The following is a 71204-nucleotide window of genomic DNA, read 5'->3' on the forward strand; positions in this document are numbered from 1 at the left end:
AGGTCTGTGGTTATCCACCTTAATTGTACCCAGTGAAAATGGTGGCTGCTCAGACCCCTCCCAGGCCCAGCGAATCAGTCTCTGGGGGTGGGGCCAGGACTAAGATTTTTAAATATTTCCCTTTGAGAGGGGCTTCCATTGTAGCCTGACTTGAGAAATCAGCATCTGGTAGGTTCTTTGCCCACTAAGGCGGATGCGTTGGTTCTAATGTAGAATGACCCTCATGACACATGCATAACTGTGTGATCTGTTCCCATTGAGCATAAAAAGCTGTACACATGCCTATACTGCATGTGCACAGTGTATCTAGAAGACAGAAGACATTGGTGCAAGCAGTGATTATCTCAAGGGAAGGTCTGGGCTGCAGTGGGAGGGTTACTTTTTATTCGCTTATCTACCCAGACTTTCAGCAGTGTCCTTGACCTCTCCCCACTAGAGGCCAGGAGTACCCCTTCAGTTGTGACAATCAAAAATGTTTCCAGACATTGTCAGATGTCCCCTGGGGGCCAAAAGCATGTGGTTGAGAAAATACCCTTCTACAGCCACAACAGCAGAATTACTGACAGTACCATGTGATTCCTGGAACATTCTCAGTACTCAATAAATGTTTCCTTATTTTCCACAGTGTGCCTGTCCTTTCCTTGTCCTAATCATCCTTGATTAAAGTCTAATAATAGCTCTTATTGGTCTGGGGGGGTATACACTGAAGTCTCAGTGGCTTAAGACAACGAAGGTGTATTTTTTATGATGTTTGATATAAGCTGAGTGACCAGGGTAGCTGTTCCCCCTGTGGTGATTCGGTAATTCAGATTACTTCCACTTTGTGGTGCTACATTTTTAGCACGTGGTTTCCATGATTTCAGAGGCAGAGGAAGAAAAAGGTGGTAAATGTGCACCGGCTCTTCCATGCTTCAGTCCTGAAATAATACGACACTTGTTCTTAGCTCATTGACCCACGTGGATTACATAAGCCAACCTGACTCGACAAGGGAGACTAAGAAATGAGGCAGTGCCTATGGTTGTCTGGTGAGTAAAAAATGTCTCTGCTACATTGCTAACAGTAGCTGTCTCCATGCCAGCTTGTGATTGTCACGTGCATTGTCAGTAAACAGTAGTACTTTGAAAGTCATTTTTTTTTTTTCTGAGTAGTAGGTCTCAACAGTGGGTTTAAATATTCAGTAAACCATGTTTTAAACAAGTGTGTTGTCATCCAGGCTTTGTTGATCCTTTTATATTTTAGAGCGCAGGCAGAGTAGATGTAACACAATTCTTAAGGGCCCTAGGATTTTCGGAATGACCATTGAGCACTGGCATCAACTTCGAGTCACCAGCTGCATTAGCCCCTGATAAGAGAGAACCTATCCTTTGAAGTTCGAAGCCAGGCACTGACTTCTCTCTAGTAATGAAAGTCCCAGACAGCATCTTCTTCCAAAATGAGATTTTTGTCTACATTGAAAATATGTTTAATGTAGCCACTTTCATGAATTATCTTAGCCTGATCTGAATAACTTGCTGCAGCTTTTATGTCAGCAATTACTGCTTCACCTGGTACTTTTATCTAATGGAGATGGCTTCCTTCCTTCAATTACATGAACCAACCCCTGCTAGCTTTGAACTTCTGCAACTTCTTCCTCTCTCTCAGCCTTTGTAGATCTGTGAGTTAGGATCTTGCTCTGGATCAGGCTTTGGTTTAAGGGAAGGTTGTGGCGGATTTGATCTTCTCTCGAGACCGCTAAAATTTTCTCCAGTCATCGATGAGGCTGCTTTGCTTTCTTATCATGCATGTGTCCACTGGAGCAGCGCTCTTCATTTCCTTTAAGACCTTTTCCTTTGCATTCGCAACTTGGCGAATTAGCACAAGAAGCCTAGTGTTCAACCTTGGCTTGGCTTTCGACTTGCCTTCCTCACTAAGCTTAAGCATTTCTGTGTTTTGATTTAAAATGAGGAGTTCCCGTGGTGGCTCAGTGGTTAACGAATCCGACTAGGAACCATGAGGTTGCGTGTTCGATCCCTGGCCTTGCTCAGTGGGTTAAGGGTCTGGCGTTGCCATGAGCTGTGGTGTAGGTTGCAGACGTGGCTTGGATCCTGCATTGCTGTGGCTCTGGTGTAGGCCGGTGCCTACAGCTCTGATTTGACCCCTAGCCTGGGAACCTCCATATGCCGTGGGAGCGGCCCTAGATAAAGCAAAAAGGCAAAAAGGCAAAAAAATAATAATAATAATAATGAGAGATGTGCACCTCTTCCTTTCCCGTGAATACTTAGAGGTCACTCTAGGGTTATTTACTGGCCTAGGTTCAATACCGTGTCTCAGGGAATAGGGAGGGCCAGGGAGAGGGACAGATAGAGGAAAATAACCGGTCAGTGGAATCATCAGAAAAACACGCAACATTTATCGAGGCCACCATCTTATTTGGGCATGGTTTCTGGCACCCCAAAACAATAGTAACATCATACATCACTGATCATACATCATCAGAACAAATATAATAATGAAAAAGTTGGAAATTCTACGAGAACTATCAAAATGTGCAGAGACATGAAGTGAGCACATGCTGTTGGAAAAATGATGCCCATAGACTTGCTTGACGTAGGGTTGCCACAAACTTTTGATTTGTTTTAAAAAAAAAACCAAAAAAACAAAAACGCAGTTATCTCTGAAGCGCAAAAAGCAATAAAACGAAGTATCCTGTGGGCAGGTCTTAAGAGACAGGAGAGGCACATTATTGTTAGCTTGCTGTTTTTTATTTTTAGGGCCGCACGGGCGGCATGTGGAAGTCCCCAGGCTGGGTGTCGAATTGGAGCTGCAGCTTCCAGTGTACGCCACAGCCACAGCAACGCAGGATCTGGATCTGCGCCACGTCTGTGACCTACACCACAGCTCATGACAACGCCGGATTCTTAACCCACGGAGCAAGGCCAGGGATCAAACCTGCATCCTCATGGATGGATACCAGTCAGGTTTGTAACCCACTGAGCCACAAAGGGAACTCCCGAGGCACATCTTTTATTGAAAGATTTGGCAAGTAGTTTAGGGAGAAGAAGCTGCCAGATCATGTCAACATCTACCTTCTTTGGCTTTTAAAAAATTTCAAATGACACTGGCTGACTGACTCCTGGGTCAAGTGTGAATTCAAAGCTCCCTGTGTTTGGTGGAATGATTGATGGGGATGGGTGGGCTTGGAGAATCTGGGGGCAGGCAGGCAACTCTTTCTTATTTTTCTACTTATAACTTACAAAGAGTAGAGCAGCAGCATTTGCAGATGAGGAGAGAAGTGAGGCTGGTTGTTCTGAGAGCACGATGGTCTACTCTTGTTTTACGGGGTTTTTTTAAATTAAGAAGATGGGACAGTGGAGCTTTCTAGTTAAAAGCCTGGTAACCTTCAATTGCCTCTGCCTCCCTACCCCAGCCAGATGCCAGTTCTTTCCCCTCAGGCCCTGCCTCATCTAATTCCCTTTGTATCATGGCACCTGTCACAGTGTAGAAATTGATACCTGTACCCTAGGGATTGGTGGCCTTCCTGACAGAAATTCAGAGTAACTCTTTTGGTTTTGACCCCCTTTCTTTCTTTTTCTCTCTGTGTGTGTGTGTGTGTGTGTGTGTGTGTGTGTGTGTGTGTGTGTGTGTGTGTGTGTGTGTGTGTGTGTGTGTCTGCCTGTCTGTCTGTCTTTTTTGCCTTTTCTAGGGCCGCTCCTGCAGCATATGGAGGTTCCCAGGCTAGGGGTCGAATTGGAGCTGTAGCCGCTGGCCTATGGACCCCATTTCCTGACAGCATGTGATGTGTCTAACCCCCTGCACACTGCTGACAAGGACACTTGCGTGTTTAGACCCAAGTTCCCACCTGTATACCTTAGAACGGAGAAGCCACCATGTGATGTGACTTCCAGGATTCGGAGCAATGGAACATTCTGTGGGACACGCTTTTGGAAATACTCTCTAGGATCGCTCTAATTCGTGGCAAAGCCTAGATCTGGACCCAGGTCTGTCTGACTTCCCAGCCTTAGCGGCTGTATGATTTGGTTCACTTTGTTCAGGCCATGGCAATGTTGCAAGCAGTATGCTACTCAAAGAGTGAGAAAGTCCACAGCTGGCCGACCAGTTCCCAAAAGCAGATCTAATTTTTGATCTTTGCCTTTTCACTTACCCAGTGGTTCTGAAGCTTCCCCCCCCCATCCCATCTGCTGCCACGCTCGAAGAGTCTGCCAGGTTAGGAAGAAGTTCTTTCCCCTCTTGCTTCACCAAGGTTGCCAGATGTTTGGCAGCTAGCCCTCAGACACGGGTTTATAACCCTGGCAAGCAGGACGAGACAGATGGTACAGATGTTGAGTAAGGGTGGCTTTGACTGGGGTTTGCGGTTATTTGAATTTGTCTGTAGCTGAGGTCCTGGTCATTTCATTCATAGCTGTTCATTCACCAATTCAGATGCATGTAACAAATACCAAGGGTGTTGGGGGATAGCCATGAGGATGAACAGAAACAGAACTGTGCCCCAAAGGTTTATTCTCTTTTGGGGAAAGGGGACATTGAACAATGACCATACCGTGTGCCAGGTGTGGCCAAAGGGTCAGCAAGGGTATCTATGAGAACAGGGGCGTGGCCTGGGCCCAGGACAGGAAAGGGCTCCCAGGAGAAGGGCCCTTTCAGCTGAGACGTGACAGTGTGTCAGTTAACCAGACAGTGAGGTGGGGATGAAGACTGAAGGTTACCTTCCAGATGCAGAAGGATGGCAACCATTGAGAACTGGAAGTGAGAGCACGGCTGTAGGAGGAACTGAGAGATGGTCTGTGTTCTTGGAGCTGAGGGTTTTCAAAAGTTGGGGCATGATGGGTAAAGATGAGCACAGGGTAGGCTGGGGGTGGGGAGGGGCTTGGGCCTATCACACAGAGCCCTGTGAATAAAGATAACGCTACTGAAGTCTGCTTTCCAGCGGACTTCACTACATATTCCTTACCTTTTATTGGGTTTCATTCATCTATCTCCATTCTCCACAGAGCCCCCACTTCCTCATGCCATAGTACCAGGCCTTGCCATGTGCCGTGGTTTTGGAGATGCCGAAGAATTGCCCAGAAATACAGTTCACTTTTACTGAGGACTTTCTGCTAAGCACTTCATCATATAATTCTTAAAATCTCTGTTTAGCAGATATCATTATTCTTCTTTTATAAATGAGGGAATTGAAGCTTAGAGAGAGGACCCGACCTGTGCAAGTTCAGATGCGAGGGAGTGCTGGAATCTGCACAGCCAGTTCCAAAGGCCCATGACTCCTGTGCCTCCCTAGCAAAGGAGACTGATGTGTCAACATATAAGTTCATGCTGGAGCAACAAGCAGTGAGAAATGCAGAGTGAAGGAAGCCCAATAGGGCAGGGGTACGATATCCAGCTTCATGAAGGAAATAGGCCTTGCTGGATAGAGGGGCAAGATTTAGCTAGACGGCGAGCAGGCCACACACCTGTCCAAGGATCTCTTTCAACATCCTATCAGCAGGAAAACTGCAACGGCCCACAAGTCTTGCTCCCAGGCCTCCAAATTTTGCTTGAGGAAATTAGGCATACTAAATAGGAATCTTGCATGTCTTGCTCAGTGGTGATCAGAACAACACCTCGCACTGAGCAGGCACCCGATGTCCATCTGTTGATGAATAAATGAATGAACCTCATTTCTAGTAGCCTACTTCCTGGATCCTCACCTGCCTGGTGAATGAGGACGCCTGGGAAGCATCTGCTGTTTCCTCCTCAATCACTGCTGGCTGTCCCCAAGCATTCCACTTCTGCCTCTGGCAGAACACCAAGCCAACTAAGTCCTGTGATCAGAGAGGCCCCCAGCAACTTGGCAATATCTCTTGAGATAAAAAAAAAAAAAAAATGCATCCATATTCTGACTCAGCAAGTCCACTTGTAGATAAGCTTGGCATGGTGGCTATGGCCATCCCAACAAGGTCTGTGAGCAAAAGTGGGAACCCCCCACATGTCCAGCAGTGGGGAGGAGCAAGGGAGAAAAAGAGCCTTCCTATAGTATATGGACATTCATGCAGCCCTTAAAAAGAATTGAGGCAGAGCAGAGCACACTGTCAGGAGGTGAATGCTAAGGGACTTTGTTGAATGAAAAAGCCGGGTGCACAACAGAACAGGTGGTCCCTTTTGTATAAACACAGTGGAAGCATCTGTCCATACGTGCCCTAAGGGAACCTGCACAAGGTTAGTGCCCTAAGGGAACCTGCACAAGGTTAGTGTTTCCTCACGGGAGGAGGCGCTATTCGCTGCAGATCCCCCTGAAACGCCCAGTGATGGTGATGGGAGGCGGGGGTGGGGGTATGGCCAATGCCCAGTGAGCCGCTATCATGCCTCTGGCAGTTGCATACACTCCACACAGATTATCTCATTAAAACTCTACTACACAGTCCCGTGATATAATCTGTTTGTTGTTGTTGTTGTTTTGTTTTGTTTTGTTTTACAGAAAACGAAGCCGCAGAGAGGTTAAACACTATAAAGATGATCTAAAATCTGGAGACCCCAGGCTTAGAGCTCAGGTAGCCAGATGGCGACGCTGATGCTCTCAACACAGGGCACAGAGAATTTTTCGTTAAAAACAAGTCCCTGAGAAGTTTCTGGTCCCAAATATTGCCTCATCCACGATCCCGTGACTGTCAGACGTGGCCTGGGCTCTCACGATAGGGAGACGGAGGCTCGGAGAGGGGCCCTGGCCTTGAGCAGCCGATTCTCGCCCAACTTGTTCCCGCAGGCCGGGGCGCGGCGCACGTGCTCGGCGAGCGCGGAGGCGCCTCCCGGCATCCCGGGAGGAAGCCTGGCTGATGAAAGGCAGCTCCCAGCTCGGCTCCGACGCGGCCCCGGGAGCCGGCTTCCCTCTTGGCCCCGAGGCGAGCCCGGCGGGCGGCTCCTCCCGGTGGGGTGACCGCGCGGGGCCGGCCCGGCCCGGGGGCGGGACCGGGGAGGGCGGCGCGCGCCGCGGGCGGCGGGCGGGGCGCGAGCGGCGGTGCCGGGAGACTGAGGCGCGGAGGGGCAGCGTTGCCCCCAACCTTCCGCGTTCCCGGGCGGCGGTGAGGGCGACGGCGGCGGCGGCGCGGACGGGTGAGTGTGCGCGGACCCGGGGCGCGCGCCCCGTGTCTGGTCGCGAGCGCGGGCGGCCGCGAGCCCAGATTTGAGCTGCGCGGGTCCGGCTCTGCGCTGCAGCCTGGGCGCCTCCTTCCCGGCCTGGGTGGGCGCTGCGGGCCGCGTCCGCCTTCTTCCGGCGCCTTTGGGCCCGTTTCCCCGTGCGTTGCGTGGTGCTGCTCGCCGGCGACCCCTGCGAGCCGGTGGCGGGGGCACCGTGGGGCTGGTTTCGGGGGTGAGGGAGACCCAGAAGCAGCAGACCAGCCTTGAGGGCAGAACCTGGGGTAAGATTCAGCTGCTTAAGGCCAAGGCCAAATGTGGAGGAACATCCCAGGCTGGATCAAGCTCCGTTGCATTCTGGCTGTATCCCCCAACTGGCTCCTTGACCTTGGATAGTTCACTTTCGTTTCTAGGTCTTAGTTTCCTCCTGCGTAGAGTGGAGAGCTTGGAACCCTTGTCTCACAAGGCTTTTCCACCCCCCAAACTTCTGTGACAGACCCCCTATGGCCCCTTGCTGGGACTTTCCAGTTTAAGAAAAACAGAACCTGACGTGAAAACTGTAGAATTCCTCCCCTCCCCCAACACACACACGCACACACACACCCCTCAGAGAGGCACATGGTCTTTTGGGGGAGCTGGGCACGCAGTGTCTGCAGAAATGGAGACCTTTGCTCAGGGGAACTTTTAAGATACCTTCGTTTGCAGGGGCTTCCCACCCAGCTACGGTTAAATGGAAAGGCCAGTTAAATGCACAGTCAGCAAAGGGAGCTAAGGAAACTGGGGAGTGGATGACCAGTTGGTTGCAGGAACCTCAGGCTGTGCTCGATCCCTGGTTCTGTGCCTCCCTCTCATGTCCCCCAGGGCTGGTGTGGGGCGGAGCAGGATGGCAGCTAGCGGGTCAGCACCTGCCCTTGGGCAGTCTTGCCAACACCCCTCCTGCCCTCTGCAGCTTCCAGGGCCATAGGGTGAGAGCAGAGCCCGAGCTGCCCTCTGGTTTGTACCTCTCCCCACTTGGCAGTCTCTTCTCTCACTCCACCTGTGCCAAGCCTGGAGCCTCCTTCTCTGCGCCAGGAAGCATCCTGAAGAACTCTTCCCTCATTCCAAAGTGCTGCTGGCTCCTGCCAGATGGTGGTAGCCAGGAGGGAGAGCTGAACAGGGACTTAAGGTTTTACTTCTGGTTTTATAGAAGGCATAGGGCCTGGCACTAGAAGGTTCTTAGGGGATGACTGTGGAGTAGAAATAATGATAGCTATATTCCTTTTTGCTCTGTGCTGTTCTTGAGTGATTTAAGTATGAGCTCTTTAAGCCTCACAACAACCTAGTTACATTATTCCCATTTACATGTGGCAAAACTGAGGCCGATGTAAGTCACTTGTTCTGGATCATACACGTGGGAAGTGGCAGGATCCTGCAGGTTACTTTTATCCATGACACTAAAATCCTTCAGGTGAATGAATTCTTCTGATTGAGACTTTGTGGGAGGCTGATTAGGCCAACTGGGGTGCTGGGATTTCTTCCCAAAGACAATGCCTAGTTGTGGGATTTTGCAACTAGTGAACCTTCCATGCAATCTGGAAAGAAGTCTTTGCAGCTCCAGCTTGTGGGTGGTCCCTGCTGCCTGGAGGACAGAAGGTGGGCTCTTGGGGCCCACAGGCCTGTCTGAGACCAGTACGGCCTCTCTGGGCTACAGCCTCCTAGCTATGATGTGCCTGGGTCCCTTGTCTGGAAAATGGATCTAAGGATTCTATTTGTCTTGTGTGTCTGGGCCTTCGTTTTCTCTCCTGTGACGTGGGAGGAAGAAAAAAAAAAAAAAAACCTGCGAGGAAACGGGTCTATGGTGAGCAAGGTACTAGATGCCACACTTGTAGTTCCTTCTGTTATCCTCACAGCAGCTCTGTCAGGTAGGCCTCCCTGAACCCATTTTACAGATAAGGACAGCAAGGCTCAGGGAGTTAAATGCCTTGACACCGAATGTCCCAGAGCATGCGAGAGGTAAGTGAGGGTTCAAGTCTTGGTCCTTTGGTGCTAGAGGCCTTGCTCTTTTCATCACATTTTGCTGCGGGTATAAACAAGGCTCCCATGATGACTATACCTGTCCCGTACTCGGTCAGGAAGGGAAATCTCAGAAGCCTGGGAGTGGAGCCTGGTCAGCTCATGAGTTTCCTGTGGGTCCTTGGATGTGTCTGAGCTGGAGAAGATCCAAGACCAGGGGAAGTTCTCAGCTGAGGCCTCAGAGGCTCTTAGTTCCTTCTCCTCATTCCCTCTGAAAACATTTTTTTAGCATGATCAGCAAGACTGCAGTCAGAAGAAAGACCCAGGGTGGCTTTCCCTGGCCTGGAGGTGGCTTTGGCCTTGGAGAGCTGGAGAGCCCAGCCAGCCCAGGAACAGGCCTGAAGTGCTTTCCTGTGATGTTGTTTTCCAAAGGCAAGTGCAGCTGAGCTGGCTACTCCAGGATGAACCGCAGCCCTGAGAAGGGGAAGAAGTCCCGCTGGCTCTGCTATGGCCTGTGAACCACAGATGGACCCCGGTGGGGCAGCTGGCCCCTTGCCCACCACCTCTCCTGGCTGGAGCGCCCTCCCTAGTGGGAGCCCTCCTGGCTGGGGGCAAGGTAGGGTCATGACCCTTGATTCCTTCTCCTCTGCCCTCCCCTCCCCCTCAAGTTGCTGAGCTAGACTCACATAGTATGAGTGAGTGGAGGGGAGGGGAAGGGCACAGAAGTGGCTTTAGATAGGGGTGCACATTTGGGGATGTTTCCAGGCCAGTCTCTGTCATTTCTACCTGTACTCTGTCACCAACTCCTTAGATCGCCCTCTGCTTGGATCTCTGCAGTAGCTTCTTAGTGCCTCTCCTCCTTGCCTCCTCTATTCTCTGCGTGGCATCAGAGAAAGATCTTTTTTAAATGCACAACCAACCATGTCACTTTCTGTTTCATTGTTTCCCGCTGGGCTTAGCATGAAGATCTATCATTCACCAGCTCGCAAGGCCTGTTCTCTTAATGGCTCTTGCTGCTCCTGTTCTCTGTTGCTGCCATGCTGCCCTGTCCCAGGATCTTTGCACCTGCTGTCCCTTCTGCATGTTATGCCCTTTTCCTGCCTATTTTCCCTTGCTTAATTTCTGTTCACCCCTCACAGCTCAGTTCAGGTATCCATTCCGTGGAGAATCCTCTTCTGATGCCCCCCCAAGTTAGAACCCTCTGATATAGTCATTGACTGTAATTAAGTAATAACCTGTGTAATAAAGTATTCAATGTCCAGCTTCCCCACTAGAATGTAAGCCCCACGAGGACAGGGGCTCAGTGTTGCTTTGTTCACCCCTATGTCTATAGTACTTAGCGCATGGCTTGGCCCGTAGTAGATGCTCAATCAGTATTTTGTTGAATGAATGAATGGGCATAGCATTTTGCATTGTGGCTGGTTACTTAGGTGATAGGAAACTTAAAAACAAGGGTTCCTTTTATGGCTACTATTATTAGGAAAGCAGTTCACAAATACACATACACATACACCAGTAGAATGAAATGCAATGGAATAATTTGCCTTCAGCTCTTTGAAGACATTGCTCTACTGGTTTTTGGCAAGCCAGTTCTTGCTTCGTTATAGGAAATAGTTCCCCCTACCAGCTACCCCTCCCTCCCCTGCCACACTCCTTTGGTAGCTTTTCAGATCCTTTTTCTTCGATTAGGTGTAAAAACAAGTATTTCTAAGTGGAGGACTTGCAGTTCTTACTTTAAGGAACAGATGAGAGAGGTTATTGCCAAGAATCCAGGAACTCATGGTTTGAAAGGCAGAGACGCCGCGAAAGGTCTTTGCATTGCTCAGGCAAACACTTCCTCAAAATGCCAAAGAGAACCAGACTAGGGGACCAGTTCTCAAACTGCGTGCCTGGGCTCCAGATCAGCATGGGTTTCCCGCTCTGTGCTGTGCCATGGAGGGCTAGTCTGAGGCCCCCTGCAGCATGACTGCCTGCATTTTCTGTGCTACCCTTTTCCTCACTTCTTCTCTTTCTTACTTTCATTTCCCCTGGTAACACAGGGCAAGCTGGTCTCCTTTCAGAGGCTCTATTTTCTTTTCCATCTTATTGGTTTTCCACCTTCTAGGGCTCTCAGAGGGCTAAACAGAATCACTTTGTGAAGCCGAAAACCTGTGCCTGGTGCACTGTAAGGGCTTGATCCTTGGAAGCTATTATTTTTTTTTCCCATTTTTTAAATTAAAGTATAGTTGATTTACAATGTTGTGCCAATTTCTGCTGTTCAGCAGTGACCCAGTCATACATATATACACATTCCCTTTCTTTTGTTATCTTCCATCATGGTCTATCCCAAAGACCGGATATAGTTCCCTCTGCTATATAGCAGGACCTCATTGCTTATCCATCCTAAAAGTAATAGTTTGCATCTACTAGCCCCAAACTCCCAGGGCTTTCCACTACCTCCCCTCTCTCCCTTGGCAACCATAAATCTGTTCTCTCTGTGAGTCTGTTTCTGTTTTGTAGATAGGTTCTTTTGTGCCACATTTCAGATTCCACATATGATTGATATCATATAGTATTTCTCTTTCTCTTTCTGACTTACTTCACTTAGTATGAGAATCTCTAGTTGCATCCATGTTGCTGCAAATGGCATTATTTCATTCTTTTTATGGCTGAGTCATAGTCCATTGTATGTAGGTACCACCTTTGGAAGCTATTCTTATTTTATTGTTCTGTTTTATTTCTGCCTTCATCTTTTTGTTTATTTTCCTCGTTTGCTTATGTTTAAAGCAATTTTATCATTTTATCTTTCTGTAGTTTATTTGTATGAAGCCACCTTAAATCCTTTCTGGAACAAGGTGTGGGACGATAAAAACCAATACAACTAAATCAGTGTGGCTCTCTTGTAACTTACGAGCTCTGACAAGATGGCTTTTAGGTTATGACAACAATAGCAGCTAGTTCTTCAGCACCCATTTTGCACCAAGTGCTTTATTTTCATCATCTTAATCATTTGGAGACTCCCTGTGGTGGATATGATCATCCTCTAAGGGGATGGCCCGGGATTATATTGCTTCTTCAAGGGTTCTCTGTTAGTGAGAGACTGAGTTACAATTTGACTCCCAAACTATCTAGCTTGTGATTTCCCCATGTCATTTATACATGAAACATTTATGTAGTGCCTGCTGTATACCAGGCACTGACCCCAGCTCAAGGGATTCAATGATGCGCAAAACCAATGTGGGTGTAGATAGTCTGATGGAGATAATGGACTTTAATCAAGTAACTGCGTCCATGTGTGCTCCTCTTTGATGAGCATAAAGGAGACGAGCAAGTGGTGATGGGCAGATTTATCAGACAGATTTGACCTGTTAAGAGTATAGAGTGTCACGGAAGACTCCCTGGGAAAGGGGTTAATGAGCTGGAACACAAATGATGACTAGGCTCTAATGGCATGACACTAGGTGGATGTGTTCTAGGGAGAGAGGGGGAAGAGCATATGCAAAGGTCCTGGGGTGGGAGAGAAAACATGGCATGTTCAAGGAACCAAAGAGGCTGGGGTGGCAAGACACAGAATGAGACTGAGCCCTCAAGGGGAGTTTGGCAGGAGGCTAAAGAGTTTGGTTTTCACCAGGGCACTGGGAAGTTATTGAAAGTTTTACTCAGAGGGTTGGTATCATGTGATTTATGCTCTGGCCACATCGTAGGAGGAAGAGCGAGTTGAAGAAGCCAGGCAGGGTATAGGGAGAGGCGAAGGTAGCCTAGTCTGGTGTTGCAGTGAAGATGCCGAGGGGTACCTGGAGCTAGGAGGGATTTTGTCGGTCCTGTTGGCAGGGTCCAGGGATGGCCTGGGTCAGGGGGTGGAGAAGCGTTTGGGTGGGCCAGGATTGCCTGGAAGCAGGTCGTTTTGCTTTAAGTATTGCCTAGAGCTGGGCTCTGAGCCAGCAGATGGGATGTTTATTGTTCAGTCCCTTCAGTCCTGCCTCATTTTCTGAGCAACGGCTATGGAAAATGTGCTGAGATATCCAGCCTCCAGCCTTGCACAGCTGAATGCTGAGCTTTAGAATCTCAGGGCTGGGATTCCCCCCAGCACTGCCCTGGCTGCTGACTGGTGGCTCCTGGGGCCTTCAACGTGATGGAAGGATATCTCTCCTTTTTTCCAGAGTGACTCTTCTCAGATCAGAAGGTTAGGTGTCTTTCTGCTGCTTTTCCTCGCCGGGTGGGAGAGGCTGTCACTGTAGCTGGCCAGGCTCCAGCTCCTGGTCTGGCTTTATTGCAGCCCCCCCAGGGCAAAAGTTTTGATTGCTGCTATAATGAGCCTGAGTTGAAGTATGATTTCACTCAAATTCTGCTGTTAAGATGTCGAGCAAGTGCAGATATCCTGGGGAGGGCTCACCAATAAGTTAGCAGATTAGTTTTCTGTGGCTGCTGTAACAAATTCCACTAACATAGTGGCTTAGAAAACCCACAGTTATTCTCTTAGAGTTGTGTCGGTTAGAAGTCTGATACTGGCCTCCCTGAGCTGAAATCACGAGGTCAGTAGGGCTGCATTCCTTCAGGAAGCTCCAGGGCAGAATGCGTTTCCTTTCCTTTTCCAGCTTCTCAAGGCTGCCCACATTCCTTGGTTCCTGAAGCCTTCCTCCATTTTCAAAGCCAGCAACGTTCTCTCTATATATACCTTTTTCCCACAGTCACATCCCTCTGGCTCTTTTGCTGCTTCCTTCTTCCACTTTTTTTTTTTTTTTTTTTCCTTTTTAGGGCTGCACCTGTGGCATATGGAAGTTCCCAGGCTAAGGGTCAAATGGGAGCTGCAGCTGCCAACCTACACCACAGCCACAGCCACAGCCACAGCAGCTCTGGATCTGTGCCACATCTGTGACCTATACCACAGCTTGCAGCAACACTGCATCCTTAACCCACTGAGCAAGGCCAGGGATGGAACCCGAATCCTCATGGATACTAGTCAGGTTCTTAACCTGCTGAGCCACAATAGGCACTCCCTCCCACTTCCACTTTTAAGGATCCTTGTGATTATAATGGGCCCACCCAGATAATCTAGGATACTCACCCTATTTCAAGCTAGCTGATTAGCACCCTAAGTCAGCTGCAACCTTCATTTCCTTTGCCACCTAAAGTGACATGTTAGAAGGTTCAGAGGATTGGGGCTGGGACATCCTTGGGGGTGCACTGTTCTGCCTACCACATTGTTCTCTCTTACTTAAACTCTGAGCCCACTAGGGATGTAAATTGCTTGGTTGAGCTTCCTTCGAAGTGCTCAAGTGCTCAAATTAACATCTGCTAGATCGTGTCCTCAATGTAGTCAGTGGTTCAGTCTCTATTTAAATATCCTTTGTGAGGGGGAGCTCGCTCCCTCCCAGTCTGTGTGTGGCCAGCTCACATTCTTGGGCAATTCTTCCCTTTATGATCTTGAATAGTGTCCTAATAGCCTCTGGCCTCAGGTCTGCCTCCTGGGGGCTTTCTGGTCAAGGGAAGTCCTTCTTCAGTAGGTTTGAGGATGGCAAGTCCCCCCTTACCATGAGAATGTTCTTAAGGCAAAGCAAGTGATGCCATCCAGGTTGAGGCTCACTCAGTGTACTTAAGCTCAGCCAGATGAAGCTTCTGGTCTGCTTTCAGAGCTCCACAATGGCCAGGTCCTCACAGTTCTCCGGATTGACAATACCTGTGCACCTATCTCCTTCGATCTGGGAGCCGCAGAAGAGCAGCTGCAGACCTGGGGCATTCAGGTGAGAGCTGATTTACTACTTTTTTCTTCTATCCATCCATCCATCAATCCATCCATCCATCTATCCATCCATCCATCCATCCACCTGTCTATTCTGTCATCCGGTTATTCACAAAACTTACCTGTACTCAACATGGTAGAGGATATAAGGAAGATGTCTCTCCTTTCAATTAATTCACTCAACAGATGTGTGCTTTGAGGCGTTCACTCTGTGCTGGGTGCATAGCTGGGCACTGAGTACTGCAGAGCTGACTAGGTCCCAGTGCCTGGGCTCACCCTACTCACAGAGCCCAAGTGGGCGAGGTGGACATGCATCAGGTAAATCAGGGTTGCATCAGAGTGGGATGCACAAGGAATTGAAGATGTTCACAGGAAGAAAATGATAAACTCACTTGTGGGTACAGTGGTTATGGAAGTGTCCACCTTAAAACTAAAACGACCATTTATTTTGCCAGCAAAATGAGTTATTTTGGGAATAGCAGAAAATTGCAATTCAGGACAAGCATGCTGTAGCAAAAACTGGGAAAGTCTAGAGAAACAATGGAGAGGACCGTTCTTTTTTAAAGGTGAGAGGGAAGTTGTCAGGGGCTCTTAAACAGAGTCCACTGCAGGAAACTGGGGGTTTGAAGTGTAGTGGCTTGTCATTGGCTGAGTTATGACTGTCTGTCATTGGCTGAGCTGTTGCCAGGCAAGGAGAAAAATCTTCCTTCTTCCTGCTGAAATGGTAAGGTTGTAACTCCTGTTGGAAATGCAAGGTGATTCTCTTCCTGTTTGGAGTTGGCAGATGGCAATGAGTGGTAGGGCGTAAGAACACCTCCTTTTAGCCTTTCCAACTCCAATTTAAATGAAGGTTCCTTTACTCAATTTTCATAAAAGCTTTGTCGAGGAGCGGATAACTTCATCTGGGCTCTTGAAGGGAAAATAGGAGTTTTCTGGGTGGACAGGAGGAAGGGCATTTTAGGAGAAGGAACTGCTTCTGCAAAGGGAAGATCTGTGAGGAGTTCCCGTCATGGCTCAGTGGTTAACAAATCTGACTAGGAACCATGAGGTTGTGGGTTTGATTCCTGGCCTTGCTCAGTGGGTTAAGGATCCAGCGTTGCCATGAGCTGTGGTGTAGGTTGCAGTCGTGGCTCGGATCCCATGTTGCTGTGGCTCTGGTATAGGCCAGTGGCTACAGCTCCGATTCAACCCCTAGCCTGGGAACCTCCATACGCCGTGGGAGTGGCCCTAGAAAAGAGCAAAAAAAAAAAAAGAGATCTGTGAATTCATTAGATAATGCACTACCTTCAAGCATATAGTGATTTGAGGCATAGGCTTCCCAGATTCATAGATCTGGGTTCCGATCCAGTTGTGCTGCTCACTGCCTGGGTGACATTAGGCAGGTGACTTAACCTCTCTGAGCCAGTCTCATCATCCATAAAATGAGGACAATATTAATACCTATTATGTAGGGGGTTTTGTGCAGAGTAGAAATAGTGCTTGAGGAACACTTGCACTGGCTTTGGCACATAGTAAATATTCAATAAATTGTAGCTGTTGCTATTGAGTTCCCACAAGTGTGGTTCTGTCTCTTCCCAGAGCCCCCAGCATGATTTTAGGCCTTCATCTTCACTGCCCAGCGAAGATTAATTACAGAGGAGGAGGGGCACTGCTAATTGTACCCTGAAGATTAGAGCGTTTGCTTCTTTAAAACTGAATGGCATGGCGTTCCCATCGTGGCGCAGTGGAAACGAATCCGACAGGAACCATGAGGTTTTGGGTTTGATCCCTGACCTTACTCAGTGGGTTAAGGATCCAGCATTGCCATGAACTGTGGTGTAGACCGCAGACACAGTTCGGATCTGGCATTGCTGTGGCTGTGGTGTAGGCCGGTGGCTACAGCTCTGATTCGACCCCTAGCCTGGGCACCTCCATATGCCACAGGTGCAGCCCTGAAAAGCAAAAAAAAAAAAAAAAAAAAAAAAACAGCAAAACAACAAAAAAAAACCCCACAACTGAATGGCATTATGGTTTAAAACAACATTTTATCACTATTAAAAGAGCCCTTCTCAAGTTGACAGCACTAACCCCACATGAGCACAACAGCTGGTTTTTCTTCCCACGCCTGTGGACAAAAGAACATTTTTCTTGAACAGTTGTCTTCAGATGGGGGTTTTCTTAACTGATGAACAGTTTACATACTGTTCTGCTATGTTCCTAAATATCATCTTTAATGATTAAATTTGAGTTTCTTAAGCAATCCATTCTTGTAGGACCTTTATGACATTTTGTTTGGGCAGAAGATGGGAGTTTTTAGTACTTTGGACTGTCTTACTAGTTATTAATGCTGCAGTTTTGGCACCAGCACTGGGTTTGCCTACACTTAGATCCATATATCTATATAAGAAAGAGAGCAGAAGCCCCCAAAGATGTCCAGATAACATGTGCCTACATATTGTACATATCTTTATGTAAAGTACATATATAAATAATTGTCTCTGTTTTATTATCTTGTCTAATGTGCATACCACCTGTACATGGTGGTATGTACATGGTATCCTTATTTTACAGAGAAGGAAAGTGAGGCTCAAAGAAGTGGGGTTACTTGCTCCAGGTCACACAGCACACGAGGGACAGGGCCAAGGTTTGGATGCAGGCCTGGCTGACTCCAGGGCCTGCACCTTAACCCTTAGGATACCCTGGGTCAGCTGTGAGGTGCCGAGCCTTGGGCTCTAGGCTCCCTCTCCCAGATGTCCTCCTGGATCTCGAGCTGTCCAGCTTCCCAGGGATGCCCGTCCTTCTCTGAGCCAGGAGCTGTGCCACGTGATTGCCATTCAGCGCTCCGAGCTCCTCGTTCTGCCTTCTGGGGGAGCCTGGAATGCACCTCATCCTCCTTCCACGTGATAGCCACATGAACTGGAAACCACATGCCTGCTGGTGGGAAGGAAGCGGGGAGTGGTTCTCCGTCACTGACAGGTCTCTTTCCCTTGGGCGGCCAAGCAGGTCCCGGCTGACCAGTACAGGAGCTTGGCTGAGAGCGCCCTCCTGGAGCCCCAAGTGAGAAGATACATCATCTACAACTCGAGGCCTATGCGGCTGGCCTTTGCCGTGGTAAGAGGGAGCAGAGCCCTAAAGCACCGTTGAGTTCAGCATCGTGTCCTGGAGTCCGTTGGTGCGGGGAACGGGTTTGGGGACTGGAGGCCTGGCTGCCCAGGAGAAAGCAGAACACATGGGCCTGGGTTTGGTATGAGAGGAGATTCATGAGGGAGAGTTGTAACCAGGTCCACCTGTCGAGGAGGGGAGGTAGGGTTTACTGAGGACAGAGCTGGGGCCTGGGAATCTGCAGACCTGGACTCGATGAGGCTCTGGACTCGATGTCTGGCTTTGCCAGACTTTTCTCCTTTCTGGGACTGGTTTCCCCATCTGTTCAACAGACTGGTCCATTTCAGCTCAGTCATATATATATGTATATATGTATATATGTGTCTGTGTGTGTACATATAAACATATCTGGATACCTGCATGTGTACACACATACATATGCAGATACATACATGTGTACATACATACATATTTATGGCACAGCCAGTATTTGAACCCAGGCAGTCTGGTTTCAGCATCTGTGCTCTTAACTACTCTGATCTGCTGCTTTTCCATGTGTGTAAATGATCAAGGAGCACTCCTGACTCCCACGTCCTGCTTCTAGGGAGGGGAAGGGATCGCAACTAGCATTTATGAATTTCCTAAGAGGTGCTAGGTGGTTACATATGTTATCTTATTAACCTTTATAACAACCTTGTGAAGAGGGTGTTATTATCCCCATTTTGCAGAGGAGGAAATCGAGGCTCAGAGAAGTGTTATAACTTGTCCAAGGCTCCCAATTGTTGAAGGATCAGGCTTCTGACTCAAACGGCTATCACTTCCAAGCCTCCTGCCCTCTTCTGTTTTATTTGAAATCAGAGCATAAGCAGGGATTCGGAGTAGCTATTCTAATGCCTTGCCTCCACTTTGCTTTTGAACAAGGAGCAAAGGCTCTCACAACACCCCCCCCACCTCCCTCCCTGGCCCCAGTCGGTCTCCGACTGGCCCTGTGAGCTCTCTGAATCCAGGGAGGGTGTCAGAAGTGTCTAGTGGGTCCCTTGGGATGGAGCTGCTCCATTCGAGGACTGGAGGTCCCCACCGTGCCCTTTCTCTGGCTTCTTGCAGGTGTTCTACGTGGTGGTGTGGGCCAACATCTACTCCACCAGCCAGATGTTTGCCCTGGGGAAGCACTGGGTGGGTGTGCTGCTCGTGACCCTGGCTGCTGTGAGCCTGACCCTGACTCTTGTGCTCATCTTCGAGAGACACCAGAGAAAGGTGAGACCAGCCCCTACCTCGGGGACCCCAGCCAAGCTCCCTCCAGAAAGACTGGGTGGGCAGGAGAATCTCATGTCAGATTTTTCTTTTACCTGCTTCAAAGAGTTTCCCCAACCATGAAAATTCACCCTGGCCCACGGGCCCAGTGACTAAAAGAAATGAAATCACATGCACAATTAAATCCTCTTTTTTTTTTTTTTTTTTTTTTTTTTTTTGTCTTTTTGCTATTTCTTGGGCCGCCCCTGCGGCATATGGAGGTTCCCAGGCTAGGGGTCGAATCGGAGCTGTAGCCACTGGCCTACGCCAGAGCCACAACAACACGGGATCCGAGCCGCATCTGCAACCTACACCACAGCTCACGGCAACGCCGGATCATTAACCCACTGAGCAAGGGCAGGGACCGAACCCGCAACCTCATGGTTCCTAGTCAGATTCATTAACCATTGCGCCACGACGGGAACTCCTAAATCCTCTGTTTTCCTATCAAATCCCTGTGGGTTGTTTTTTTCTGGGAGCAAGGTGTGTTTTGAAGAGTCTGGGAGCAGAGATGGAGGCAGTTTGAGGCAATGGAGCCCTTTCATGAACCTTCTGCTGGGTGCTTCTGACGCCCTGTGAGCCTGGAGGGGGTTCCTGGGCCCACCTTGCAGCACAAGTACCTGGGGAGAGGTGGATGGACTCTGATCTGCTGTTCTGTTGACAGTTGTGTCTCATTTTATCCCATGATGATCCTTGAGGCAGAGAGCCGGTGATCGGGGTGTTTAGCTAAGTTGTCCCAATCCCACTGTGAGTGACAGGGTGGGGGTTCAAAGCCTGCACCCTCTGATTCCCCTTCTCATTCACAAAGGAGATCCATACCTCCCAGCTTAATGTATGGTTTACTCATTGTCTTCTGCTTCTTTAGTGTCTGTCTTTTGTCACTATTGAGCACATCATGTGTGGTAGGTTGTCTGTTAAACACTTTGCATATGTTAACTTATTAAACCCCCCAGTAAGTCTCTGGGTAGAGTCTTTCACATTCATTTTACAGATGAGAAACCCGAGCCCAAGGAGTAGTCCAAGCTCAGGCTGCTGCTAAGTGGCAGAGCTGGAATTCAAGGCCAGGATGCTCAGGTTCCAAGCCGTGTTCTAGGTCAATACCCAACAGTGTTGGCATTCTGTGGCTGTAACAGGTAACCACAAATGTCGTAAATGGCTTAAAGCAACAGAAATGTGTGATCTTACAGTCCGATCATTTAAAAGTTTGGCTGGGCAGGGCTGCCCCCTTTCTGGAGCCTCCAGGGGGAGAATCCGTGTCCTTGTCTTTTCTAGCTCCTGGAAGCCACCTGCATCTGTCAGCTTGTGGCCTCTTTCTCCGTCTTCAGAGTCAGCAGTGGTGGGTTGAGTCCTTCTCACTTCCTTGCCTCTGAGTCTTCTGCCTCCTTTTCCCACATTTAAGGGCCCTTGTGATTACATTGGGCTGTCTGGATAATCCGGGACAATCTTTTTATTCTAAGGCTACCTAATTAACAGTCAGTTCCATCTACAACCTTAATCCCTCTGTGCCACGTAACATAAATTCACAGGTTCTGAGCAGTAGGATTTAAACATCCTTGGGGGGGCTGTTATTCTGCCTACCACACTTCCACTGTCTCTCTAGCTGCTTAGGAAGCTTCCCCAGCACCTGGCTCAGGGCTGGACTTTGAGATCTTTAGCAAACACACCATCCTTGCCCATCTCAGGAGGAGAGGGTGGGATGTTGGGAAATGTGGTCAGGGTTTGGGGTCTCATCTAGTGCCTCTGCTCTCTGGGACAAATAGGAACTTTCTGGCTTAATCATTCTGAAATGCTCTTTGTTGGGCACTGCGAAGAGGCTGACAAAATAATGCTGCTCCTGGGCTTGGTTGATGCTTTCATGGCCCATGTGTTTGGCCTATAAAAAAGAAATTGAGCTGCCTGCCTCTACAGCAAAAAACTTCTCTTGGGGAGGGGGAGAAAGCCAAGCGTTCTGCTTTACTAGGAGCAAGCAAAATATCTGCCACCTGGCAGGTGCTTCGTGGATGCAGTTCAGGGAGTGCCTGCTGTGGCTCTCTGACTCTTTCTTCCTTTTCTTCCTTAGTCAGCTGGAGCCCCAGCAAGTACCAGGTAATGTGCTAGGCACAGGGCGTGGAGATGAACAGCAGCCTGTGTCTTTACTCAGGTGCAGCATGGAGATCCCAGGTGCCTAGTGACCCATCTGTCATCACTGCTGTTTCAGAGGAACCCCTCCAGGGTCCTTTCCTTTCTAATAATGCCCATCATTTAATGAGCACTTATTATGTGCTCTGTGTTTGGTGCCTGATATCTCTGCCTGACAACAACCTGATAAGGAGGCAAGATACCTCTGCCATTTACTAGCCCTGCAACCTGGGGTAATTTATGACTTAACTTCTCAGGGCCTTAGTTTTCTCATCTGTAAAACAGGATATTAAATGTAGCTCCCTCATAGGGTTGTTGGGAGAACTGGATGACTTAGTACATGTGACGGGCTTCTGACCCTACCAGGTATTACCTTAATGCTCACCAAGTATTAAGCTGCTGTGATTATTTACTTTTCACCAGTGGGGAAACCAAAGCTCAGAGAGGTTAAGTAGCACGTCTGTGGTCACACAGCATTCCTGAGGTCTTCCTCTGAGCCTCAGCTGAAGGACTTCTTTCTCCCCAGATCCCTCGTCACTTAAGACAATGCAGATCTCCCTTCTTGACCATTTTCACTCTTACTGTTTGTGTCCTGCCTGCATCACATAGCATCCTTGAGAGCCTCCACATTTGGTACACAGGGCCTTGTTTTCCCCTTGCGTGGGGCATTATTAGCCTTTCTCAAGATCAGAAAGCTTTATGAAGGCACGTAAGACCCTGCCATATATCCCCTACAGAGTAAAACACACCACTAGAGTATATGAGAAATTCCTAAAAGTGTTTATTTGTAGCCAACTTTGTACAGTGGGAAACATGATGTCCTCAGTTTAGTGTCATCATCATAATTGTATAACTAGGTGACATATATTGAGTGTTCATTCTTCCAAGTGTCCTACATGGATTAACTCATTTCATCCTGATTATAACCCTTATTATTAGGGGGTGGTGTCTCCAATTTAGAATGATGATATGCCGGCAGAGAGATGGTGAGCAATTTGCCCAAGGTTGTACAGGTAGTTAGAGATGGAGTCAGGATTTGAACTCTTGGTGGTGACAGGGCTAATAATAGGCAGACCTTGGAGATACTGTGGGTTTGGATCCAGACCACTACCATAAAGTGAATACTGCAATAAAGCAAGTCACACGGATGTCTTTTTGCCATTTCTTGGGCCGCTCCCTCGGCATATGGAGGTTCCCAGGCTAGGGGTCGAATCGGAGCTGTAGCCGCCGGCCTACACCAGAGCCACAGCAATGCAGGATCGAGCCGCGTCTGCACCTACACCACAGCTCAGGGCAACGCCGGATCCTCAACCCACTGAGCAAGGCTGGGAATCGAACCCGCAAACTCATGGTTCCTAGTCAGATTCGTTAACCACTGCGCCACGACAGGAACGCCACACATGGATTTTTTTTTTTTTTTTTTTTGGTTTGCTACTGCATATACAAGTTGTGTTTGCACTATACTGTAGTCTATTAAGTGTGTGAAAGTATTATTTCTAAACAAGCGATATAATGCTGTTGGTGTTCCCGCTATGATGCAGTGGGTTAAGGAACCGGCATTGCTGCAGCTGGGCTGTAGGTCATGGCTGGCACTCAGATTTGATCCCCGGCCCAGGAACTTCCATATGCTGTGAGTGCAGCCAAAAAAAAAAGAAAAAAAAATGCTGTTGGAAAATGGTGCCATTAGACTTGCTCAACTCAGAACTGCCACAGACCTTCAATTTGTGAAAAATGCAATATCTGTAAAGTACAATCAAGTGAAGCCCAATAAATGAGGTATGCCTTTAGTGGCATTCCTGGAAAAATACGATGTATTTTAAAACCCATTCAGGAAACACTTTAGCTTTATATAAAATGGAGCCAGGTTGGCCAGTCAGAGAACTATAAATAGATTTTCTATGTGTGTCCACATCCTGTGAGGCATTTGGGGTTCAGGGAGCCTGGGGGACAGTTCTTTCATGTGTGGGATTGTCTCTCAAGGGGGGTGGCCCACAGTGGAAGGCATGTGTTTAGCATCCTTTGTCCTCATCCCTAACTGCCAGCATGGCCTGTCCCATACCTTTGACAATCATAAGGGCCTTTTCACACTTCCAAAAGCCCCCTAAAGGGATCCTGCCTCTTTTGGGGACCATGGTCCTAGACTGGACTGCCTTCTAGTTTTTGTGGGATTCTTCAGAGTTTTGGGTCCTGTCACCCTTCCTTTCTTCCCCTCCCCCACCTGCTTAGCACTGACTTGGTCAACCGAATCCATGGCATCGATCGGTTCTGGTGGGAAAAGAAGGAGACAGATTCCCGGAACCCCCTTCAGAGGGCCAGGCACTAGGCTAGGTACTTCGGAAAGTAGGTGCTTTATTTCCACAAGAGATGCTCAAATCCCTCCAACCCCCTCTCTTCCCGCAGGTATGTGTTGCACCCGACTGTGTCCTGGGCAGTGGGTGAAATGCTTCACACGTAGTCTCAGTTAAATCTAAGGACCACGGGCACTCTTCATCCTTAGTCTACGACTGAAGATAGCAAGACTCAGAGAAGGGACCCACTTCCCTGCCACTCTGCCGGGAAGTAGCAGAGCTGGGCTTTATCCCAGGGCTTTCTGACCCTGCTGAATTCATTGTCCCAGCAACCCCGCAGTCCCTTTAATAGGGGAGACAATGAATGTGTCTCGCAGACAAGGATTGACCAGTGGTGTCAGGTGGGTCAGTGCTGACATTTGTCTTTTGTGGGGGACAGGGGTTGCACCCATGGCATATGGAGGTTCCCAGACTAGGGGTCGAATCGGAGCCACAGCTGCTGGCCTACACCACAGCCACAGCAACATGGGATTTGAGCCATGTCTGTGACCTACACCACACCTCATGGCAACACTGGATCCTTAACCTACTGAGTGAGGCCAGGGATCGAACCTGCGTCTTCATGGATACTAGTCAGATTTGTTACCACTGAGCCACAGTGGGAACTCCTGGCATTTGTCTTACAGGCCAACACCAACACGGACCTAAGGCTGGCGGCTGCCAACGGAGCCCTTCTGAGGCACCGGGTGCTGTTGGGGGTGACGGACACGGTGGAAGGCTGCCAGAGCGTGATTCAGGTACTGTGTCTTGGAGTGACCTCTCCTGTGGGTGTGCTTGGGCCTGGCCTCCCAGTCTGCCCACTGTGTCCTGGAGTCTGCTAATGGAGACAGTGTCAGCAGCCCTTCCCTCTTCCCTGCTCCCTTGTTTCTTTCTGGAGACTCCTCTCTGGGTGTGACCAGCAGCCTAGAACCAGATATGAAGATACCTTCGCCACTGCAGATAGAGGAGGGGGAGCCCCATGCAGATACACAATGCCCAGGACGGTCTGGAATCTATCTGAGATGCTCAGTGACTTAGGAGCAGTGGGGCTCCAGTCATTTCGAACAGGGCTTGACAGTTCCCAATTTGCACACAAAGCTACTTGTCTATCAGCCATCCAAAGGAGGCCTCGCCATGCGAGGGAGCCCTGGGAAAGAGCAAAATGGTGTGCTCCTGCCAGACACCAGGATGAAGCTAGTGATTCTCAGAAGGGCAGGCCTCGGGCAAGAAGGCAGGAGGTAGCGCTGGCCCCAGGGATGAAGAGTTAGTTCCAGGTCTGGCGGGCTTTGGCCTCAGCAGTCACGGCTGCCTCTCTCCCCAGCTCTGGTTTGTCTACTTCGACCTGGACACCTGTGTGCAGTTTTTGTCTGACCACGTCCGAGAAATGAAGATGAGCCACGAGGTAAGATACCTTAACTGAAAAACAAACCAAAGCATAAACCCGGAGGCTAAATTGTATAGATTGTATTACTTCAATGTGGGGAAAATGTCTAAGGAAAAGTTACTTGAAAGGAAGAATACCTCTGTGGGAGTCACAGTTGGTTTTGCCTAGGGAGTTACAGCTGTTTTTCTCTTCCTTTTTAACTAATCCCTTGTCGTTCCACATTTTCTACAGTGAGCATATATTTTCTTTATAATTATAATAATAAATGAGATTGTAATTATCAATAATAATAAAAAATATCCCAGCAGAAGAAAGACCATATATTTACTTATTTATTTTTAAATTACTCAATGAATTTAGTACATTTATAGCTGTACAATGATCATCACAATCCACTTTTATAGGATTTCCATCCCACAACCCCAGCGCATCCCCCTTCCCCCCCAAACTGTCTCCTTTGGAGACCATAAGTTCTTCAAAGTCTGTGAGTCAGTATCTGTTCTCCAAAGAAGTTCATTGTGTCCTTTTTTCAGATTCCACATGTCAGTGAAAGCATTTGATGTTGGTGTCTCATTGTCTGACTGACTTCACTTAGCATGACAATTTCTAGATCCATCCATGTTGCAAAAAAAGCCGAAATACCATATATTTAGATGACTTTCACTTGTTCAAAATCTCAAACATTTCGAAGAAGAACAGGGAGATTTTGCTCCAGTTCCACCGAGGGGGGAACTGAGGCTCAGAGAAGCCACGGAGTGGCTGGTGATGAGGGGTTTGGAGCCCAGCCCTCTTGTCCTGAGCCCTCTGCTTCTTCCCTGGAAAGCTGTAGTTGGACTTGAAGTCACTGAGCCAGCCCGTTTGTTCCTGTGTGGCTTTGGGCAGACCTTGGAGCTCCAGTTTGCTCATCCGCAACATATGGATAAAGATTCGCACATCCCAGGCTCCTTTAAGGAGCAGATGAGAGCAGGGATGGGAAAGTGCTTCTGATCATACTTTTTGCAGGGAATTATCTGCTCTCAGCAGTGTGGCTCTGCTGCCAATTCTGAGGTCAGCATCTGAGTCTGTAAATTGTCCAGCTGTCCTCTGTGGGTCTGCAGCTCAGGAAGCCACCTGGCCTCCTATGTCCACCCAACTTAGGACACCACCAAGCCCCTCTCTGTTTCCTTTGCAGTCCTTGCTGAGAAGCAGATTGAGCCAGCTGTGCGTTGTCATGGAGACTGGGGTGAGCCCGGAGGCTGAGGGGCCAGAGAACCTGCTGGAGGAAGCTCCTCTCCTGCCCAGCAGTCCTGGTCCCACGGAGAGGCCACTCATGCAGACCGAGCTTCGCCAGCTTGTTCCTGAGGCTGAGCCGGAGGTAACAGGCACTCGGGTCAATCAGGGCCTCCCTCCCTCACCCGGTGTCTACATGGAGTCCGTGTGGGGCTCTCCAGTTCTAGAGTCCTGGGGACGTTGGTTTACCAAGTTGGTAGGGACCATACACATTTTCTAGCCTACTAGTTTCCATAGTTTTTTCCTCACCCCAGCACTTTAAAAGATAACTTAGGAGTTCCCATCGTGGCTCAGTGGTTAACGAATCTGACTAGGAACCATGAGGTTGTGAGTTCGATCCCTGGCCTTGCTCAGTGGGCTAAGGATCCGGTGTTGCTGTGGCTGTGGCGTGGGCCAGTGGCTACAGCTCCAATTAGACCCCTAGCTTGGCAACCTCCATATGCCGTGGGTGTGGCCCTAAAAATACAAGAGAAAAAAAACTTAAGGTGTTCTCCTGTGGTGTAGCAGGTTAAGGACCTGGCATTGTCACTGTAGTGGCTTGGGTTGCTACTGTGGTGTAAGTTCCATCCCTGGTCCAGAAACTTCCATATACTGTGGGTGTGGCCAAAATTATCTATTTTCCTATTATATATATAAAGGTATAGGTATGATATTAGATATATATTATATATATAATATAATATCTACATTATAACATTAGATATGTAATATATCTAATACAATATCTATATTATAATATTAGATGTATATATTTTAGATATATAATTAGATTTTATATATTTTATATATATATAGATGTATATGTATAGATGTATCTCTATCGATCTATCTGTATCTTGGTATTCTTTTTGGTGGTTGCATTGGATGTGTAGCTGCATGTTGATGGATCATGGCCTACCTCACCGTGAACATGTTGATGAATCTCTGGGTCATTTTAAAATCTATTTATCAATCTATTTATCAACCGCTATTATCTATCTATCCATCTACTGAAATTGTGGTTGGATATTTAAATCTTATGCATCTCTGTTGAATCCCATTTCCTCCTGCGCCATCATTCTTTTAGGGCCTGCCACCCAAGCTGTCTGTTGGGTATGGCCAAGAGCTGGTAGACCAGAAGTCTGGTAATGTGGTTTGCAGTTTGTGCTACCCCCTTCTCACTGTGAAGACAGACCCACTGTATGGGAGGCATGCAGTACAGGGTGACTTCAGGCAGGGTGTGATGCGGGAAAGCCCTTGCATTTTCATTTTAGCCGACAGATTTGAGGATTAAAGATCTGAACCAGCCCCAGCTTTCCCTTTTGCATGAATGGGCAGTGGGGTCCTTGCAAGTAGGACTGTTACAAGAGAATGATAAATATATTAATCTCATCAAAGAGCTGAAAAGATTGATAAGGTCACATTCTTTCTTGTGCATGCATGTCTGGGTTTATGTGAAATAGCCTATTAACTATGATGGGTCTTTTAAATTATTTTCCCAAATCCATTCAAACCAATAGTAATACAATTTCCTGTCATGAATATCAAGTCTCAGTGTGTGTGCACATGTTTCTAAAGTAGCTGCCCTTATAATGTAGCTAAAGAAAACACAATAGATATCCAAGACTCAGCCTGGGCCAGACTGTCATATTTCAGTAGGAACCCAGTGTGTGTGAAAGGCAGAGAAATAGTTATAATGACTTTTTACATTTTTACAGATTTTTATCATGCATAAAATTCTTTAGCTCACCCTCTGAGGTATGGATTATTTTCCCTTCTTCCTTGATGAGTGAAATAAGCTTCCAAGAGGTCAGCTGACCTACTCAAGTCCAGGGCAGAAGCCAGCCCTACCGATTCTCAGTAGGACAATTTTGCTGGCACAGTTCTTTGCTTCTTATGTTATTGATTCTAGAGTAAATGGGTGAGAAGACCAATCTGAGTTAGTAAGTGATAGGCTGTTTGAAGTTTTCAACATTTTTTAGCACCAAGGGTAGCTCCAAGGAAGCACTGATCCTACTGAGGTAGATGGAGTTTCTGCCTTTCTGAATAATGATAATGGCAACAATATTGATGACATTTATTGAGCACTAGGTATTGGGCTTTTAGCCATAAATTCCTTTAACCCTCACTCCAGCTTACCCAGATGGATGCTGTGACATTTCCCTTTTTTACTGATGAAGAAATGGACTCAGCAAGAAGAAGGGAGTTGCCTGGGTTCTGTCCATGTGGCTGAGCCAACACTCCCACTTGCCCCTTTTTGATTCGAAAACCCATTCCTTTTTTTTTTTTAATGATTTTTATTTCTTCCATTATAGTTTGGTTTACAGTATTCTGTCAATTTTCTACTGTACAGCGAAGTGACCCAGTCATACATACATATATACATTCTTTTTCTCACCTTATCCTCCATCATGCTCCATCACAAGTGACTAGACATATTCCCTGTGCTACACAGCAGGATCTCATTGCTTATCCACTCCAAAGGCAATAGTTTGCATCTGTTAACTCCAGACTCCCAGTCCATCCCACTCCCTCCACCTCCCCCTTGGCAACCACAAGCCTGTTCTCCAAGTCCATGATTTTCTTTTCTGTGGAAAGGTTCATGTGCGCTGTATAATAGATTCCAGATATAAGCGATATCATATGGTATTTGTCTTTCCCTTTCTGACTACCTTCACTTAGTATGAAAGCCCATTCTTGATCACCACTATGCCCATGTGAACAGCCTGGGTGTAACCCACATATTACTTCATTACCTTCAGACTGGACACAAAGACTGGGAGAGACCTCAGTGTCACACCTAAGGCACTGAACGAAGCCTCTTCCCTGGAATCAAAGCTGCCAGATGGGTGGATGAAACTTTAGAGACTGGATATATTAATAAGAGCATGCAATTAATACAAGGTTTTAATTTTTTTTTTTTACTCTTAATAATATAAAATTTATCACCTTAACTTTTTTTTTTTTGGTTCTTTTAGGGCTGCACCCATGGCATATGGAGGTTCCCAGGCTAGGGTTCGAATTGGAGCTACAGCTTCCAGCCTACACCACAGCCACAGCAATGTGGGGTCTGGGCTGCATCTGCAATCTACACCACAGCTCACGGCAACACCAGATCCTTAACCTACTGAGTGAGGCCAGGGATCGAACCCTCATCCTCATGGACACTGGTCAGGTTTGTTAACCACTGAGCCACAACGGGAACTCCTCACCTTAACTGGTTTTAAGTGTACGATTCAGGGGCATTGAGTACTTTCACATTGTTGCACAACCATCACTGCATCCACTTCTAGAACGTTTTCATCTTCCCAAATGGAAACAACATGCCCCTTAAATATAAACTCTTTTACATTCCCCAGTCCCTGGAAACCACGATTCTATTTTCTGTCTCTATGAACTTATTGCTCTAGGTGCCTCATAGAAGTAGAATCATGCAGTGTTTGTTTCTTTGCAATAAATCCAATTTTGATAAGCAAACTTTTGCTATAGGAGTACTTATCTGAAGCAATCCAGCAGTTACTAATGTCACCATAGCAGTATCCCCCCCAAACTTGACTCCATTTATTGATGATTTTCTTTTTTCTTTTCTTTTCTTTTTTTTTTTTTTTTTTTTGTCTTTTCAGGGCCACACCTGTGGCATATGGAGGTTCCCAGGCTAGAGGTCTAATTGGAGCTGTAGCCACCGGCCTACACCACAGCCACAGCAACGCAGGATCCGAGCCGCCTCTGCGACCTACACCACAGCTCACAGCAACGCCAGATCCTTAACCCACTGAGCAAGACCAGGGATCAAACCCACCACCTCATGGTTCCTAGTCGGATTTGTTTCCACTGCACCATGACAGGAACTCCTACTGGTGATTTTAAGTGAATTCCTTTGACCTCATGGACTTCATAGAGTCACAGGCATTTGAAACTGCAAAAGGCATGCACTTGGTTGGTATAAACTGATGGTAATTTCTCTGGTACTTTGTCTCCCTAGTTTTTTTTTGTGCATGTTATTATCACCTATTAGCAGTTAGGTTACGCACCTTGGAGATGAGGAAACTGAGACTGTAGGAGCCCCACAGAGCTCCAGCCCCAGCTGGAGTCCCTGACCAGGCTAGGCATCTTCCAAGAGCCCCAATGAGGGCGTAGCTGGGTTCTTCCTAGTAAATATCCCTGCTAGTCCAGGGCTGTGTGGACTGCCTGGCTTCCCCCTCATGTATTAGCCACTTCCCTGTGGCCCTCACTCTGTGTCCCTGCCTCTTCCAGGAAATGGCCCGGCAGCTGTTGGCAGTGTTTGGTGGCTACTACATCCGGCTCCTGGTGACCTCCCAGCTCCCCCAGGCATTGGGGACACGACACACGGACTCTCCAAGGATTCCATGCCCCTGCCAGCTCATAGAAGCCCACATCCTGGGCACAGGGTGCTGCCCCTTCCTGGCCAGGTGACCTCAGGATGAAGGTACTCATCTTCCTCCAAGACTGAAAGTGAGAAGCTGGGGAAGCCTCAGGAGCCCAAGGTGGCCGATGGCGAGCCCCAGGTGAGGAGAGAAGCATCTGAGACCCTCTGAGGGTGTCAGTCACATCAGCAGCGGGGAGGTTGTGCTCACTCCAGGACCCTGAGCACAGATGGCTTGTTGACATCCTATGCTGACCCCTGGCCTTTCAGAAGCCGATGGTCCCACTCTGAGCCACTTTCTGTGCTGTTTAGAACTGTGAGCATGGATGGAAGGGCCACTCGCCCACCCTTTTCATGCCTGGAGAGCCCAGGAAATGTGAAGATGACCAGACTGGGCTGAACCCGTGTCCAAAGCTTGGTCTCAGGCAGCGCTTCCATCCCCACCCCACTTCATGTCATGTGGGGAAACTGAGGCTCAGGGAGGACACTGCTCTTTGTGGCCTTGCTTTGGGCCCCTTAAACTATGAGACACTTCTTCCCAGTTTGAAGAAGTACCTTCTCAGAATGTTCTCCATTTTTAAGTTGTTCTTTCCCTGTGCTTGATGGAAAACAGTGGCACGTGGGCTTGTCTGCTAGCACACAGGCGTTTAGGAGACAGAAGGAAGAAACACCCGAAGGAAGAAACTAATGGCACACGGAACGGCTAATGTGAATATTTGGAAGCGAAGCGCCTGAACCCGTCCGATTGGAGGACTTATTTTGTTCAAGGGCATGCATGCTTGTGGGTGTGGTTTCTTACTGCAGCCGGCAAACAGCAACCCTTTCCCTAACACTAACGCTGCCCTGGAATGAAGCATAATGTGTCCCTCACGGAATTCTGTAAAGAGCTCAGAGGCTTCCAGGTGCTCTGTGTCTGAAAGAGTCTAAAGACCCATTATTCTCTCCGCCCAAATCCAAAAGCCCCAGCCTGGCATTGAAAGGTTTCTCAATACCCAGGACCTGGCTTTCATCTGCAGTTTTGGCTTTATCTCCCATAAAAGTCCTTCATAAATTGAAACTCTTTCCTGGATTGACAAAACTGTTCCTTTGCATCTGTTTGGACTCCTCTGCATGCTTTAAACATTTTTTTTTCCAGAAATTGAGGTATAGTTGACATAAAAAATTATGTAAGCTTCAGGTATAGAACATAGTGACCCACCATTTTAAAACGTTATTCTCCATATAGTTATTATAAAATATTTGCTGTATGCCCTGTGTTGTATATCTCTGTAGCTTATTTATTTTGTATATACTGCTTTGTACCTCCTAACCCCCTCCCCCTATCTTGCCCCTCCCCCTCCTGTGCAGGCTTTAAAGCCCAGCTTTATTTTCCCCTCCTTCAGGAAGCCTTTTAACCCTGCCATTCTCTGCCTCCTTTAAATTCTTGATGTAGCTGCTGCCTTTACTGATGTTTTATGTTACCGATTCTGTTTTCCTGTACACATGCCTATCTTTCTAGCTAGACCATAAGCTCCCCCAGGACAAAAGCTGCACCCTGTACTTTCTGTGCATGACTTGGACCTCTAAGGAAAAAAAAAAATCCTGTGGATTGAGTACTTTGTCATCTCTATTGTAGCTTTTACGCATTGCTCTCTGTACTCAGTTGAATGATGAGGTTGGCACAGACTGGGATTCTGGTCCTAAACTGCCACTTTTAGCTGCATCACTTTTGGCTGGTGATGTAGTTTACACATCTGTATAATGGGTAGATTGGATGATTCTTAACAGCCCTTCCAAAGCCAAAGATCTAGGAATTTCCAGCTTTTTCTGCTCCATTCTAGCCCTTGGCCTTTCTGTCTGTTATGCCTTTATCTACATGTAGAAAGGTTCTGTAGCCCCACACAGATGAGGTGCCCCAGACCTGACACGCGGGCTTAGCTAGCCGGAGACTTGGGTTTTCATCCCAGACCTGCTGCTTCCTAGCACTGTGACCTTGGCTAGGTTAACCTCTCTAAAGGTCAGTTCACTCCTTTATAAATGAATCTGGTGCACATAAAATGTCATTATGCAGGTAACTTACCATGTAAGAGATAAGTCTGACTGTTTGCTTTCTCCGGGCCAAAGAAGATAAATCATCTGCATAGACCAGCCCTTGGAAATGGCTTTTTCAGGCATTTCTCTTCAGCTAATTCTTTGGGCAGCTCTGCTCAATGAGAATTATTCACGAAGGTGATCACTGTCTTTCTCACCTGCCACAGAGGAAGTGTGGGCTGTGAATATGATCAATAGAAACCCACATTTTTCCTCCAGCTATAAAGCCCTGGTAAGTATCATAACAAAGAAGGAAAATGTATGTATTTTGACAAAAGAATGGGTTTTGTTTTTTTTTTTTCATTTTAAGCCTTCCTTAAAGTGGGGTTTTTTTTTTTGTTTTTTTTTTTTCTTCATTTAAAGCCTTCCTGGATGTGCTCTTTCCTGCATTTTCCCTCCTTTAGAGTTTCTGATAGTCTCACCTGGTGGGTGAGGCATTCGGATACATTTCTGTGCATTGAGAGCCCCTCCTTTTCCTCTTTTAGAAAATGCTGTGATCTCTGTCTTGCCTACTTCACAAGGTTGTTGTGAAGCTGAGATTCTGCAATAGGGCATGTGCTATTTTAAGGCTTTGTGTTAATGAGAGGCATGGCAATGGTGAAAATGGTGCCATGTCAGGAAGTAGGAGCAGAGAGCTTGGATTCTAGAGCCCCTTGTGTTCCAGTCCAAAGTTTGCCTCCTGGGAGCCGCCTCCCTCCCATCCCTGGGTCTCACTACTCAAGTATGGAATAGGGATAAGTGCACCTACCTGGCAGGTGTCTGTGGAGATTAAATGATATGAAAAACAGAAAGTGTTTACAACTGTGACTTGCAGACTTGAGTAAGAGCTCAATAAACTGTTGCTATTATTGTTGTTTCTTTTTCTTCTCACTATGTCTTATATGCTGTAGATCCCCAGCATGTTTTTGTGGATGACGTAGTTCATTAACAGTTAACGTTTGGGAGTCCCCGCTGTGGTGTGACAGGATCTGTGGCATCTCTGGAGCGCTGGGACGCAGGTTCGATTCCTGGCCCAGCACAGTGGGTTAAGGATCCGCTGTTGCCACAGCTGTGGTATAGGTTGCAGCTGCATTTCCAATTCCACCCCTGGCCTGGGAATTTCCATATGCATCTGGAAAAGATTCCAGCCAAATCTCTCTCGAATTCAGTACTGGAAACAGCCTAGCAGGGAAGTTAAGAACAAGCTGGTTGGTGACTTTGGGCCAGATGCTCACCCTCTCTGTTCCTCTTCTGCCTCCCTTTCCTTATATATTAAATGGGCTGTGTGACAATAGGGAGGAGTCATTGCAATGGTGCATATAAAGAACAAGGCCTGGTTTATGGCATGGTCCGTAGTAAGGGCTCTGTTACCCAATGACAGCTTTTCTTCTGCAGTTGCTGCTCGCTGCTTTCTACCTGTACCAGCTTGTGCAAGCTTTTACTTGCCTTATTCAAATCTATATCCTTAATGATTTGGGTCGGTAGGATCTATCAGTGACCAAGGGAGGAAAATTTCCAACTAGAATTATCTTCTGTTTCTCCTTTTACTTTTGACACTTTTTTTAAAAATTACGTAATTTAAAAAACTGAGATGAAATGAACATACCAGGCATTCCCATCGTGGCTCAGTGGTTAATGAACCCGACTAGTGTCTATGAGGACAAGGGTTTGCTCCCTAGTCTCCCTCAGTGGGTTAAGGATCCAGTGTTGCCATGAGCTGTGGTGTAGGTCGCAGATGTGGCTCAGATTCAGCGTTGCTGTGGCTGTGGCATAGGCTGGCAGCTATAGCTCTGACTGGACCCCTAGCCTGGGAACCTCCATATGACATGGGTGCGGCCCTAAAAAAAGACCAAAAAAAAAAAAATTAACATACCATGACATTCACCATTTTAAAGTATAAAATTTGGTGGGTTTTAGTATATTCACAAGACTGCACAAACATCACCAGTATTTATATCTAGAACATTTTCATTACCTCTTTGCAAAAGCCCCCTAATCCACAGTCACCTTATCCGCTCTCCCTCACCCCTGATTGTCATTAATCTACTTTCTCTCTCTATGGATTTTTCTATTGTGAACTCTTCATGTAAATGCAATCATAGTTTGTGGCCTTTTATGTCAAACTTTTTTCACATAGCATAGTGTTTTCAAGATTCATCCATGTTGTAGCATGTGTCAGTATTTTATTCCTTTTTAATGGCTGAATACTGTTCTGTTGCATGGACCTACCACATTTTGGCTATCTGTTCATCAGCTGGGTTGATGAGTATACTTTTTGGCTTTTATAAATAATGTTGATGTGAACAATTGTGTACAAATTTTTGTGTGAACATTTATTTTAATTCTGACAAATTTTGCTCTTTTATTCCATGTATACAAATTTAGAATTATTTAAACTTCCTGATGGTTTGACCCTTTTAGCTTTATGAAATGTGCCTCTTCACCTCTGGTAGATTTTTGCCTTAAAATCTATTTTGATGCAGTAGCTTTCTTTTGATTAGTGATTACATGAAATATCTGTTTAGGAGTTCCTGTTGTGACTCAGCTGGTTAAGAACCTGACATAGTGTCCAAGAGGATGTAGGTTCAATCCCTGGCCTCATTCAGTAGGTTAAGGATCCAGCATTGCCATGAGCTATGTTTAGGTTACAGATGTGGCTTGGATCTAGTGTTGCTGTGGCTGGGGCATAGGCCTGCAGCTGCAGTTTCGATTTGACCCCTCTTTTGGGTACTGCAGGTGTGACTGTAAAAAGAAAAAAAAAATCTGTTCATCTGTTAACTTTCAACTGATCTGCATCCTTATATTTAAGGTGCCCCTCTTGTGAACATGTGGGATTAAAAAAAAAAAATCAGCCTTTGTTTTTTAAGTGAAATATTTACTATGCTATGTCTAGTGTGCTTCCTGATACGTTAGATTTGGGTTTAAATAGTCCATCTTACCATTTACTTTCTATTGGTCCTCCCTTTCTGTGTTCTTTTTTCTGTCCTTTTTTGCCTTCTTTTGCATTTAGGTTTTGTGATTCGTGTAATTCCTCCTCTGTTAGCCTGTGAGGTATGTATTCTTTTCTCTTAGCAGTTACTTATTCAAGTCTATTACAAGAGAATCCTTCTATCACTTTCTGGACAATCCAAAGACCTTAGAACTTTTTCACATTTCTGCCTATTGTGCTATTGTTATCATGGATTCAATTCTGGATGTGTGTGTGTGTGTGTGTGTGTGTGTGGTGTGTGTGTGTGTGTGTGTGTGTAGAGGGGTTTTTTAGTGGATTTGCTGGGTCAAAGAGTGTGAACATTTTCTTTTTGTCTTTTTAGGCTCGCACCCATGACACATGGAGGTTCCCAGGCTAGGGATCTAATCAGAGCTGTAGCCACTGGCCTACGCCACAACCACAGCAATGCCAGATTCGAGCCACGTCTGCGATCTACACCACAGCTCATGGCAATGCTGGATCCCTAACCCACTGAGCAAGGTCAGGGATCGAACCCGCCACCTCATGGTTCCTAAGCAGATTCGTTTCCACTGCACTACAATGGGAACTCCATTTGCTACTTTTTAAAAAATTAAAATAGGAGTTCCTGTCGTGGCGCAGTGGTTAACGAATCCGACTAGGAACCATGAGGTGGCGGGTTCGGTCCCTGCCCTTGCTCAGTGGGTTAAGGATCCAGCGTTGCCATGAGCTGTGGTGTAGGTTGCAGATGCGGCTCGGATCCTGCGTTGCTGTGGCTCTGGCGTAGGCCGGCGGCTACAGCTCCGATTCGACTCCTAGCCTGGGAACCTCCATATGCTGCAAAAGCGGCCCAAAGAAATAGCAAAAAAAAAAAAAAAAAAAAAAAGACAAAAAAATTTGTGACAGTATTTTTCATCATAGCTTCTACCCGCTTTTTTTCATGTCTCCTGGGACTCTAAGGATATGTGTGTTAAGGCCATGTCACTGTATCTCTAAGACTCTATGTTTTCTATTCTTTTGGTTCTTCATGATTTAGTCTGAATTTTTTTTTTTTAATCTTTTTTTTTTTTTTTTTTTTTTTTGGTCTTTTTAGGGCCACACCCTCAGCATATGGCGGTTCCCAGGCTAGGGGTCGAATCGGAGCTGTAGCCGCCGGCCTACGCCAGAGCCACAGCAACTCAGGATCCGAGCCACATCTTCAACCTACACCACAGCTCACAGCCACGCTAGATCCTTAACCCACTGAGTGAGGCCAGAAATCAAACCGAACCCAGGTTCTTAACCCTCTAAGCTACAACAGGAACTCCCCAAAACACTTTACTTTTTCTTTTCTTTTTTTTCTTTTTTTGGTCTTTTTAGGGCTGCACCTGTGGCATATGGAAGTTCCCAGGCTAGGGGTCGAATCAGAGCTGTAGACACAGCAACAAGGGATCTGAACCTCAGCTTCAACCTACACTGCAGCTCACAGCAATGCTGGATCTTTACTCCACTAAATGAGGCCAGGTATCAAACCCATATCCTCATGGATCCTAGTCGAGTTCATTACTGGTGAGCCATGATGGGAACTCCTATTTTCTTCAATATTTTAAAAGACATGTTTGCCAACTCCAGTATCTGGTTCTTCTGTAAAAATATTCCTGTTGCTTTCTTATCAGCCTTATCTTCTAGTATTCCTGGTAATTTTTGATTGAATGCTAGACACTTTTAAAAAGTGAAACATTGAGGAGATATACAAGACTCTGGATATTCCTTCGGAAAGGATTTACTATTGCTTCTGAGAAAAGTCAAGTTGGAATAAACTGACTCTGGGTTTCAGTCCTAGTGAGACCTGGTTTATTTCTGGTTAGCCCTGACTTGCAAGTTCTAGCCCTTCAGGGGTTTTAACAGGAAACCTATTTAAAAGCTTTTAACAACCAGTCCTCTTCCTCCAGGGTGAGTCTTCAGCCTCCAAGCTATGAGTCTGCTGAAAGTTTTGCCTAGTTTTTCAGCCTTTTAGACTCTGCTTAGGAAGTGGCGAGTGCCTTGAGGAAGTCAGAGGACCGTGATGTCCATTTCATCTCTTTGCACTCCTTTCTCTCCAGGGTTGTGGTCCCTCAATTCCTCACTGCATTGGTAGCTCTCTGATGCATTTGGCAGATTTAAGGAAAAGAAACTACAGGCTTTTATTCTGCTCTCAGCAGGAAGGTTGGTCTGATCCCAGCTAATCTGCCGTAGTCAGAGGTAAGGTCCAGCTGTGGCTTCCATTATTATTGTCATTGTTATGACTTGTAAATCGTCTAGAGGAAGATAGCACCCTGAAGCCAAGAGCCCTTTAACAAGTTCACAGGATGTGAACCTCCTCCCATCCTTCTGTGAAGTAGCTTCTAAATGATCAAAGCAGTTGACATTTGAGGGGTATCTTTTATGTGCAAAGCACCTGCCATATCTGTTGTAAGACATGGTTCCAAGACATAAGGAACATAGGCTTGAGAGGGGCCCTGGCATGGCAGGTGTTGAGGAACGCATAGGATAAGGAGACTCTGAGTCACCAGGAGGGTTCAGGGGATGCAGCAAGAGAAATGGCAGGAGAAGAGAACATTTGACAACAAGGCCCCAAGAAAGTGAACTGTCTCTATATTCTATTGATGCTGTTGAGGATTCTTCTCCTGTGGGGAAGGGGTTATCCAGCCTCGTGGACTGATAACCACATATAGTTAGCAAGTCCCCATGTTTCCTTCCTGCTAAGGAAACCTTCCCCAAACCCCCAAGTTGGTTGCAAAATTCCCCATTGTTATTGTTTCCAAATTGTTCTCTATTCTGTGAAGTGATAGGCTTCTGTGCCTGGCTCACTAGCTAAAGTTGAAGCCACTTGGGGTCTCCTGATGTCACTCACATTTGCATGCTCTGTGTTTTAGCACAAACAGCTCTCTATGTCTACCCCTGTCGGGCTGCTGGCTGCAGAGTTTTGTACTACTTGCCCCACTATTCACACTGGCCCTGAGCACCAAAAGGAGTCACACAGTAGGTGAGCAGAATTGTGCCCTCAATTTCTAGACAATTATTACAGCATCTATTTATTGCTGCCCATTACGCTGACCAGCTAACTAAGCACTTGGTTGGGTTGGTGAGGAGTGACTGAAAGTTTTAGAATAAAACCTCATTTCTTTAAAGCGTCCATAAGAGATACCAGGTTCTAATTGTTCCCTATTCAAGGGGATCTCAGAAGGAGGGTTGGGGTGGGGGAAAGAGGAGGGACACAGGCCTATGGTGCAACTAAGGACTTTAATTGGAGGCAGTTCCTCCGCAGTGGCTTTTCTGGGAGCTGAAGTGACTCTTGATGGTGGCACAGGGGTGGCTCAGACGTCTTCTCCTCTGGGGGAGTTTCCGAATCAGTCTTCATGGCCCCTGTTCACTGCCCTCTTCCTCCCGAAGATGCTCCAGCAGCCGTGTGGCTTCAAAGACCTGCGAGGGGGCTGCCACCTAGGATGCTCAGGGCCTCCCAAGATTATATACCTTCATCGCCAAAATGTTGGGGTGATGATGTGGGTGTCTCTTTTGTCTATTATCTTTATGAGGATCTGTGTTCAGATCTGGAAGAGAGAAGGATGATATTTATGCTGGGTAAAGGCTTTGAATTCCACGTGAATAAATGGTGTTGGTCATATTCCATTCAGGGCTGGCTCCTATTATTAAGGATTTAAAAAGGAAATTCTGCTTGTTTGAGCTACAAATAACCCCATACTGGGTTAAGGAATTGAGAACTTTGAGCTTACTTGTTACCTCGGCAGAGCCTAGCTGGTCCTGACTATGACACATTCCAGTTACCGTCTGTTATGTGCATTGGCGGGGGGGGGGGTTAGGGGAGGGGAGGGCATGCACAGTCTAGACCCTTATATCCGTTGCCTCATTTCATCCTCCCCAAACCTGCAGAGCAGGTAGTGTATTGTCATGATCCCCGTTTTGCAGAGATGCTGAAGCTCAGAGAGAGGTGCGGAGACAGGCACAGTAAGTGTATGAGGCTGAACTCAGACTGGTATGTGGAACTAAGCCAGTCATCTTTAATCTCTAATAACTAATACAGTTTTTAGGCTGTGCTGTTACAGGTTTGCGTAAAAACTCCCCTTCCACACCCCAAAAGGCATGAAAGAAACCTGAGGTGTCCCAGCAGAAGGTGGCTGGGGAGTCTAAGGTCCAGAGAAATAACTCAGGTGTTTCTGCCAAACCACCACACACCCACATCTGGAACCTACTTGAGGTCCGTGTATGATGCTGTTGGCAGGTTGTGTTATTGTGGGAACCAACAGTGGTAGAAGACCCCTCGCAGGGGTAGCAGCAGCAACAGAAGATCTTGGCTGCCATGTTTTGGTGGGCTGTGGTAAGAGGAAGGGGCACTGGGGCATCTGGCTCTGTAGCCCAATCCCAGAAACCCATTGTTATTTAAGCAGTGGGTCATACTGGGCCAGCCTCTCCCACAGTATCACACCCCTCCTCTCCCAGACCTCGTGTAGCGCCAGTAGGTCCAGGTCTTCTTTTGTCTAAAGTTCTCTTTTAACTGTGGAAAGGATGGAACCTCTGCTCTGCCAGTCTTTACCACAGGACCACCTCCTTGGATTGGCAGATCTTGGGGTCTGGCACAGTTCTCTGGATGAAGCTATTTCCTAAATTATACTACTCTGGCCAAAAAAGGCCAGTCCCCTCTCTGCCAGGCCCTGGGACAGCCCAGCACATGCAGCAGCACCCACAGACAAGCCCGTGGCTTGGGAGTCTGTCCTCTGCTTTCTAGGTGTGTACTCTTGGGCTGATTCTGTCATCTCTTTGAGCCTCACTTTCCCACTGAAAAATGGGAACAGTTGTGCCCACCTTAGCGGAGTAAATGCTTAACTATGCACCGTGACCCCTGGGAGGACAGGCACATAGAAGTGCTGGCTCAGTGCTCATTCTTTCCATTCCTTCTTTTTATGTGCCTCACAGGCTCTATTCCCACTGGGCTCTGGTCCCCTGGCAGCCTGGTAATGCAGCTCAGCCTTGCCAGCTCAGCTCCTGCTTCTGCCACTAACCTGCCTTGTCGCCCTGGGCCTGGGCTCCCATCTGTAACAGGAGGTGCTGGGGCTGCACCAGCTCTTTAAGGATCCTTCTGGCTCTGATGACACAGCTTGTAAGTCCTTGTCTTAGGCCCAGTCTCCTTTCCTCTTCCAGACCCTGGCCATCTCCTTCTTTTATCCCCCTTTCCCTGTGGCCAAAGCCCCCACCCGAGGCATTTCCATCACGGTGGCTGGATTCACCAACATCACACTGGGTTCCTTCCACGGCCTCACCCTTGTGCACCCGCTTTGCACCCCTTCCAGCCACACCACCATCTCTCACCTGGAGTATTGTTTTGGCCTCTCTTCTTTTTCCACCCTGGTCTTTGTTAGTGTCAGCACGGCAGAATCCTCTCACAGCATAAGCTGGATCAGGTCACACCTCTGCTGCGAGTCTCCCAGAGCCTTCCCATATCACGCAGGGTGAAAGCCGAAGTCCTTCTCTGGGCTTTCCCCGAAAGATGTGCCGTTCTAGCTGCTGCCTTTGTCTACTCCTCCTTGCTGTCTCCTCCTTCCTCTCTTCATTCCGTTCTGGCCTCACCTAACAGAACTGCCTTTGCCTGTGCTCTGTCCTTGGCCTGGAATGCTCTTCCCTGGAGATCCATAGGCCCATTCCCTACCTCCTCCAAGCCTTTGCTTAATGGTTGGTTGCCTTTCTAGCAAGGTCCTCTGGTCTGTTCACCCTGATTATCCACCATCTTTAAGTGCCCTTCCCCTCCCCCGCTTCACACGTCTCCGTAGCCCCCTGAAGGTGCTAGCACTAGCACATCCTAGAATTTATTTATCTGCCTAGGCTCTGTCTTCCCAGGAGTCAACCACATGAAGACAAGCAAGCAGTCTCCTTTGATCAGTGCTGGATCCCCAGTATGGGGCATAGAGCAGGCAGCTAGGACATGTTGGTGGAATGGTTAAATTTTTGGTTGAACTCTAGTCCTGGGTGCAAGCAGGTGCTGTCACCAGGGAACCACAGGGGGTGAGGTGAATCATTTATGTTCCAAGAATGTCACAACCGGTAGAACACTCTTGCCTCATCCACATGCCAAGCTGACTGATGGCTTTAAGAACTTTTAATAGGTTTGTTTCTGGCTGCTTGCAGGTGGGGCCACTGCCCATCTTGCCCTCCTCAATGCAGACTGGTTTTTTTCTCTCTTCCCATGTTTCCTGTTTGGGGGTCAGTTCCCACTATTCACTTTGTGTCTGGATTCAGAAATGGGGACCCCTTCTTCACCTCCTGCCACCCCACTTCCCTTCCTTCCCTGTTCAGCTATTCATCAACCATTTTTGATTCTTGAATCAAATCTCTCCTTGAGTCTTAATTCACATATCTTGAATCAAATATTATCACTACTACTCCTCCATCACTTGCCCCTTGTACCCCGCCACTGCCCTCACACACTCCTCTCACCTGGGCTACAGTAACCAGAGCTTCCCCACTGGATCTCCTGGTTCACCTGCAACCAGAAGATCTGCTTCTAGTGCAGATCCCATCAAGTCACTCCTCTGCCTCAAACCATCAGTGGCTCCACATCCTGCTGCTCAAACTTGCTTTGTGATCTGGCTCCACCAGGTTTGCCAGCTTCATTTGCTCCCAGCCTCACTTACTACTCTCTGGCTGTAGAAATACGAAGACGTGCTCTCATTATTCTACCACAGTGCCTTTGCACAAGCCAGTCCTTCCAGCTCCCTGTTCTCTCTTCACTCCTTCATCCATCATCCTTGAAGACTTACCTCAGGTGTCACTCCCTCCACAGAGCCATCTCTTATACCTTATACATTTTTTGCTTAGGTGGACCTGGGGTTTCACTTTTGCACCTTGCTGCATAGTTTAGAGCAATTTAACCACCTCAAACCTCACTTTTCATATTTGTAAAATAGGGATGGTAAAATCTACCCCAGGTTGTTATTGTGAGGATTGGGTGACAAATGCGTGAAATGCTTAGCACAGCTGTGTGGCACACAGTGGACGCTTAACCTGAGCACTGCTGATGGCAAGAGAAATGCTGGCCCCGGTGGAGTAGGTGTGGTGTTCCTTGCACTACCAGCACCCCCTCTAGATGGAAGCAGAAGCCACTGTTGGGTTACCCCACCCACAACAGTGGGCTGTGAACTTCAGGTCTCCAGTCGCCACAGCACTTCCACCAGAACAAGACAAATCAAAGAGATCACGCAAGAAGACTTCTGGAGCTGGAGGAGCACTTAGGGGTCATTCGGCACACATGAGGAGACTGGGATTCAGAGAGAGAAAATTGGGGTTATGGTAAGCACGATGGCATCTGTTTCCTGGAGCAAAGTGAAAAGGTGCCCTAGAGTGATGGAAACGTGGTCCCTTTAAGTACAGAAAAAAATACCCTTTCTGCTCTCAGGTCTAACCTTGAGCCTCACTCACCTGCAGCTGGCAGAGCAGAGATGGGGCTGTCTGTGATGTCACAGAGCCTGGGAACCAGGGAATGTTGGGGACAGAGGGGTTTGACTGGACCACAAAGGTAGGGAGGAGGCAGCAGGTCTACTGACCCTTCATCCTGTGGTCCTTCCTTCTTTTTTTTTTTTTTTTTTTTTTTTTTTTTTTTTTTTGCTTTTTGCTTTTCTAGGGCTGCTCCCATGGCATATGAAGGTTCCCAGCCTAGGGGTCTAATCAGAGCTGTAGCCACCGGCCTACACCACAGCCACAGCAATACCAGATCCAAGCCTCGTCTGTGACCTACACCACAGCTCACGGCAGTGCCAGATCCTTAACCCACTGAGCAAGGCCAGGGATTGAACCCCCTACCTCATGGTTACTAGTCAGATTTGTTAACCGATGGGAACGCCCATGGTCCTTCCTTCTGTCCATGGTACCATGCTACGCATCATGCTCATCAAGCTGGCGGGGGTGGTTCTGCCTCATGTAGCTTCTATCCTGGGAATAGTAGGCTATTGAGGCATGTTCTTCTTATGAGGGTTCTAGAGGCATGTAATAGCAAGCCCCACTGTGAAAACACATTTCTAAGTCTCTACTGGTTCTTATCACAGGATATTGAATATACTTCCCTGTGCTATATACAGTACCCTATGTTTATAATTTTTCCTAAGTTAATTTTTAAATTTAGCACAGTCACAATGAAAATATCAATATTTTAATGGAGCTAGACAAACTGATACTAATATTTATATGTAAAGAAACATGCAAGTATAAGGCCACCTGGTACCAGAAGATGAACAGACTTGCCAGTAAAATAAAAAGTTCAGAAAGAGACCAAATACATATGACATTTTCCATACATGATGTAAAGGAGTAAGCTCAAATGACTGGGCCAAAGATGGTTTGTTTGGTTGGTTTTTTTTTTTGTCTTTTTGCCTTTTCTAGGGCTGCCTCTGCGGCATATGGAGGTTCCCAGGCCAGGGGTCCAGTCGGAGCTGTAGCCACCAGCCTACACCAGAGCCACAGCAATGCGGGATCCGAGCCGTGTCTGCAACCGTCACCACAGCTCACGGCAACGCCGGACCCTTAACCCACTGAGCAAGGGCAGGGACCGAACCCGCAACCTCATGGTTTCTAGTCGGATTCGTTAACCACCGCACCACAACGGGAACTCCCAAAGATGGTTTTTTAAGTAAATGTGCTGGAATGACTAGTCATTTGGAAAGAAGATACAGATCCACTTGGAAAAAAAGAATATATATATATATATATATATATATATATATATATATATATATGTGTGTGTGTAAATTATATATTATATATATAAAATGCCAAATGGAACAGGGATCTAGATGTTACAAAATAAAAGTATACGTGCATGTTAGAAAACATGATAGAATTCTTCTATAAACTGAATTTCCTGAAAGACTTTCTAACCATGACCCAAAATCTGGATACAATAAAATAATAAATTTGACTTCAAGACCAACATCATCACAAGCAAAATCAAAAGACAAATGGAAAACTGCAGAAACTTTCAAAATGTCTATTTTGTATAAAAAACTAATATCCCTAGTAAATAAAAAATACCTAAGAATTAAGAAGAAGATAATAGTTTTTAAAAAAGGACAGATGAAATGAACAAGAAATGTCACAAGAATACATAATAATGGACCTAAAACATCCTTTTTTTTAATAGTAGGAGATTAACTAATGAATGTAGAAGGAATAAGGGAGTTAGAGAAACCATTATTTGGCAAATATCATAGTAACAATTGATTCCAACCAGAATTATTTTGAGTTGTTTAAACTAGTGAGTGAAAGTTTGATGGGGAACCAGATATTCACAGAGTCTCACGGTATCCCCCTCCCTCAATGTACCCATTCCTTTCAAAGAGAAAAGTAGTCATTTTCAGTAGAGAAACATGGCAGCAAACACCACCTTAATCATATCAAGATAACATTGCGAAGAGGACCCAGCTACAACATGTGCCTCCTGATATGATGCACTGAGGACCCATATTGCTGTTGTGGTATTCCTGCAAAAATATGCAAAACTGGAATCTAATCACAGGGATATAGCAGATAAACCCAAATTGAGGGACATTCCATGAGACAGTCATGCCTGTATTCCAGAAAGGTGAAGTTCATGAAGATAAAAGATACCATGGTTCCGGATTAAAGGAAACTAGAGGAGTTCCCATCGTGGCACAGTGGTTAATGAATCTGACTAGGAACCATGAGGTTTTGGGTTCGATCCCTGGCCTTGCTCAGTGGGTTAAAGGTCCGGTGTTGCCATGAGCTGTGGTGTAGGTTGCAGACGCGGCTTGGATCCAGTGTTGCTGTGGCTCTGGCGTAGGCCGGTGGCTACAGCTCTGATTGACCCCTAGCCTGGGAACCTCCATATGCTGCGGGAGCGGCCCAAGAAATAGCAAAAAGACAAAATAAATAAATAAATAAATAAATAATAAAAAAATAATAAAAATGATAAGATGCAATTTGGAAGTGATACTCCCTGGTAAGGGGGAGGGGAAAAGAAGAAGGACACAGGCCTTTGATGTCACCAGACTTTAATTGGAGGCAGCTCCTCCGCAGTGGCTTTTCTGGGAGCTGAAGTGATTCTCGCTGGTGGCCCAGGGGGTGGTTCAGACATCTTCTCCTCCTCTGGGGGAGTTTCCGAATCGGTCTTCATGGCCCCTGTTCACCGCCTCTTCCTCCTGGAGGCACTCCAGCAGCCATGCAGCTTCAAAGATCTGCGAGGGGGCAGCCGTCTAGAATGTTCAGGGTCTCCCAATGCGGCACGGCGGGTATGGCCAGTGATCCTGGGAGTAGCGGTTTAGGTTTCTCTTGTGAAAACCTCTTTTGGAAACATGTGAATTCACATCTGAAAGAAGAAAGGAAACAAATTACACCGAGTGAAGCCTTGGCTTTTGGCCTGGCTGGACTGCTCCATCACCTCCATCCCTGATCCCTGTCCGATGGAGAACACTGTGTAAGCCACGGGGACTGTGGCCTGGGGCACTCTGGTACCCCGTCGGAGCATCCAGTGACAGCAGGGTGTCTTGCAAAGTGCACTGGCCTGGAAAATAGAAGAATTGGGTCCATCCTGGTTCTGACACTAACAATCACCCTGCTGGGCTTTTGCAAAGTCCCTTCCTGCTGCGGCTCTCAGGCTTCTCTATACAACCAGAGGTGTTTTGTTTTTGTTTTTGTTTTGTTTTGTTTGGGGCCACATCTGCAGCATATGGAAGTTCCCAGACTAGGGATCGAATCAGAGCTGCAGCTGCCAGCCTACGCCACAGCCACAGCAATACCAGATCCTTAATCCACTGAGCGAGGCCAGGGATCAAACTTGCATCCTCATGATTACTGCTGGTTTGTTACTGCTGAGCCGCAACGGGAACTCCTAGAGGTATGTTTTTCATTCTGTTCCATGGAGCCCTGTGGTGGGAGGGGAAGGGATATGGAGGGGGTAGGTGAGCTAGTGGGGCTCCCAGACCCCCATCCTGAATTCAAGGAAAACAGGATGCTTTTTATAGAAATTTGACTCAGATTTTGTTTGCCAGGAGCATTTAGAGAATTTTGAGGTGGGCTGGCTAATCCTTACCTCCCAACAGCCAGCATCATGGGGTGGTTGTGACCTATGCCAGGTCACCTGGGCACAGCATTGGTACCTTATCAGTGGGGCTGCATTTCTTCTTCCTGGCTATGGCTACTGCCCAAGATCCAGAGGCATTTCTCCCCCAAACGGACTGTGCTCAGTCCACAAGCATTTTCTGGCACTTCACCTGCCATGAACCTGGCTGAGTTTGGGGGAACAAACCCAACCAGGAATTTACTGTCTGCTGATTGAAGCTGACATTGAGCAAACAATCATACACAATGCCCATATGAGACGATGCCACCAGGGATTACGAGTAATGTATGGACCTGTCTTCTTTCCTCCCAGGCCCTCTGCTCCTTGTGTAATTCGCAGCTCAGAGGATCATGCACGCAAGTCTTAGACCCCTGGACTCTGTTCAGTGTGTTCTCGATGTGACTGCAGCTGCCTCAGGGAGTGATTCTGCTTCTCCTGTCACCCCACTTAGCTTAGCTCAATATCAAATTGAGGTTTGGTCATTGGGACCAGGCCCCCTCCCCCAGAGGTTCCTGGTCAGCATTAGGACCCCAGTGTGAAACTCACCCTCAAACTCACTGCTGCTGAAACAGGAGGCTGTCTTCCCTGGACGGATCAGGCATTGTCCTGGGACAATGCAGGGCGTTGCGCTTTTGTGCTTGGGATTTTGTCCATCAAGTTCATCCTTCCGCAAACCTGGCAATGGTAATGCCATGTGGTCATGAGGGAAGACTCAGGGAAGATGGTGGAAGTGAGGGTGTTTTGCTAAATCTGGAGCAGTGCATGTGAACCAGCGGTGGCTATTATGGTATGGGGAGTAACTGCACCTGTATTATCTAGTTTTTTGAGTCTTCCCCTCATAGGCAGAAACTGGATTCAAAATATGTATTCTTTTTAAAATATGAAATATGCTTTTTTCCTGTTTATAAAGATAATGAATATCCATTACAGAACAGCTAGGAAATATCAAAGAATATGAAATAGGAAAAGAATGTTTTAAAAACCCCTTCCCTTAGCAATTATCACAGTCCCAGTGTTTGCCTATGCATATTTTTAGAGATATATATATTATGCGTGCATTTTACTTTGTACATATCAACGTTTTTCTCATGCCATTAAACTTTAAGAAATAATGGTTGGAGTTCCCATCGTGGCTCAGTGGTTAATGAATCTGACTAGGAACCATGAGGTTGCGGGTTCGATCCCTGGCCTTGCTTAGTGGGTTGAGGGTCTGGCGTTGCCATGAGCTGTGGTGTAGGTTGCAGACATGGCTCGGATCTGGCATTGCTCTGGCTGTGGTGTAGGCCAGTGGCTACAGCTCCAACTGGACCCCTAGCCTGGGAATCTCCATTTGCCATGAGAGCAGCCCTAGAAAAGGCAAAAAGACAAAAAAAAAAAAAAAAAGAATAAAAAGAAATAATGGTTGCATGTTATTCTATTTTATGGATAATTCAGGATTTATTTAACCAATGTTCTATTGTTGGGCGTTTAGACTGTTTTCAAGTTTTGCTATCATAAATACCATTGTGATGAACATTGTTGTCTCTAAGGCTTTGTTTCAATATATACTCCTAGAGCCTTATGCGTATAACGTACACTCTTGTCAACAGGCTAAGCTGTGTTCTATAATAAACAACCCTGAGCCTTCTTAGCTGTATACCTTGAACGAATGGCTTCACCTCTCTCTATCCCTCTTTTTTCAGATCTGCAAAATGACACATCATTTCTGGATAATCTGGACCACTTCTTAGAGTCATTATAGGGATTAAATAAGATCACTTTTCTAGTATGTAAGCTCTGCAACAGTAGGGAATTTATCAGATCACAGCTGGGTCCCTTATGCCTAGACAGTGCCTTGCATATGATCAAGGCTCAGTAATTATCATTATTATCTTGGGAAAAGGGACTGATGTTTTTAAGGTTCTTGGTTTTTATCATGAAATTATTTCCAGGGGAAGTATTTTAAAGTCTTCCCTGTGGATTTCTGGCAAAATATGTCATGAGAATTTTCTTCCTTGCCATTGAACTGTCCCATCTCTTTGTGGGACCATTCTAGCTGCCCGACTAGCCTCCTTGACCCCACTACTTGCTGCCTCACTATGTGTTGGTCAGTCCTAGCTTTGCCTGATCTTGACAATAATGCTGTTTTGTTTTTGTTTTTTTTTTCTATCTGAAACTGCTGATTTTGATCCCTGGCTTCTCCACTATGACCTTTTGTCCTGGATCATCAAGAAGGGTGTCATTAAAACTGAAGGCCTTCTCTCTCTCTCTCTCCCCTGCTACATAGTAGCCTTGGAAGCCATGTGTTCCAAATGCACTGGCTAAAGATGAAAAGGGGATGGTTGATGTGTAACAGACTTTGCATGAGCAAGAGATACACTTTCCTTGTTATAAACCATTGAGACTTAAAGGCCTATTTGTTTTAACAGCAGAGCCTATCCTACCCTGGCCAATACCCCTATACAACAGTTTCCATTTGTTGGCTTTTGTTGAATGCCTGCTTTGCACAGGCCCCAGGCTCAGTGCTTCTAAACATTCTCTCATGCAGTACTCCCAATGATCCTGAAAAGTAATAGTACAGTATAGGTATCCCCATTTTACAGGTTAGGACACTGAAGCTCAGAGTGAGAGGGTAACTGACTTGCTCAATTCTGTGAGCAGAGCTGATTGGAGCTAGCCCCAGTCCCAAAGGCAGGGATCTTAACCATTATCTTTATAGTCTATAGACAAATGCTGCTCAAACTGTAATGTACATTCAGGTTTCCCCACAGGTCATGTTAAAATGCAGGTTCTAATTCAGTAGTTCTGAGTAGGGTCTGAAAGTGCAGTTCTAACAAGCTCCCAGGTGATGGTAATGTTACTGGTCCATGAATCACACTTTAAGTATCAAGATTTTAAACTCTATTGTTTATCAATTTGGGTACTTAACCACCCCATCTTCTCCTCATTTTATGTTGGAATTTTTCACTCAAAGGCTGAAGGAATTCTGAGGGTATCTCAGCAGGAGGGGGATAAGCAAAATGAGTTCTCCAGAGGCCGGGCAGGTGCCTGTTACCTACCATGCTTGGGCGGCTGAAGCTCTTGGGTTTGACTGGGGGTCTTGCCGTCATCTATGGTACTGGGCTCCTCACAGTATTTGCAGCATAAACAGAAGATCTTCAAGGCCAGGTTTTGGTGGGCTGCTGTATGAAGTGAAGGAATGGGGGCCTTGGGTTCTGGGCCCTGAATTCCATATGCCCTACTGGAAATTCACTGTGATGGAGGTCATACAGGTTCAGACTCTCCCAAGGTATAGCTCTCCCCCATAGCCAGCAGGTCCAGACCCTTCACCCTAGGTTGCTCTCTCTCTTAAGGCCACTTTCTCTATTTCATACAAAATTTCTTACCCATGGAAAAGAGTCGACACCTCTATCCTTCCAGCTTTGCTTGCAGGGGGACCTTACTGAATCAGCTGATCTTGAATTTGAGCCCCGTTCCTTGGGCAGGGTTGTTTCCTAAATAAACAGAAGACCAAGGGTGAAAAATGCCAGTCCTTTACCTGTGCTTACATTCCAGGTAGGACCTCATTATGGCAAAACCCCAGCCCACGTAGAAATACACATGATCGTGTTGGCTTTTAGAGAGATCTGTATTCCACCCCATTTCTAGGGATATATTCTTGGGGGGGATTCCTTAACCTTCTTAAGCCTCACTTTTATCACCTGGAAAATGGGAATAACAGTGCCTCCTTTGCTGAAGTAAGGGTTTGAACAATCAAAAGTGATCCCTGTGGTTCTAGGTACACAATGTGCCCAGTCAGTGGTCATTCCATTTCCTTTCCCTTCCCTTCATGATGCTCATTGGCTCCAAACTATTCTGGCTGGTCCAGGTCCCACAAGGACATGGTAATGAGGCACAGTCTTGTACATGTAGTTCCTGGTTCTGCTGCCCAGCTGCTATATGGCTTTGAGTAAGTCCAAGCTTGTCTCTGGGTCTCAAGGCCTCATCAGTGATAAGAGGAAGTTAGGTTAGATGAGCTCTTCAAGGCTCTTCCTAGTTCTGATGGTCTAGAAGTATAAGGCCTGGTTTTCATCCCAAACTCCTCTCATTGTGTATCAAATTTTCCAGGTCTCCGAATACTTCCTGTTCTCCCCTCCCCCGACTGTAGGAAATCCTCATCATACCCAGCTCTCACTGTGTGAGTTGTCTCATTCATAGGCATTTGCTTTTCACTCTGTTGCTATACTGTCCAAGCCACCATCATCTCTTGCCTGAATTATAGCAATCTTACCCTTGACTTCTTTTACCCTTGACTGCTTAATAATACAAAATCTCTGATTTTCTGCACATAAGTTATTCAAGATAGCACAGTGTGTATACTGTGCCTAGATATACCCAGCAGACTAGTTACATCCCACTGACTAAACACATACAGATGTCCCCACTGCATGGGGTCCTTGGACCAAGAGGAATGACTTTATTTTATGACTTTATTTTCTTTAATGACTTTATTTTCTTAGGATTTATAAACAAATAGAAATTTATGGAGTTACCACTGCGGCTCAGTGGAAAGGAACCCAACTAGTACCCATGAGGACACAGGTTTGATCTCTGGTTGCTCAGTGGGTTAAGATCCAGCGCTGCCGTGAGCTGCAGTGTAGGTCACAGATGTGGCTCAGATCCCTCATTGCTGTGGTTGTGTAGGCTGGCAGCTGCATCTCTGATTGGACCCCTAGCCTGGGAATTTCCATATGCCACAGGTGTGGCCTTAAAAAGATTTTTTAAAAAAGAGAGAGAGAGAGAGAAAGGTTGAATAGATTCCTGGACCCTTTCAAAGAACATTCTGGGGTAGATCAATAGCTTAAGTAGAAGGAGCCTTTTCTTCTTGCAAAGACTCAGACCTGAAGTAGGGGACTTTAGTATGATAAATTTGAATGTTGAAATCTCAACTTTGATCTCATTATTTTCAAATAGTCCTAAAAATTACCTAGAAATTAAATAATCTTATGGCCCCTTGGATAAAACAAGTCGCTCCTGAAATGAAAACAGGGCCAAAAGTTTCTCTGTTCTCAGAGAATATGGAGCCTGTGGATGAAGACAGTTGTATATTCTTTGAGCAGAAAGACCGTTGGAAGAACTTATGCTTCTTAATGGCCAAAGGACAGCTGTCTAAATCTGTCCAAGGATGCCACTCTAAGAACTTAGCACTCAACATTTTCCTGCCCTTCCCCTAAACTCCTAAGGAAAATTGTTGATACATAAATGTTAGCAATAAAACTGCTTGATTGTTGACATGGTTTATTTCTTACGGGGACATCAGACTCTTCAGTGCCAACAAGGATTAAGGCTGACTGTTCTTTGTGATGAATACATGGACCAAGTGCGTACCTCCTCAGCAAGGGGAAAAAAAAACCCTTCATGGGGTCACCAACACCCCAGACTTCTGAGGTCAGCGACCCTGCCAATAGAGGTGGACAACACAGATGCTCATTTTCCTTCACCTTGGCTGACATAATACATAATACAGCTCCCACCCTAGGGCACCACTGACCAATCGAAAATCCTTAGCTCAAGTAACTATGGATAATAGAATACCTTTGGATTTTATTGTGGCTAATCAGGGGGAGTATGCACTGTTACCATCACTTCATGTTGCTCCTTGATTAATACCACAAGTAAAGTTAATCTATATCTAAGCCCAAAGAAAAGACAACCTAACTATTTCAGGTAGACCTAGGGTATCATTTTGAGATTTATCTTCTTGATCATGCCTGGGAAATCATGGGCTATAATTCTAAAGCGCCTTCCAGAACTCTTTTTAAAAGTACTTTTAATTATTATTGTTTGCCTCACAGTCATTCATTGGCTGTTGTCCAGAGAGTTGAATACTTTTATGTAGCAACTGGCCCAGCATCTAGTTCTGCAGATGATTTAGAGACAAAAACAACGGGCTGGCTGATGCTCAAACTGAATATCAGATTTCTATAAGTGGAAAAATGGAACTGTGTCTTCAAGGAATGTCAACAACAGTGGTCAAGATCCAGATAATCCCCGAGGGGTTCTCCTGCAGCTTTGGTTGAGGGAGAGCGGAGCTAGGGAGATTGAGAATAAAAAAGGAGTTCCCATGCTCCTCAGTGAAGACCGATTGCCCTGGAACCATGGTAATCATCATCAGAACCTGTTTAAACCCATTTAATCTATTAATAAGCTTTTACCCTGATGACCATTCTCCTGAAAGCAATAGACAGACAGGAGTTATATTGTCACGGGCGATGGTCTGCCATTCCTAAGCACTCTGCCTCTGAAATCCCACCCGTCCACGAATTCAATACCTCCCCAAATGCCTTAAATATTAGCCATTAGCTTTGTTCATGGACTCTGTCATTGGTGTATGATTCTCCCTTGCGTTATGAGAAATAAGTTCAGTTTTTGTTTGTTCCACATGTTGAATGGAGGTCTCTTCTGCTAAAGTAGCTTATGTATTACACAGTATCTTGGAGATCATTTTGTAGCATCAGCTCAGCAGAGCTTTTAAATTTAAGTTTAATTATATTTGGTCTGAATTTAGCACCAATGGTGTTCATAGCTTTCCTCCGTAGCAATTTCCTGAGAAAAAGGGCGTAGAACCACTTTCTCCTCTAAGGGTTGGTAGCCAAGTGTTTTGAACCTTTGAACCCTCTTCGAAATGGGAAGGCTCCTGGGAGAGCAGTGTCACAATTACAAGCACATTCTTTGGGGTATAATTCCTAAGGGCTTACTACCTGTTAGCTATGAACGTTACAAGAAATTAACTTTCTTGAACCTCTGTTTCCTTATCTGTAAAATGGGAATGATAATAGAACTATCTACACTAGAATGTGGTTGGAGAATTACATCATGATGGAAAGTGCTTAGCACAGCTGTCTGGCACCTTGTGAAGGCTCAATAAATGTAAATACAGATGCTGATGAAAATGTGGAGTTGATTTTGGCTGGGGCGGAGGGGTGTGATGTTCCTTGCACTACCAGCACCCCCCTCTAGATGGAAGCAGGAGCCAAAGAAAGGGGCCCTTGGGTTACCTCCCCACCCCCCCACCCCCGCCCCCGCCGCCGCCGCCCCCACCACAACAGTGGACTGTGAGCTACAGGTCTCCAGTGACCCCACAGCACTTCCACCAGAAGACAGATCAGTCACTCAAGAAGACTTCTGGAGCTAGAGGAGCACTTAGGGTCATTCAGCACACACGGGGAGATTGGGATCCAGAGAGAGAAAATTGGGGTTATGGTAAGCACGATGGCATCTGCTTCCTGGAGCAAAGTGAAACGGTGCCCTGGAGTGATGGAAACGTGGTCCCTTTAAGTACAGAAAAAAATACCCTTTCTGCTCTCAGGTCTAACCTTTGAGCCTCACTCACCTGCAGCTGGCAGAGCAGAGATGGGGCTGTCTGTGATGTCACAGAGCCTGGGAACCAGGGAATGTTAGGGACAGGGGTTTGGACTGACTGTGAAGGGAGGAGGGAGAAAGCAAATGCTGGCCGTTTCTCCAGTGGTCTTTCCCGCTGTTCCCAATGCCATGCAGTCCTTTGGGCGCACTGAAACGAAGTCCTGGTGCCTCTTGTGAATGCATCCTCTGGTGAGGATGGCTGAGCCGTAAGGGGGCAGTATAGTACCGGAAGCCAAAGACCTGGGTCCGCATTCTGTCTCCTACCCAGCTAGGTGGTAATCTTAGGCCAATAGACTTTACTCCTCGGTTTCTTCCTCTTTAAAATGGGAACAATAATAATTATTATTAATTTATCTAATTAAGCAATTGAATCAGTTATACTTTCGGGATTAAGTGCGAGCAGGAAAACACTTAACATGGTGTCTAGGTGTAGTAAACACTCAAGAAATTGTTACTAATGTTATGTGCAAAAATAAAGGCACATTCTCTGCTCTTTCAGGAAAAGGAGAATCATTTTATATTGGAATCCTGGCAAAATCTCTCACCTTTAGGGCACTCTCTATTCCTTTATTTAGGACAGCCGAGTACTATTTTGGGAAGCCAAATTAGGTTGAAATGTTCTCAATCAGTGCTATTTTTGGAGGCTTATAGGAGGTCACCTGATACAAGTGGAACAGAAGAAAGCAAAAATTCAGCACAGTTTTGGTGTCCTGGTGGAAAGGTGGGTGGGGGTTGAGGTGTGAGGGAGGTGTGACCTAACCATTGCAAATACTTGATGGTGGGTTAAATAGTCTTTTAAACCTCACTTGTAAAGAAATACTCCCAATGGTAACATTGAAAGTTGTCAACTCTGGCTGCAAGTGAGTTTCAACTGAGATGTTTTTAAAATGTAAGATTGCCCTGGGGCCTAACTCCAGATAAATTAGCATCCCTGGGGGGAGTGGCAGGTGGAGCCTGGGGATCAGTATTTTTACAAGCTTTCTAGGTGATTCTTACATGAAATCAGGACTGAAAACTACTGGAGTTCTCATCGTGGCTCAGTGGTTAATGAATCTGATTAGGAACCATGAGGTTTCAGTGTTCGATCCCTGGTCCCACTCAGAGGGTTATGGATCTGGTGTTGCCGTGAGCTGTGTATAGGTCGCAGATGCAGCTCGGATCCCTCGTTGCTGTGGCTGTGGCGTAGGCTGACTACAGCTCCAATTAGACCCCTATCCTAGGAACCTCCATGTGCCGCAGGTGTGGCTCTAGGAAAAAAAAAACAAAAAACAAAGATGGAAAACTACTAACTTTTTATTAGGAAGCAAAGACTTCCCTTAGAGTCACGGGAGGAATTTCTAAAAATGCCGCACCTGGTGTCCACTTTATAGGCCAGGAAAATCACTATTTCTGGGCATCGGTAGTTTTCAAAGCTCCCCAGGTCTCCCTCCCCTTTAAAAAAGTGATTTAGGAGTTCCCGTCATGGCGCAGTGGTTAACGTATCCGACTAGGAACCATGACGTTGCGGGTTCGGTCCCTGGCCTTGCTCAGTGGGTTAACGATCCGGCGTTGCCGTGAGCTGTGGTGTAGGTTGCAGACGCCGCTCGGATCCCGCGTTGCTGTGGCTCTGGCGTAGGCTGGTGGCTACAGCTCCGATTCAACCCCTAGCCTGGGAACCTCCATATGCTGCGGGAGCGGCCCAAGAAATAGCAAAAAAAGACAAAAAAAATAAAAAATAAAATAAAATAAAAAAGTGATTTATAATTGTCATATTAACATTGTGTAATTTTGAGACGTACATGTTAGTTTGATACACTTATATATGACAACATGATTACTACAGCAGTGTTAGCTAACACCCTGATCACAGCACATATTTATATTTCCTTTTCATGTTGAGAACAATTAAGATCTAGTCTCTTAGTTGGAGCACCCACTGTGGCTCAGTGGGCTAAGAACCTGGCATAGTATCTGTGCAGATGCAGGTTTGATCCCTGGCCTCCCTCAGTGGGCTAAGATCAGGGATTGCTGCAAGCTGTGGTGTAGGCCGTGGATCTGGCAGTGCTGTGGCTGTGGTGTTGGTCGGCAGATGTAGTTTGCATTCGACCCCTAGCCTGGGAACTTCCATATGCCTGAGGTGCAGCCAGAAAAAGAAAAAAAGAAAAAAAAAAAAGATCCAGTCTGTTAGCAGCTTTGAAGTTTACAATACAGTACGATTTTTAACTTGCAGCCAGTGTAGTAAACTACAACAAATTTAAAAAATCTAACTTTTCTTGATGCTGTATAAATGGATATTTTAGCTTTTCAGGAACAGCCTTCTCTATACGGATTGAAAAAAGGGCATTTTTTTCAAATAACCTGAGAAATGAAGACATTACACTCTAGAAACCTGTGTTAAATGAAAATTGTAAGAGTTCCCATTGTGGTGCAGCAGAAACAAATCCGACTAGTATCCATGAAAATGCAGGTTCAATCCCTGGTCTTGCTCAGTGGTTTGGGGATCTGGCATTGCTGTGAGCTGTGATGTAGGTCACAGATATGGCTCAGATCCCAGTGTTGCTGTGGCTGTGGCTGTGGCGTAGGCTGGCATCTACAGCTCCAATTCAACCCCTAGCCTGGGAACTTCCATATGCTGTGGGTGCGGCCCTAAAAAGCAAACAAAACAAAACTCAAATCTTAACACTGTAGACCAGCTATAATGGAAAAAATAATCATTAAAAAAAAAAAGAAAATTGTAAAGATACTGATGTTAGAGATGTATGAGAAGCGTTTGAATGAAATCATTTCAGACAGTTGGGAGAGTGAGGATAGCAGTATTTCCAAACTTACATATTTTATATAATATGCCGCTATATACACATGTCCTGTATTGGATCCTTGTAAATAGAAGCTTGGTTATTTCACACATAACGCTAAATACATATGTATTCAAGTTGGCCAAAATGCTTATAAAAAAACTTTGCATAGGGAAGTTAGGAGACTCTTCTGTTTGGGGTGGTTTACCATTCAAGCATAAATGGTACGGTTGCTTCCTTTTTCTTGGCTCTGGGGTAGAAGTCCAGTCAGCAGGCCCCTGTACTAATTCTTGGTCCAGGTCGAGAGTACTTAAGTCCTGAACTAACACACTGGCCTAAGACGAGTGGGTGGATTTTGAATCTAGTGATTCCAAAGAGTATGGGCTCTGGAGTTGGGTGGCTTGAGTAACCCTTGAGTTGCCCTTGTAACTTGGCCGTGGCCATTAACCCCTTTAATCTTCAGTTTTCTTACCTTTAAAATGGGAATAATGGAGTTTCCATCGTAGCTCAGTGGTTAATTAACCCAACTAGTATCCATGAGGACACGGGTTTGATCCCTGGCCTCGCTCAGTGGGTTGAGGATCCGGCATTGCTGTGAGCTGTGGTGTAGGTTGCAGACGCAGCTCAGATCTGGTGTTGCTGTGACTGTGGTGTAGGCTGGTGGCTACAGCTCAGATTAGACCCCTTGCCTGGGAACCTCCACATGCCTCCGGTTCAGCCCTAAAATAACAAAAAGACCAAAAAAATAAAATAAAATAAAATAATTAAAAAATAAAACTGGAATAATAATAGAATTGATGTGGGATTGATGTGAGGAATACTTTATTTTATTTATTTTAATTTTTTAAATTAAAAAAATTTTTTTTTCTTTTTAGGCCCACACCCACTGCATATGGAAGTTCCCAGGCTAGGGATCCAATCAGAGCTGCAGCTGCTGGCCTACACCACAGCCACAACAAAGCAGGATCTGAGCTGTGTCTGTGACCTACACCACACCTCACAGCAACTCTGGATCCTTAACCCACTGAGCAAGGCCAGGGATCGTACCCACAACCTCATGGTTCCTAGTCAGATTCGTTTCTGCTGTGCCACGACAGAATTCCAATGTGAGGAAAACTTTAGAGCAGCCATGGCATGTTGTCAGTGTACAGCTGTCCCTTGGTGTCTTCAGGGAATTGCTTTCAGGACCCACCCCCAAGGATATCGAATCAGAAGATGCTCAAGTTCCTTATATAAAATGGTGTTGTATTTGTATATAATCTCTGCAGAACCTTTCATATAATTTAAATCCATAGATTACTTTAATACTTAATACAGTGTAAATGCTATGTAAAGCATTGCTGGAGTGCAGCAAATTCAAGTTTTGCTTTGGGGAACTTTCCAGATTTTTTTTTTTTTCCTGAGTATTTTCTATTGTGGTTGGTTGAATCTGTGGCTGAAACCCCTTGGATATGGAGAGCTGACTGTAGTGCTCTCAGTCTTCTCCTGGAAGAGAAGTAGCATTCAGTAAATATGGCCTATTTTTCCTTCTTTCTTCTTCTTCTTTTTTTTTTTTTTTTTTTTTTGTCTTTTGGTTGTTGTTGTTGTTGCTATTTCTAGGGCCGCTCCCACGGCATATGAGGTTCCCAGGCTAGGGGTTGAATCGGAGCTGTAGCCACCAGCCTACGCCAGAGCCACAGCAACGCGGGATCCGAGCGGCGTCTGCAACCTACACCACAGCTCACGGCAACGCCGGATCGTTAACCCACTGAGCAAGGCCAGGGACCGAACCCGCAACGTCATGGTTCCTAGTCGGATTCGTTAACCACTGCGCCACGACAGGAACTCCCTATTTTCTTCTTTCTTCTTCTTCTTTTATTTATTTATTTATTTATTTATTTATTTATTTTATCTTTTTAGGGCTCCTGAGTGGCATTTGCAGGTTGCCAGACTAGGGGTCGAATCTGAGCTGTAGCTGCCAACCTGCACCACAGCCATGGCAACACTGGATCCTTAACCCACTGAGTGAGGCCAGGGATCGAACCTGTGTCCTCATGGATACTAACTAGTCAGATTCTTTTCCCCTGAGCCACAACAGGAACTCCATCTACTATTTGTCTTGTTATTTGATATTGGGAGTGAAGGTTAAGGGGGAGCTGGGCTGCTGCCTGTGTGTCTGCATTTCACATGTGTGGCTATGAAATTAGAGAATTCAGAAGGAGTAAATTTTGGGTATAGGTTTTCAAAAAACTTTATTTTGAAATAATTACAAAATCATAGGAAGTTGCAAGGAAATGTGCACAAACCCTGACCCAGACTCCCCTCATGTTAATATTTTGTGTCCCCAGTGGTATAAAAACCTGGATGGAGTTCCCACTGTGGTGCAGTGGAAACGAATCCAACTGGGAACCACTAAGTTGTGGGTTCGATCCCTGGCCTCTCTCAGTGGGTTAAGCATCTGGTGTTGCCGTGAGCTGTGGTGTAGGTCGCAGATGCAGCTTGGATCTGGCATTGCTGTGGCTGTGGGATAGACCAGCAGCTACAGCTCCGATTCGACCCTTAGCCTGGGAACCTCCATATGCCTAGGGTGAGGGCCTAGAAAGACAAAAGACAAACAAACAAAATGATATCAAAACCGGGAAATTAGCACTGGTACAATCCACAGAACTTATTCAAAGTTCACCAGTTATGTTGTGTATGTGTGTAGCTGTACACAATGTTATCATAAGTGGCTTCATGTAACCACCATCACAACCAAGACACTTAACTACTTCGGGGAGTCGAGAAAATTCAGGGACTCAAAACAAGGACCTTGCCTGATGGCAAAAAAACCTGAAAGCAGGTTCTTAACCAAGAAAGGGAGCTCACCTGAACGGTACAAGCCGAAGGTGGGCCTCTGGTCAGGATGAAAGCCTGCCTGCACGGTACAAGCAAAGGGCAGGCCTCAGGTTACTCAGCTCTCACTTTGATGTTGATGGAGAAGATTTGGGGCTTTCCTGGGAAAACAATTTCCATGTTTGCACCAGAGAACATGGATTGTTTTTCGGGTAACCTAGTCTTTCCCACTGTTTTATTTGCTATTCAGTTCTTCTCAGTCTTTCCTGATTATTTACTTATTATTCTTATTTCCCATTCTTATTGTCCTGTCCTGTGGTGATTTGTGACAACAATAGTATAATAAAAATTTCATCCTGAAGGACTTTTCCCCTATTTAAATCCAACTTAGTTAAAACATAGTGTTTATCTATTAACTCGTTATATAGTAACTTTAGAGTTAGGATTTTAATGAGGTCCATAGAAGTTGGCCATATCTTATCCAAAAAACCTAGCTGTGAGTTTTGTCTTTGATTTTAAAAGCTTTTAAGTGATAGCTAGTTTAATTTAGTTGGTTTATATTTACTCATACTGTCTCCCTGCCATAACGCTTTGAAGATAAATACCAGTCTACAAACAAAGTTTGTAAATGCTAAATTCTTGTGTCTATGGCCTCTTCAAAGTACTCACTAAGTTTAGCTAAGATAGAGATCTTTAAACAGGATGTATAGCTGCTATACCATGTAATAGTTAACCAATGTACTTTTAACACTGTAATATAATCTATAGTGAAAAACTGTCTATATAATCAACCACTGTTGCCAATAAAGTTTGAGCAGTCCAGCGCTCTGAAGAAGGGACAAAGAGGCTGTCTCCGATGCAAAAGCTGACGTCCGTCCATCTTCTTCGGGAAAAAGCATACGCTCCCTAGCTGCCTGAGCGGGCCTCCGGCAAACTACCATCACCTCTTGCTCTGTTTTTTTTTTTTTTTTTTTTTTTAGCCATGCTTTTGGTGGGGAAGTTCCCAGGCCAGGGATCGAACCTGTGCCACAACTCTAACCAGAGCCACAGTAGTGACAATGCCATATCCTTAACCTGCTGAGCCAGGAGAGAACTCCCATCACCTCTTTATTGCCACACCACCCCCTTTCCCCACCATGTCTAACTCCTGGAAACCACTAATTTATAATTGTGTCATTTCATGAATGTTCACAAATGGAAACATGCAGTGTGTATGGATTTTTTTTTCATTCAGTGTAATTTCCTTGAGACTCATCCAAGTTTTATGTGTCAGTAGTTTAGCTCTTTTCATTGCTGACTCATAACCCATGGTATGGATGTACCACAGTTTGTTTCACCAGTCACCTACTGAAAGATATTTGAATGGTTTCTAGTTTTTGGCCATTACCAATAAAGCTACTCTGAACATTCATGGACTAGTTTCTGGGTGAAAATAAGTTTTCACTTCGGTAGGGTAAATGCCCAAGTGCAATTTCTGGATTGTATGGTAAACCTATTTTTAGTTCTAAAAGAAAGTGCCAAATTGTTACTGATCTGCCCAAGTTGATCCCCAACAAGGGTCCTCCTGCTTCCTGTTGCTCCCACCAATAGAAGGAGACTGAGTTGGGGTTGGAAGCAAAGGAAAATTTTATTCTTTGATCAATGAATGGAGGGGAGTTCCCGTCATGGCACGGTGGACACCAATCTGACTAGGAACCGTGAGGTTGTGGATTTGATTCCTGGCCTCGCTCAGTGGGTTAAGGATCGGGCATTGCCCTGAGCGGTGGTGTAGGTTGCAGATGAGGATCAGATCTGGCATTACTGTGGCTGCCGCGTAGACCAGAAGCTGTAGCTCCGATTTGACCCTAGCCTGGGAACCTCCATGTACCTCAGGTGTGGCCCTAAAAAGCAAAAAAAAAAAAAAAAAAAATTATGGAGAGAGTGAATTCCTGTTCCAGGATCCACATTCTTCCCCACCCCCACCCCCCAGGCCCAGGGCGGGATTGCTCGGTGGGGATCTGGGGCAGGGGCGGAGTCCCCAAGTCCTGCAGGGCTGTGCTGCGCATGCTCTGGGTCCCAGTGTCTGGCGCAGCCTCTCTGCGCATGGTCGGCCGCCATCTTGAGTGGCAGTGTCGTGCGCAGCTCCTCTGCACCCATTGGAGACGCGACTGTTAGAGCGTTAACTCTGTCTCAAAGGTAAGAACACCAGTTGAATGCAGCTGTTTCAAGCTAAGAACGCTGGTCTCTGTCTGTGGTATCCTATGAGGGAATGATGCAGACTAAGCACAAAGGAAAAGAAAAGAAAAAGGTTAGATTTTATTTTACTACCCAGATTCTGTTTTTAGTTCTCGGGAGTTGTGAGTGGGCTTTGCCAGTGACGAAATTATTTTATTGTGCCATTTTATTTCATTTTAAAGTGTTATTGATGTATGGTGGATTTATAAGATTGTGGTAATTTCTGCTGTACAACAAAGTAATTCAGTCATACATATATACGTATCCATTCTTGTTCAGATTCTTTTCCCACACAGACGATCACAGAATACTGGGTAGAGTCCTCTGTGCTCTACAGCAGGTCCCCATTGGCCAGTCATTCCGGACACCTCAGTGTGTATATGCTTGTGCCATTTTAGCGTCCTGCCAGCAGTGAATGAGTGGTTCTTTTCTATTCACCAGTGTTTTTTTCCGCTAGGTTTTTGTTTGTTTGTTTTGTAATTTTAGTCATTCTAATAGGTGTGTCCTGGTATCTCATTGTGCTTTTAATGTGCATTTCCTTATTAGCTGCTGACGTTGAACGTCTTTATTAGTCACCCAGACATCTTCTTTGGTGAACTGTCTCTTCATGTCCTATGCCCAATTTTTTTTTCCCCTTGGCTACACCCACAGCATGCAAAAGTTCCCCAGCCAGGGATCGAACCTGTGCCACAGTGATGACCTGAGCCGCAGCAATGAGGATTCTGGATCCTTAAGGACCAAGAGGGAACTCCCCTTTGCCCACTTTCTAATTGGATTGTTTATAAAATTCAGTTTTTAAAATGACGGCTTATTGAGATATAATTCATACGCCATAAATTTTACACTTTTAAAGTGTACAAGTCAGTAGCTCTTAGTGTATTCATAAAGTTGTGCAACCATCACCACTAATTCCTGAATATTTGCATCACCCCCCAAGGAACCTCCATACCCATAACAGTTCCTCAGTATTCCCCATTCCTTCCAGCCCCTGGCAACCACTAATCTGCTTTCTGTCTTGATGGATTTACCTATTCTGGACATTTCATATAAATTAACTCATTCAATATGTAGTCTTTTGTATCTCGTTTCTTTCACTTATCACAATCTTTTAAGATTCATCCATGTTGTTTCATGTATCAGTTCTTCATTCTTTTGTGTTGCCAAGTAATAGCCCATTTTATGGATACATGATGTTTTGTTTACCTGCCCATCTGTTGATGGACATTTAGGTTGTCTCCCCATTTTGGCTCTGAAAAATACTGCTGTGAATGTTTGTGTGCAAATTTTTTTTTTTTAGTGGACATATGCTTTCTTTTCTTTTGGGTGTATATACCTGGAGGTGAAATTTGCTGAGTCATTTGGTAACTCAGTTTTAACATTTTGAGAAACAGCAAACTGTTTTCAAGGTGGTGCTACCATTTTATGGTGCTTCCAGCAGTGCATGAAAATTTCAGTCTCTTGACATCCTCAATAACATTTGTTGTTGTCTTTTTTTTTTTTAACTATCTCAGTGAGTATGAATAGTGGCTCCTTGTGGTCTTTTTTTTTTGTCTTTTTGTCCTTTGAGGGCCACTCTCGCGGCCTATGGAGGTTCCCAGGCTAGGGTCTAATCAGAGCTGTAGCTGCTGGCCACAGCAACGCCATAGCAACGCCAGATCAGAGCCGCGTCTGCAACCTACACCACAGCTCATGACAGTGCCAGATCCTTAACCCACTGAGTGAGGCCAGGGATCGAACCCTCACCCTCATGCTTCCTAGTTGTATTCGTTTCCTCTGCGCCATGATGGGAACTTCCGTTGTGGTCTTGATTTGTGTTTTCATAATGACTAATGGTATTGCATATATTTTCATGTATTTATTGGCCATTCGTACATCTTGTTTGGAGAAGTGTCTATTAAATGCCTTTGCCCACTTGAAAATTAGATTGTCTTTTTATGGTTGAATTTCAAGAGTGTTCCTTATATTCTGGATATCAGACCATTATCAGATATATGATTTGCAAATATTTCTTGCATTCTGTTGATTTTTTCACATTCTTGATGATATCATTTGAAGCACAAAAGTTTTAAATTTTGACGAAGTTCATGTAACCATTTTTTCTTTTGTTGCTTGTGTTTTTGATGTCTTATCAAACAAATCAGCCACTTAACCTAAGGCATGAAGATTTGCTCCCTTCTAAGAATTTTGTAGTTTTAACTCTTACATGTAGGTCTTTGCTTTGAGTTAATAATTGTATGTAGTGTGAGGTAGAGGTCCCAACTTCACTGTTTTGCATGTCGATTTCCAGTGGTCCCAGCACCATTTGTTGAAAAGATGTTCTTTGCCCATTGAATGGTCTTAGCACTGTTGTCAAGAATCAGTAGACCATAAATGTAAGAACTTAGATTTACTTCTGAGAATGTTGCATTTGGTAATGTAAGAGAGAGTCAGTTGAAGTTTTCCAAAAAGGTCAAATGAAATATAGAGTGTAGTAGAATGTATTCCCTGTGTTTGATTTTGAACTTGTCTAAGTATCTTGCTTTGGTCTGTGGTTTGTGGGCACAAAGGACATTTTTGGAGTTTCAAGCATAGAATGTCTAACATGTTGCCACTTCTGCTCTTGTTTCTCTGCCACTGCCCTGATGGAATATTAGTCCAGAAGGAGAATAAGAGACCTAAATCAGAGTCACTCCAGGCAGGCAGTCCAGCTAAGCCCCCAGCTTAGATCAACCAACCCCATGCAACTCACAGGCAATAATAAGTGACCATTGCCACTGAGTTTGGAGGGATGTTTGTTATGCAGCAGTGATTAAGTGAGACACAGGGCATGGGATCTTTATATATAATGTATATAATGTATTATCCACATAAGAAGAAAGATTGAGATTGTTTATTCTACTTTCTTTTAATCTACTGTCGGAACAGAGCTCTGGTCAATTAGAGACCTTGGAATGTTTGTGCAGGCATTAGCACAATATTTTCCCTAAGTGTGGGGCACAGTCCCCTAGTGGGAAGTGCAATGACTTAAGGTCAGACATGGACATGACATTATACAGCATTGAATCATGTCATGAGAGAGTGACTTCCTTTTCAGTCTTTTCATTTACATAAAGGGAGAAGTCTCAGCTAGGTGCTGCCCACTCTGTAATGCCTGCAGAAAGTCGACAATCTCCCTTTGTAACAAAAAGAAAACAGCCTGCAGGCTTGACAGCATCATACCAGGATTTAAGCACATTATTTTGTTTTTATTTTTTTATATTGACCTTTTCCATTTATGGTACCTCTGTTTTAGCATAAAATAATGAAATGGTTTAAAGAAAAGTATTAAGGAAATACTATTAGAAGTAATAGGCAGATCTAACAATGATGTGTGAACAAACAGAGTTTAGGAAATATTGATTTGATGTACATCATATCTATGACCTGTGTAATACATATTAGGGGATGGATTTATGTTCCTTTCTAAGCAGCTTGTGGAAGGACATCATTTTCGATGTAAACTCATCTCTTGCCCTTACTCTTTGAGCTGAAAATTTGGTTTATTCTTTCAAAAAAATTTAGGCTTCTCAATTTCCAGGAATCTTAACCCCTGGACTCCCTTCAAAGCCCAAAGGTGATGGTCACAAATAAAACCCTTCTGTGGCTCTTACATAATTGAGACTTATGAACCTTTGGAAAAATCCTCCTCCGTAATCTCACATTCTAAAAAATAGGCTTGACTTTTGGATTGTTTCTAAATAAAAACATATTTTTCGATTACACTGGAGACAAAAAAATTTCCAGTATCAATTTGAGACTTGTGGGAAAATGAAGAGAATCAAAGTTTCACTGTTCTCAGTGAAGGTTTTGGTCTTGAAATTTTGTCATGTTGGCTGACTTCTGAGTGTGGTGGGGGTATGAGGAAGGAAGGGTAAACATTGTCACCAGTCATTTAATATGTCACTTATTACTCAGATCTGACACTAAATGCAAAGGCTGTGGCAGGAAGACGAAGCTCAGATCACTGTACATGCTGTAGTCCAGGAGAACATCTCTGAAATGCTACGGTTTCTCTGAGTAATTACTGAATCATCTCTTTAGTACAGTGAAACTTCACAGTGTTACTATTTGCTGTGGAGCAGAACCAGAGGGCTTTTCATTCTGGGCCTTCTTGGGCAGCAACTGAAAGGGCTTGGCTTCCAAAAAGGTGATGCAAGCCCCTTTACAAGTCCCTCTCACCTGAGCACAGCCCCAGGACACTGCTAGGTGTTGGCCATTTCTCAAGAACTCCTGCTGGGCAGCCCCTGTTGGTGCTGAGCTTTGTTTGTCCTCCCTCCTCTTTTCAAACAGTGGATAGAGAAGAAGGAGCCATGGGAAGTGGAGGGCAGCATGTCGTCCACAGTTAAAACATGGGCTTCCTCCATTCCTTCCAGGATATTTTTCCCTTAACACCAGGTGACCTGCTAGGTCCCTGGATAAAAGATTGGTTACTCTTAGGTGGATTCAGGTTTCTGCCTTTCTCACTCGGCGCAAATCACCTCCCTTCTTTGTGTCTCATTTGCTCATCTCTGAAGTGGAACCCACAATCCCCATGTGCCCAGGGCCTGAAGAATAAGCATCTGTGAAAGTGCTTGTTGAATTGCACCGTGTGGTATATTTTGGAGGGACATATGCCTTCCCCAGTGTCTCACCAGGCTGCCTTTATGTAGCCACACACTTCTCTGTGCTCTCTTTGTAAGCCTCTGTGCTCACAAAGCTCCATCACCTTGCCTGACCCAGATGGGGATGATGAAGGAGCAAGCTTGAGACCCCGCCTTTTTCCCGCTGACGTCTAAACAGCAATATTGTTTATTATGTCTCTTTATATAATAAATCCCAGCAGCGTACCATATATATATACATGGAGAATGGTGCATAAATATACTTTAATCAGGTTTGAGTAAGAATCTATATTTATTGTTGCCTTGATGCTTGAAAGAAGTAAACGGGATGAAGGAAAACATTCTCATACAGTGTCAAGCTATAGAGGGATAGAGAAGGAACATGTTACAAGACAAAGGACAATGTCTTACAGAGGAAAAAAAAAAAGATTTTTAAATGAGTTGAAAAAGAGGATTCAAGGTTTCCCAATCAGTAGAGTTATCTACTGGTGTATCTACATATCTTCTTCCAATAATTTATCTGGTCTATCGATGGGCAAAGGTACCCCATTAGAATTGATGGTACATCCAAGTGGAGCACACAGCAACTCTTTCTAACAGCTGACTGCCTAAACATGCTCATCAGTTATCTCTTCAACTGGACACACCAGAGGCTTGCTTCTTTTACTGTAAAGAAAGGTTGGAAACTGCCAGTTTGAGGTCCTACCCTGTTCATGGTGATTCTCCATTTAAACCTTATAGCTGATTTCAAGACTCCCCAGGCATATGGAAGAGAGTCTTAAGATTGTTCTGATGAAGCCCTAAAAAGTGAAATCCAACATTCTCAGAAACCAATACCAGAAGACAAATCCTTTGACTTTGGTAAGGATGCTAAGTTCTGCAGGAGAGCTTCTCCTGTGGAAGTCAGCTAGACGCTGTGGGTTTGGGGAAATCCTTGGGGCCACCTTGGCCAAATATAGGCAAGAATCATTTTAGGGAGAGCCAGCATAATAGTAATATGAGTGTTAACTCTGTGCCAGTATTCAGGAGCAACTGCCTAAGATGAAATGTGACCTTGGACATGTTATGTGATTTCTCTGATCCTCTGTGTTCTTGCCTCTAAATGGGTCATAACACCTAACTCTCAGGAATTTTAAGGATTTGTTGGGACATTGAACTTAAAGTAATAGGTACAGAGGAAATATTCAATACCTAATGTTGCTGTTTTCTCGTTGTTGTGCATACATTTCATACAGAATTCAGGCAGCTGTAAATTTTATGGCAGATGGAGCATTCTGCTGGCCCTGGGCTTCAGTGCCATTTTGAAATCTTCCCCCCAAAGGCGCAGATACTTAAATTTTAAAGGAGCAGGATTTCTGAGTTGTAAATTGAGTCTGATTTATAAAAGTAGAATCATTTTGACTGCAAATTCAATAACAATGTTTTCAAAGCAAATAAAGACAAAGCCATAGATCTAGGCTTATTTTGGAAGAAGGGTTCTTATCTTTAAGATTAGAAAGCCTTAGGATATTGTCCTAACCCAGAGGTTGTTTCTTTATCACATAATTGTAAGGCTTTATAAGGCTTAGAGAAAACCTTAATTAGACTCTGAGCAAAGGTTTATTTCTTCTTTATAAAGCGTACCTTATATGGGCTATGTAATTTGATGGCAATAAATTAAAATATGTTTGTTCTCTATTCCAACTCCAAAACAGGGTCACATAAATGTTGTCTGGCTGGATTTTGAACATCTGACTGCTCCCTTCTCAAATTTGTGTGTGTGTGTGTGTGTGTGTGTGTGTCTTTTTGCCATTTCTTGGGCTGCTCCCGCAGCATATGGAGGTTCCCAGGCTAGGGGTCTAATCGGAGCTGTAGCTGCCAGCCTATGCCAGAGCAATGCAGGATCCGAGCCGCGTCTGCAACCTACACCACAGCTCACGGCAGCGCCAGATCCTTAACCCACTGAGCAAGGCCAGGGATCGAACCTGCAACCTCATGGTTCCTAGTTGGATTCGTTAACCACTGCGCCACGACGGGAACGCCTCAAATATTTTTGGATTGCACAACTTCCTTGCACTGGGTCCCAGGGCAGGAGTTGAGTGGTATAATTTGATCTTTGTTCTCTGACCACTACTAGGTGCCTGAGGGTTATAGCCACTGCTAGGTGCCTGAGGTCAGCTTAGAGGCTTCTAGGCTCCTGAGACAGCTTTTTCTATGCATTGAAAAGCAGCAATAAGAGAGTTCACATAGATCTCTCTCTTTATCCACCCAGGTTTGTAATGGGCATTTACTCTTTTGTTCACTAATGTTTTCAGACTAAGGGAGATGTCACCTGAGTTTCCATCTCTGATGGAAAGCTAACTGCTTCAGAAACTTCATTCTGTGATTCTGGAAAGGGAAGAACCAGAAGGAGATTAAAGAGGCTATGCAGACCTGCATCTCTCCCTTGCCTCCATTGTATAGATAGGAACACCAAGGCCTAAAGAAGGGAAGAATTTTCCCAAATTTACATGTTGAGTTGCTGATTGAGCAGTAATATGGATCTAGGTCTGTTTGATCCAAAACCTGTTTGGACTTGTTTGCCAGTTTCCATCTTCTACTTCCCCCTTATTAATAGAACCTCCAACTTGTGGCTTAGCATATAATTGTCTGGAATAAAGACCTATTTTCCAGTCTTCTTTGCAGTTGATGTAGCCAGTAGACTTAAGTTCTGGCCAATGAAAATAAGCAATAGGATTCTGTGCATCTTCTGGAAACATTAATTTGTCCTTCCTCCATCTTACTGGTTGTAATATGAAGGTGATGGCTGGAGCTTGAGCAGCTGTCTTGGATTATGAGGTGGAAGCCGTGTGTTGAGGATAGGGGAACATCCAGATAGCAGAATTCTGAGTGTCTGACTTTGCAGAACACAATACCAGGCCTGAAATGACTGTCTCTAGGCTTTTCATACAATAGAATAAAACTTTGTGGGGAGTTCCCTTGTGGTACAGTGGGTTAAGGATCCAGCATTGTGACTGCAGGAGCTTGGCTTGCTGCTCTGGCATAGATTTGATCCATGGCCAGGAACTTCCACATGCTGTGGGTGCAGCTAAAAAACAGACCAAAAAAACCTGTGTGTTTAACAGCTGTTCTTTAAAACAAACAAACAAACAAACATATCTTTACAGATATTCCACTGCCTCATTCTGCCTCCATTAGTAAGTAATCTTGTTGTTAAGAGGATACAAGTTAAGTCTTGGGAGTTCTGGTGGGGGATAATGGGGCAAGAGCCTCCTAGATAAAGAGATGTTCTGTGTATCTTTTCAGCAGATTGGGGTCCCTTATGAGAGAGAACCGTTACTAATTTCTCTTTATGGTTCATAATTCAGCATAAGACATAGAAAACACTGGTAAATGTTGGATCTTACATCAGTTATTTATCACCCAAATAATACTAACAAATAACTACAAAACCTTGGTGGCTTATGACAATGCCTTTTTATTGCTCAGGTGTCTGGGGTGGTCAGCTAGGCAGCCCTGCTAATCTTGACTGGACCTGCTCACACATCTGAGGAACTGGCTGGCTACTGGATGATCTAAAGTGATCATGGCTGGGACAACTGGGATGGCTTGACTCTGTTTCACATGCCTGTCATATTTTAGCAAGCTAGCCTATGCCCATGGAAGGGGCCACAAATGATGAGTAAACACATGCAGGGAATTTTTTTTTGCCTCTGGTGTCACATCTGCTAATATCCCCTTGGCCACAGCAAGTTCCAAGGCTGGACCTAGAGGCAGAGCGGGAGGGGACTTAACTGTTAATGGCAAAAGACATTGATACAGGGCGGGATGAGAACTGAGGACTTGATGGAGCCAGGCGACTATAGATGGATGACTGAATGGATGGAGGGATAGATGGAAAGAGAGGGAGAAAATAGGCAGACAGGGGTAGGACATTCTATTCACTGTGTCCAACACAAGGGACAAGGAGACACTCGAGGACAGTTTTGTAAGTCTCTGGTGCTCTCTGGGGTTAGCCACTTTGGGGCCATCTTGGTTTTGGGACTGGCCATGCCACGTGGGGCCTGGAACTTTGGCACAGACCTAGGCTGTGAGGTGTTTATATTATGCCTTGCTTCTGTGCTGGGGAATCTTTGCTTCTGAGTAATTGTGAAAGGCCTCACAAGCTTTACTTAGTGGTTGGGAAGAGTCTTATTTTGGAGGCGAGAAGCCTTTTCAGAGAGAACTAATTCATAACGTGAAGACTCTTCTGTTGTGGCCTGAGAACTGAACCAGGAAGCAAGGGGCCTAAGTTTCAGTCCTGTCCTGCCTCTGCCAAGTCAGGAAAAAAATAATGCTGTAACTATGAGCTTCTCGGGCAATTTCTAAGTACTGTAGTACTTGTCAGCAAGAGAGAAGGCTAAAAAAAAAAAAAAAAAAAAAAAAAAAGTTTTAAAGTATACATTTTTGCCCAGTCTTCATGGTTGTTTGAATTCCTGAAAATAATATTTTTAAGAATAGGAAATTCTCTAGCACTAGTAAATTTGGTGATTTTGTTTTCTGTTCTATATGTTGAAGATCCTTTTCCATCAGTTGTTTCAAATATTTTCAAAATAATGCTTAAATATTTTGTAAGTCATAAAATGATGGCTAGTACAAAAATTAAATCATAAATGATAGTGTGAATATTAAAGTAAAACATT

The 71204-nt window shown here is 45.6% G+C and overlaps 2 protein-coding genes across 3 annotated transcripts; one reads left to right on the plus strand and one right to left on the minus strand.

Annotated features, from left to right (window-relative positions):
* TMEM268 (transmembrane protein 268) lies at positions 6952-34266 on the plus strand. 2 transcript variants are annotated; one of them, XM_013993790.2, is made up of 9 exons: positions 6952-7084; positions 9530-9713; positions 14708-14817; positions 17799-17906; positions 19002-19151; positions 24280-24390; positions 24954-25034; positions 26188-26370; positions 30519-33566. In XM_013993790.2, exons 2-9 carry the CDS (start codon positions 9605-9607, stop codon positions 30696-30698), a joined length of 1032 nt encoding a protein of 343 aa, XP_013849244.1. In that variant the 5' UTR covers positions 6952-7084; positions 9530-9604; the 3' UTR covers positions 30699-33566. The 2 variants fall into 2 exon arrangements, with proteins under 2 accessions (XP_013849244.1, XP_020923696.1); XM_021068037.1 differs by lacking the exon at positions 6952-7084 and adding an exon at positions 7162-7389 and having other exon boundaries at positions 30519-34266.
* TEX48 (testis expressed 48) lies at positions 45659-50122 on the minus strand. Its single transcript, XM_021068051.1, has 4 exons — positions 50108-50122; positions 49781-49903; positions 47289-47417; positions 45659-45989 (listed from the first exon to the last, which is right to left on the minus strand). The coding sequence occupies exons 1-4, from the start codon at positions 50109-50111 to the stop codon at positions 45886-45888; spliced, it is 360 nt and encodes a 119-aa protein (XP_020923710.1). The 5' UTR covers positions 50112-50122; the 3' UTR covers positions 45659-45885.

This window comes from Sus scrofa, chromosome 1 (genome assembly GCF_000003025.6).
Source record: "Sus scrofa isolate TJ Tabasco breed Duroc chromosome 1, Sscrofa11.1, whole genome shotgun sequence".
Taxonomy (NCBI): Eukaryota; Metazoa; Chordata; class Mammalia; order Artiodactyla; family Suidae; genus Sus; species Sus scrofa.

Coding starts and splice junctions, on each gene's coding strand:
- TEX48 (XM_021068051.1), bottom strand. Junction 47,418..49,780: donor GCTTCAGCCGCCCAAGCATG/GTAGGTAACAGG, acceptor TACCATTGCCAG/GTTTGCGGAAGGATGAACTT. Junction 45,990..47,288: donor CAGCAGCAGTGAGTTTGAGG/GTGAGTTTCACA, acceptor TTCTTCTTTCAG/ATGTGAATTCACATGTTTCC.
- TMEM268 (XM_013993790.2), top strand. CDS start 9,605: ATGGCCTGTGAACCACAGATGGACCCCGGTGGGGCAGCTGGCCCCTTG. Junction 25,035..26,187: donor AAATGAAGATGAGCCACGAG/GTAAGATACCTT, acceptor TTTCCTTTGCAG/TCCTTGCTGAGAAGCAGATT. Junction 26,371..30,518: donor TTCCTGAGGCTGAGCCGGAG/GTAACAGGCACT, acceptor TGCCTCTTCCAG/GAAATGGCCCGGCAGCTGTT.